This window comes from Topomyia yanbarensis, chromosome 3, assembly GCF_030247195.1.
Source record: "Topomyia yanbarensis strain Yona2022 chromosome 3, ASM3024719v1, whole genome shotgun sequence".
NCBI classification, from domain to species: domain Eukaryota; kingdom Metazoa; phylum Arthropoda; class Insecta; order Diptera; family Culicidae; genus Topomyia; species Topomyia yanbarensis.
The window spans coordinates 79,023,122-79,095,210 of record NC_080672.1 but is presented as its reverse complement, the minus strand read 5'-3'; the positions used below and the strand labels follow the sequence as shown (position 1 = coordinate 79,095,210).

The 72,089-nt window shown below is 38.2% G+C and overlaps 6 protein-coding genes across 6 annotated transcripts; 2 read left to right on the top strand and 4 right to left on the bottom strand.

The window, feature by feature from the left end:
• Positions 1-1,078: 1,078 nt before the first annotated feature.
• LOC131688435 (gastrula zinc finger protein XlCGF57.1-like) lies at positions 1,079-3,331 on the bottom strand. Its single transcript, XM_058972660.1, has 4 exons — positions 2,908-3,331; positions 2,605-2,850; positions 1,908-2,528; positions 1,079-1,813 (listed from the first exon to the last, which is right to left on the bottom strand). The coding sequence occupies exons 1-4, from the start codon at positions 2,976-2,978 to the stop codon at positions 1,150-1,152; spliced, it is 1,602 nt and encodes a 533-aa protein (XP_058828643.1). The 5' UTR covers positions 2,979-3,331; the 3' UTR covers positions 1,079-1,149.
• An 8,994-nt stretch (positions 3,332-12,325) lies between these two features.
• Positions 12,326-15,563, top strand: LOC131687021 (uncharacterized). Its single transcript, XM_058971055.1, has 3 exons — positions 12,326-12,694; positions 12,754-12,970; positions 15,406-15,563. The coding sequence occupies exons 1-3, from the start codon at positions 12,446-12,448 to the stop codon at positions 15,561-15,563; spliced, it is 624 nt and encodes a 207-aa protein (XP_058827038.1). The 5' UTR covers positions 12,326-12,445.
• Positions 15,564-39,008: 23,445 nt separating this feature from the next.
• LOC131692554 (zinc finger protein 665-like) lies at positions 39,009-41,607 on the bottom strand. Its single transcript, XM_058979658.1, has 3 exons — positions 41,255-41,607; positions 40,360-41,154; positions 39,009-40,273 (listed from the first exon to the last, which is right to left on the bottom strand). The coding sequence occupies exons 1-3, from the start codon at positions 41,512-41,514 to the stop codon at positions 39,307-39,309; spliced, it is 2,022 nt and encodes a 673-aa protein (XP_058835641.1). The 5' UTR covers positions 41,515-41,607; the 3' UTR covers positions 39,009-39,306.
• A 904-nt stretch (positions 41,608-42,511) lies between these two features.
• LOC131687020 (uncharacterized) lies at positions 42,512-50,022 on the bottom strand. Its single transcript, XM_058971054.1, has 8 exons — positions 50,004-50,022; positions 45,422-45,520; positions 45,229-45,365; positions 45,107-45,173; positions 44,907-45,005; positions 44,704-44,852; positions 43,142-44,416; positions 42,512-43,060 (listed from the first exon to the last, which is right to left on the bottom strand). The coding sequence occupies exons 1-8, from the start codon at positions 50,020-50,022 to the stop codon at positions 42,512-42,514; spliced, it is 2,394 nt and encodes a 797-aa protein (XP_058827037.1).
• A 1,764-nt stretch (positions 50,023-51,786) lies between these two features.
• On the bottom strand, positions 51,787-54,976 carry LOC131690604 (ATP-dependent RNA helicase DDX42). Its single transcript, XM_058976506.1, has 5 exons — positions 54,528-54,976; positions 54,373-54,457; positions 54,046-54,227; positions 52,804-53,863; positions 51,787-52,743 (listed from the first exon to the last, which is right to left on the bottom strand). The coding sequence occupies exons 1-5, from the start codon at positions 54,842-54,844 to the stop codon at positions 51,982-51,984; spliced, it is 2,406 nt and encodes an 801-aa protein (XP_058832489.1). The 5' UTR covers positions 54,845-54,976; the 3' UTR covers positions 51,787-51,981.
• A 13,936-nt stretch (positions 54,977-68,912) lies between these two features.
• Positions 68,913-70,651, top strand: LOC131692218 (histone PARylation factor 1-like). The gene is made up of 3 exons (XM_058979131.1): positions 68,913-69,845; positions 69,898-70,393; positions 70,450-70,651. The coding sequence occupies exons 1-3, from the start codon at positions 69,049-69,051 to the stop codon at positions 70,501-70,503; spliced, it is 1,347 nt and encodes a 448-aa protein (XP_058835114.1). The 5' UTR covers positions 68,913-69,048; the 3' UTR covers positions 70,504-70,651.
• Positions 70,652-72,089: the final 1,438 nt, after the last annotated feature.

Sequence of the window (72,089 nt, the reverse complement as noted above, 5' to 3'; positions counted from 1 at the left end):
ATACCCAGCTTAATAGCCCAAGAAGACAAATTGTCCAAGGTATTCTGTAATGGTCCTTGTAAATCGACAGCTTTGGGTCCCGTAACAGAAACCACGCCGTCGTCTGCAAGTTGCCTTAACGTACAGCAATTGTCGAGACCAGGGATGCCAACGGTACCGGTAAACTACATTTTTCCGGTATATTTACATTTGCAAAAGACGTACAGCCCGCTACAGCGACGCATCACTACAGCTCTTGCCAGAACGGTAGCCAAACCGAGTACATTACAGCAGTAGAATACATTTTTGTTTTGCTGCTGTACTCCGACTGCTCGGTGAGAGTGTGGCGTAGTAAAGTTTGTTCTCTCGCTTTGTACACTTTTCTCTACATAGTCAAAGGGAGAGGCCCGCACACGAAAGCTTTAATGCCGGTCGTGGCGTAAACGAACCGCATTCATTGTCGTCGTTTGTGATTAAAAATATTGAATAGATTAAAAATATTAAAAAGTCTAAAATAAGGAAAGAAAAGCTGTACCGCTCGCGTCTGGTGGTTATACTGGGGGCAGTATTTTTTGTCATGTTACTGCTTTGCTTATAGACTGTCGTACAGCGCTGGGCGTCCTGCACTAGCGAACGACAGCAGCGTCGAAAGAGAAATGAGAATGTAGGCAGACAAATTACAGCCGCAGAAAAGGTAGGCATTTGCATCCTTGGTCAAGACATTCATCAATGTCGTTGACATAGAAATTGTATAACAGAGGGCTTATACATGAGCCCTGGGGAAGGTCCTTGTAACTAAATAGTGATGTCGATAAGTCACCATGCGAAAAATGCGTGTGCTTTTCCGACAACAAGGTTAGTAAAAAGTTATTTAAAGACGCTGAAAGACCATCTACTTACAAGTGGATATATCAATTCGCTTGATGGGAGGGGGAATGTGGATCCTGCTAGTTCACTCTTTTGACCTCGGGACGTTATAACATATACGCTGATACCATTCGCAGATATCTGCAGCAAGCGAAACCAAACGGAACGAGAAGAAGGGCAGTTATCTGACAAAAACATGCTACTTTCGATTGGCATAACAAAACAATGTTACTATTTTTATATACATTTACTTTTTTACCGATGTAGATGTATGATCTTTCCCCAGAAAACTGATTAAAACATCTATGTATTCACGCAACTTTTTGTACCTCTTGAACCTGATTCGTAACACGTTCGGTATTCTGAGCATGCATCTTTTTCTGCTTCTTGCTGTTGCTCATCGATATGCATGCGTTTGTGCTCTTTCAAGTTAGTACTGCCATTGAATCCTTTGCCACACACATCGCAATGGTGCCGATACTCACCCGTATGAGTGGACATATGTGCTATTAGATTATTTTTTAAGGTAAAATCTTTTTCACAGAGGGTGCACTTGTGCGGTCGCTCCCCCGTATGAAGGGGCATGTGCGCCGTTAAGTTAGATTTGTAGGCGAAATCTTTGCCGCATACGCCGCACTTGAACGGACGCTTCCCCGTATGAAGCAGCTTGTGCGCGATAAGGTTTGGTTTGTGAGTAAAATCTTTGCTACACACAGTGCACTTGTAAGGCCGCTCACCGGTATGGATGCGCCGATGTTGCAAAAGAACGCGTTTCCTGGGGAAAGCCTTACCACACACATCACAACTGAAAGGTCGTTCACCGCGATGTACCCGGACGTGATCCACGAGATACCTCTTTTGGTGGAATTCTTTACCGCAGAGCTCGCATTCGTGTAACTTGGTGGAATTGATTACGAAAGCTACCTTTGGACTGTAGCCTGGTTTTCCATTGATCTGATTTTTCTCGCTGAAAAAACGGAAACAACATTCGATGTAAATACCATTAGAATATCAAACGACCATTCTGTCAAAAAGTGCGTGTGAGAAAAGAACGGACTCACCTATTGATCTGCTCAAGCGTATGTACGCGTTTGTGCTCTTTTAGGCAATAATTGGTAGTGTATCCCTTGCCACACACATCACACTTGTACCGAAAGTCACCCGTATGGATCGACATATGTTTTATTAGTGTATTTTTCTGAGGAAAATCTTTGCCACAAACAGTGCACCTGTACGGTCGTTCACCCATATGATAGAGCATGTGCTTTGACAGCTTACTTTTGTGGGTAAAATCTTTGCCGCATACAGTGCATTTATGCGGCCGCTCACTATTATGAAGGAGCATGTGTGCGACCAGATTACCCTTTTTGGAAAAATCTTTGGCACACACGGTGCACTTGTACGGTCGTTTACCGGTGTGCGTCTGTCGATGATGCCAAAGTTCACTGCTCCTAGCGAATGCCTTATCACAGACTTCGCAACAAAAAGGCCGCTCGCCGAGATGAACTCGGACGTGATCTACTAGGTACCTCTTCAAATGGAATTGTTTACCACAAAGCTCACATTCGAGAGGGCGAACGGAATCGACGGTCGAGGTGGTCAATTCTATCTTAACACTGTTGCATGGTTTCTCATTCTTCTGCTCGTCATTCGACCTGTGGTGGGCTACCAGTGTAATTTGGCTGAAATCGTTAGAATATTGAAAATACTTCATCACAGACCTGACAGCCAAACATTAGACGTGAAAAATGGACTCACCTTTGATCAGATTGATTACTACTTTTAAAATCTGTCGTTGGTGGCTTAGAGATGAGGCCTTCTCGAAGTGTATCAACTTCTCGTGAAATAAAATGTGGATTCGAGAAATCGAAATTCTGTACTTCGGTAAAAATACAAGTTTGCTTTCTGATTTCAAATGTTTGATGGGCACTACTGGTATAGTCGGATTCCATTGAATCGGAATCGTTTGCCTCTGGATTAATCTGCAGTGGTTCTTCCATAGCACTTGAATATTTTGTTTCAGAATTATTTTCTTTATCTTTAGGTCCTGAAAAGACCTACAGGGGCAATGTCTTATATACAGATCTGGCGAAGATGGCACTTTGGTATTCGTAAGATGAATCTTGCCACATCTATTGGGGTTTTCGATTGATTGACACCGGTGTAGTGGAGTGCACTGAAACTGAACCGTTTTCGCACTTTCTAGCAGAAGTGCAGAAAACTGGGTATGTTCCATTGAAACTTCTGCTAGAAAATGCAAAACCAGTACAATCAACTACACCGGTGTCAATCAATCGAAAATCCCATATATATACCTCATTGGTACAGGGGGAGGGGTATCAATGCGGTATATATAGGTGTGGCAGAACACACGGTTTGCTAGTGTTGGCAACCAAAAATATGTAAACAATCCAGAAGCATAACGGGTCGATGTCTTAGCGGTCACACGATTCAATGGGAGCGGAACGGCCGCTATGACGAAAGCAAGTCGATTTATACTGTGATCACTCACACCACTCATGTACACTCAAAAAATGTAAACGTTATGCCTATTGATTTTACACATAGATTTTTGCAATTGACGGAGACATATAGACACTATTTGCTGGCACATAAACCTAATGTGTGTATTTACAAGAAATATTAATCTTACATTCACAGTTCATAACTATTAGGCACATAAAACCCCATTCTATAACAATATGCACATATAACTTATGTGGGTACATACATAGTTTATACAGTTGACACGTAGAAGGTATGTGTGCGCGTGATAACAATAGCATTTCTTCTTCATCAGAGTGTATGTAAGGAGAGTGAAGACAACTGTCATGATTATCCATCAGCGATATTCCAAACGAACAAACGACCTGTCACAATACATGAATTTGGCTCGTTTGGAATGACACTGACAAACAAGGATGCAAAATGCCTACCTTTTCTGCGGCTGTAATTTTTCTGCCTACATTCTCATTTCTCTCTCGATGCTGCTGTCATTCGCTAGTGCAGGACGCCCAGCGCTGTACGGCTGCCTGTGTGCAAAGCAGTAACATGACAAAAAACTACTGTCCCCAGCAGTGATGGCATTTCACCCTAGTGATGCACTGGCGCGTAAGTGTGATGCCTACACAGAGGATACAATGATCACACAACACAGAAAAAAGCAGAACGCTCTTTCTTTCGGAGCTGTATAGACCGATTTCAAGTGTGCGCTGGTGTTGAGGTAGTTGGGTGCGAGATAACCGTGCTCTCTTGCTCTTTCAATTCTCTGTGGCGCGCTCAGATAAAGTCACCACCGCGCGCACCCCAGAGTCGCTGTGGTGTATTCACTGGCGTGGTTTCACTGGCGTGTATTCACTGGCGTGTGATCTTTGGTTTGTTTTCGTCTTACAAGCGGCATTGCGAGTGAGATTGATTTGATTTGCATTTGTTGTGTGGATGGTGGTAGCTTATTTCAAGCTTATATTATTTTCTACTGAACATTTCATACAAGTTGCTTGGTAAAGCGAACGAGTTTATAAAGTATTGTTACACTACCTGCAAAACTAAAAGTACTCGGTCCTCGGAGCAAATTGGGAAAACTTTTTACGTATCATCGTATAGAGAGTTTTATAATGACCAGAGGCACCTGATATGCAAAGTCGTGTTATAAGTATTGATAGTTTTATTATAACTTAATCCTGCAAGTTTAAACGAAATCTTAGATTTCGTCGACAGGCTTGACATATTCAGTAAAATTAGGTATACGCTTGTGACGATAATTAATTTACATACAACATCACAATTGAGCGTACACCCGTTATTCATTTGTTTATTTGTCTATTATTTTGCGTGGAAATCGTTTAAACAGCAGGCGAAAGCGAATGTTTCAAGAGCATAGGAGCTAGAACCGGGAGTCTGCGCGTCAATGAGCGAAATAAATTGGCTCAGTTTCGGGGTCAAGAAAAAAGGCCACTAGTGTTCACGCTTATTTTAAATGAACAATGAATCTTGTGTTCCATAAAAGGATGTTATAAATGGGTCAGCAGCAACAATGTTTATTATACGTATTCTAGATTTTTGCGTCAGTTAGTATTTTAGACCGTAATTATAATGCACGGATTCATTGCACGTAATATCAACAGCAAAACAAAGTATTAGGTATCTGGTAGTATCTGTCGGAATCTCTGTCAATCTCTATGAAATTTTCGTATTTTCAAGTAACAAGTAAGGTGTTTCCTCAAGTTTAAACAAGCGATTTTTGTGTGATAAATTATTCCTCATTATAACTTTCTTGAATGAGGTGTTTTATCAAAAAGGTAGTGCTGGGAAAATATCAAAATATCAATGTTCACAACAGAATCTTTTCCTCGCCGATTTTCTAATAAAAAGTTCACTGATATAAAATATCGCTACGGAAAAAATCGTCAGTGAACTTCAAGAGTGCCGATGTTTGGGAACATTATTCGGTTCAAGCAAATATCGGAAGAAGAAAAGATCGCTTGTGAACTTTTATATCAACGAAAATATAGAAAAAAGTTCGCCTTATGAAAACATCTTGCACGATCTTCGAACAGGGGATTTCCGAGATTCCAAAAACCTGTAGATTAACATGATATAAAAAACTACGTTCTACAATATTACGGCGATAGATCAACAGGATAAAGCGTAAGGCTACTTCAGTGTCAACGAAACTTTCTTCAGAAGCCATCGTGTAAAAAAAATTCATCAATCGACAGAATTAAAATGGAAAAGAATTAAAATGGTGCTTGAATGGTATGTTGTCAAAATATATATATATATATATATATATATATATATATATATATATATATATATATATATATATATATATATATATATATATATATATATATATATATATATATATATATATATATATATATATATATATATATATATATATATATATATATATATATATATATATATATATATATATATATATATATATATATATATATATATATATATATATATATATATATATATATATATATATATATATATATATATATATATATATATATATATATATATATATATATATATATATATATATATATATATATATATATATATATATATATATAGTATTATATATATATATATATATATATATATATATATATATTATATATATATATATATATATATATATATATATATATATATATATATATATATATATATATATATATATATATATATATATATATATATATATATATATATATATATATATATATATATATATATATATATATATATATATATATATATATATATATATATATATATGGATATGGATAAAAGCAAATTCTGGTATGGTGGCCGGTTCTTAACAACCCGTTGTTTGTATGACCGAGTATGAAAGTTATATATAGTTGAGCTAATGTATCTATAGTTGCATGTCGCATAGGACCCGTAATTAGCAATGGCTATATTAACGTGGGAGTCTGCATTTCCGCGCCAAGAGGGCAGCAAATCGGTACCTTTTTGCCTTAATCTCGCAATATCTTTGGAAATAGACCAAAAATAAAAAACAAAAATGGTATCCAGTAAACTAGGATAATTTCCGAAGACATTGGCGAAAAATTTATTTCAAATTTCCAATTACTTCCAAAGTGATCGGTAGTTTTAGTAGAGAAAATCGCGAAATTTCGAATCCTTTATGATTCAATGATTCCGCTCCCGAAAACAAAATTGCCTCTCCCATTTCTCTGCATTCTCTGGTTTCCACCCCACCAAAACCAGTGTTGTATCAACAAGGATTCCGTCCTATTCCTTCGTAGTATATTACAAGTTCATTTATGGATTATAACTGTTTGTAATCATGTGGATTACCAAAAGATGCAGAATGCGATTTTTGCATTGTTATGCGTTGAATAAAATACATTCAACGCTTGCAAATACATCTATTGATCGAGAATTTCTTTATTTGCGGAAGCGCACGCTACTACGCAGTTACACCACTGTTAGCGCGCCTGGGTCAACGTGCATGTGTATGTGAAAACCTCGGCTTCCTTGCTGCTACCTATAGCACGTGGATACATCTATAGCTATAGCAGCACGTGGATGATCGGAGTAATGAGTGAAATGGACAACTGTTATTTCTAATTACCAAAATAATCTCTCATACTAGTTCCAAAAAGTTTCAAAGGTTCAGGTTTTCCATACTATCGCAACATATCAATTTGCGCCTGAGATATTGAGGCACAGGTTCTGTATTAGGAAATTATTTGTCGTCTATATAAAGGCTAAAAGAGGACATCATTGTAATTTTTTCTGTATCTGTATTTTCCGGAGGCCATTGTCTGCGAAAATTTTCGGAAACTCAAATGTACATAGTAATAGGACATATTCGAATGAGCTTTTCTCGGAATATGTTTAGTACTGTAAACTAATATCTTAGCTGACATGTTGAAAACAGGTGCACAACTAATTCGTGATCCTGCGACTATAGCGAAAATGTTTTCTAATCTGAAATATAAAAAGTATTCGAATTGATCGAAAATGGAAGCGGTGTTTATTGAACAACTCAGGAAATCCTGAGATTGACTCTAAATTCAATTTTCTTGTGCGTATTCTAATATGTTCCAGTTTACGGAGTGTAAAGATATTCTTTCCCAACACTTTGCGCAATTGCACTTTGAGAAAAAAAAAATTATGGGTTAAGCATTCATGACAATACGTTTTTTTTTTTTAAATTGAGAACAATTTTACGTTCAATAAAACCAATTCAACCCGGCTACCATTTTGACCATCTATCCGAAGTTTGGATTACTCAGTACGATGTACCATTCGACTCAGTTCGACGAGATATGGCATGTGTGTTTGAGTAAGCATTTTTGAATATAATTATGGGATGAGGAATAAGTATAAATTGCATAACCTATTTGAATGGATATAAATTACTTTGATTTGGTGGTCTAGAACATTGTAGATTAAAAATAGTTTTATTTACTACAAGGTCACTGCTGCCGGCTTCGATTTCTCAGAGGAAGTGAATGAAAATTTGCTCATTCCAAAATATTCAACGGAATATCGACTGACTGTCTGGTATAACGCAGATAGCTGCAATTCAATTAGTACATTGAATGAGACGATTTTTTTAAACATCTAACAATCACAGGAGCGTGGTTCGAAAATATCTTTTCAGTTGAACGAAATTCGGAACACAGTTTTAGAAAAGTCGATTTTCTCACATTTTATCACAAGTACCTGTTGTGGCATCTTGCTCAAGTGGTCTTCGATTCTTCGATTTTGTCTGAGTTACTTGACGTCAAAACCCTAAGTAATATAATTATTGGTAGTTTTCATAGTAATTCATATCATGTTTACCTTATGATGATATTCAAAGCATCTATTGTGCTACGCATCCGCATATTTGTCTACATTTCGACAAACAAATCACTAGAATGTGCAAAATTGCGCTTATATAGTTTGACGGATAATTTCACTTGTAAACAAAATTTGGTTAGTTTGCTAACATCGAACATTTGTTTGCACATTTATATTATGCACAATAAATACTAACTCTTAGTTTGATTTAAGCTACTCAATACTGTCCCAATTACTACTAGTTATAGAAAGCGGGTATTCATGGTATTATGACTAAGCCGGCTATTCCCCACATTTTCCTCTTGTCTGAAAATGCGAATACAGTCCAACCCTAATTCGACGATATCTTTCGACGGAACCATAAAAATATAAAACCTCAGAATACGAAGCTTTTGAAATACGCAAATGAGCCACCGAGGAAGAATTCATAATCTAATAAGAACTCAATCGTTCTTCGTTAGGATTCGAACACTCAGATTGGGGGAACAGTATCATAATTCCTGTATCATCAGAATTGACAATAGAATTTTATATACGAATTGCTACTACTTTTCGCGATTGCTAGTTTAAAGATTATCAAAGAACAAAAACAACAGACTCATAGTGTATATCAGAAACAAATCAACGGCCAAACATCGATTTGTTTCGTTTCAGATACTGGAAGGTTCTTTTATTCTTTATCTATAAAGGAGGTTACCAAATGAGTGTTGGAAGTAAATGACGAAAACCACATGCATGGTTGAGCTTTCGTAATATGTAACATAATTAGATATTTTGTGATAAAATTCCATTTTTAATTGTGCAAGTACTTTTTCTTAAATTGTTTACGTTCTTTTTAACTTTTTGGTGATACGATTTCGTTTTGATGAATAATAGTGCATTTCAGCTCGACGTTATTCCTGGAAATTGCTAGTTCTAACGGAATTGTGAAACAGAAGGATGAACTAAGGTTTTATTTTAATCAAGGATATAGTTGCTCGGCCAGATAAGTTTCTCGATTTCTTCTATACATGATCTTATTAAAAAATTTAAACTATATCATTCGACTACAATAAAAGCTTTGATTGGAAATACAATGTCGCTCGATAGATCTCTGATACTTAACAGGATGGGTAAAATTGCAGATTTTTTTTATTCATTTCGTTTATTTGATAGGCACAAATGCGTTAGCTTGGCGGTGCCAAATTCTTTTGTTTCTACATTTTGGATATATTAAAACTAGGAGGTTACAATGTTGAAATATTTTTTTTTACAAAGGAAAAGAAAGTTTACAGCTATCTTAAGACTAGAAATAAGATTCAATATACAAGAGAGGGCCAAAAGATTTTTTTATGAAAAATTTTAAAACAAGGGATTCAGTTTGATATATAAGAGGGGGAGTAATAGTAAAATTGCAGATTGATTTGAGTTACATAAGCAAAGTACAGTTCATCATTTACAATGAATGCAGTCACAAAAATTAGAATTATGTCCTGCTAAGCTCGAAATAAACATTCTCGAGTTTATCTGATACAGTGCAAGATGTACACGTACACGGAGATGGCCGACGGGCTACCAGCCAGCTGCCGAGAGTACGCGATGGCAGAAACGCACATGAAGAATTTGATGAAAGCCAAAAAACGTAGCTATTGGTGCCGGTTCGTCGACGGGTTAACGAGATAAATGTCGATGAGCACTCTTTGGGGCATGGCCCAGCGCTTACGAAACCCAAACAGTACTTGCTCTCTTGTCATGTAACAATAAAGCCCCAGGGCCAGATAGATTCAAATTTAACTTGTTAAAGAATCTGCCAGATTCTGCCAAGGGACGCTTGTTGAATTTATTTAATAATTTTCTTGAGGGTAATATTGTCCCTCATGACTGGAGGCAAGTGAAGGTCATCACCATCCAAAAACCAGGAAAACCAGCCTCCGACCACAACTTGTATCGACCTTTTGCAAAGCTGACCTGTTTCTGATGATGATCTTGTTTCGCCTCGGCAATTGGGTTGAAGCAAATGGCTTTCTGTCAGATACACAATTTGGTTTCCCCAAAGACAAAGGCCCGAACGACTATCTTGACTTGCTCTCAAGAGAAATACAAATGGCTTTAAAAACAGGGGGGGGGGGCTTTTGATTCAGTTTCTATCCAAATTCCTTTCTGCACCAGCATGGTCTTTCACGGACTCTAAACAAATTTTTGCTAAACTTGCTGTCTGAAAAACACGTGCATTTTTCGCATGGTGATTTGTCTAAATTACGAATTAGCTACATGAATCTTCCCCAGGGCTCATGTCTAAGCCCCCTTCACTACAACTTTTACGTGAATGACATTGAAGAATGTCTTGTCAATTCCTGCACGCTAAGTCAGCTTGCAGATAACGGTGTGGTCTTTGTTACATTTGTCTGCTTGGGCCCTCCAGCTGGGTATCGAGTTCTCCACGGAGAAAACTGAGCTAGTCGTATTTTCAAGGAAGCATGAACCAGCGCAACTACAGCTTCAATTAATGGATCAAACTATTGCTCAGGTTTCAACTTACAAATATCTCGGGGTCTGGTTGGACTCTAAAGGTACCTGGGGATGTCACATTAGGTATCTGAAACAGAAGTGCCAACAAAGGATCGACTTTCTCCATACAATAATTGGAACATGCTGGGGTGCCCACCTAAGAGACCTGATCAGGCTGTACTAAACAACGATATTGTCGGTGATGGAGTACGGGATTTACTGTTTCCGCTTCGCTACGAACATACATTTCATCAAACTAGAGCGAATCCAATATTGTTGTTTGCGTACTATTTTGGGTTACATGCACTCGACTCATAAGATAAGTCTAAAAATGCTAGCAGGTGTCCTTGCGCTGAAAATGGATTTTGGGACCTCTCATATCGATTGCTCATCCGATGCGATATCTTGAACCCGTTAGTAATTGCAAATTTCGAGAGGCTTGTCATACTCAATTCTCAAACCCGATTTATATCCTTGTACTTCGATTACATGGCACAAAATACCAATCGTTCTTCATATTATCCCAATCGTGTCAATCTCCCCCATGCTTCTGATTCAAGCGTATTCTTCGACACATCCATAAAGTGCGAGATTCGACAAATCCTGAATCACATACGTCCGCAAGTGATCTCATGTATCTTTTATAGTAAATTTCGAGAAGTCGACTGCAACTAGATGTTTCACACCGACGGGTCAAGCCTCGACGGCTCCACTGGCTTCGGTATATTCAATCAAAACCTCACAGCCTCATTCAAACTCAACGATCCTGCTTCAGTTTTCGTCGCCGAACTTGCTGCTATTCAGTATACTCTTGGGATCATTGATACTTTGCCCACCGATCATTACTTTATTGTGTCGGATAGCCTCAGCTCAATCGAGGGTCTCCGTTCAATGAAACCTAGAAAGCACATTCCATATTTTCTGAAGAAAATCTGGGAGCGCCTGCATACTTTGTCTGTAAGATCGTACAAGATTGCCTTAGTTTGGGTTCCCTCGCATTGCCCCATTCCATGTAATGAAGAAGCGAAATCTTTAGCTAAGGCGGACGCTTTAGAATATATATATATATATATATATATATATATATATATATATATATATATATATATATATATATATATATATATATATATATATATATATATATATATATATATATATATATATATATATATATATATATATATATATATATATATATATATATATATATATATATATATATATATATATATATATATATATATATATATATATATATATATATATATATATATATATATATATATATATATATATATATATATATATATATATATATATATATATAATATATATATATATATATATATATATATATATATATATATATATATATATATATATATATATATATATATATATATATATATATATATATATATATATATATATATATATATATATATATATATATATATATATATATATATATATATATATATATATATATATATATATATATATATATATATATATATATATATATATATATATATATATATATATATATATATATATATATATATATATATATATATATATATATATATATATATATATATATATATATATATATATATATATATATATATGAAAGACCAATCAGCTTCAGCGAATTTTTCAGTATTACTCATCAGAGAACCCTCGAAAGTTGGCAATCTTCATGGAGTAATGGAGAACTTAGAAGGTGGCTATATTCGATAATCCCTAAGGTATCGAAGAAACCATGGATGTGGGTCGGGACTTCATTCATGTGATATCTCGGCTCATGTCCAATCACTACACTGGGCTCGCAAAAAGCGGTATCTGCGCCTGTGGTAACGGTTATCACGATATCGAACATATTGTCTGGGCATGCGCCGAGTACTGTTCTGCCAGATCTCAACTATTGGATCCCCTTTGGGCTCGAGGAAGATCACTCAATATCCCGGTTCGAGATATACTGGCAAGCCGCGATCTGCTCTATATGTCGCTCGTATATATCTTCCTAAAAACCATCAATATTAAAATTTATTTGCCCCTATTATTTTTCAGATCATTCTAAGAAGTGCCCTCTTCTGCCTACCGTACTGCAACGATGGTTTGATGGGACTCCAAGACAACACAAAATATCTCTGTCGAATGACCCAACAAACACGAGACCTACAGCACAACATCACACGCGCAATGCGCTGTGTTGCCGATCTGCATCTGAGCCGTACTACGAAATCGTCTGGAGAAACCCCTACCGGCTCGAAGAAGACCGCCCGGCGTCCCCATATGGGAACTGTGGGTAAGACGGACAGGTGGGGTAGGACGGACACATGGTTATTTTAGGGATATAACATTAAAACTTCAATTGTATTGTATGTGTACTCTATCATTATGGGTAACCTTGAATTATGAAACACTTATTAGGCCTTGAATACTGCTAAACGAATACAATTTAAGCAAATATTGATAATCGGTAGTGCTGTTTTTTGCGGATGTAATTTAAAAGTTTCCGATTTTAAGGTTTATCGATGACAAAATCAATTCTTTCGCGGAGTTTTTTCTTTGTTTCGATAAAGTAACTTTTAAGTGACATCTTCGTGGAAAATAACAGGTAAGTTTATTTATGCGTGAATAGGTACAAACGTTTAAAAAATATGTATACTGGTGGGGCAAGACGGAGTCTTGATTAATTCTATTGATTCATCCTTATATGAATGTCTCGCCCGTAGAAACGAAATACTAGAAGTCAAACGTGGAGAACCATCCAGTTAGCTGAAGTCTCACATGCAGTAGGCTGCAGGATGTACGTTAATGTGACCGAGGTTCAATACGGGATTCCTAGAAGTCTCATACTCTAGCTGTGTGATCGAGGAACTGATGTTACCAATTACGCATTTAATATATAACCTTCCAGTTTTGTATAATTGATTGTGACTTATCAAATGATCCAATGTTGGAACTGATTGTGTTGCTCTCTTTATGACAACCGCAAAAACGATATTAGAAACGAACCCCAAAACGTCGTTTTTCACCTCGAATTGAACATATATATTAAGAAGAACCACAATCTATTCAAAACATCCGCTCAATATTTTGCATTGTGATCCTTTCTGCCACATGTCCGTCTTACCCCTACTATATGTCCGTTTCACCCGCAGTATGGAAAAAGTGCAGATATTTCTTAGTTTTCCAGTTCTTTAAAAACTGATACAAAATGATTTTTGTAAAATAATCCCCCTGGGCACTCGAAAGCCAACATAAGGAGCTAGAACATAGAGTATTACATGGTGACAAAAACATGCTCTTACCATGTTATATTTAAGTATATCCTTAATATGTCCGTCTTACCCCCAGTTCCCCTACATGATGCATTCGTCCGAATATGTAATCCTTACCGTTGATTCCCGATGCCCGATATCTACCCCCAGCTTTGTCCAAAGAAAAGGCAAACGTGCCTTATCAAATAAACGAATTGAATAATAAAATAAATAAAGAGATTCATAGGCTTCAAATACCTAGAGCAGGAAAACACAGAAGTGATACAAGTATTCAACAAGGAGTGGCTAATGTGGTGAAAAAGGTGCCTGGAGCGGATAGAATCCCTAACGTCGCACTGATAGTGGTAGTCCCGGCATTTCCGAACATGTTTAAACTAATAATAAGAAAATTACTAAATGAGGGGCCCTTCTCTGATCGGTGCCGAAGCTAGTGTTATTGTCAAAGCGGGTAAGCCGCCTGAGAATCGCTTACTGGGTACTTTCAGAAAACTCTTGGAAAGGCACATCCTGAACAGGCTGACACCATTTATGGAGAGCGATTATAGGTTGTTGTAGAAACAACACAGAAGTCACGATCGGGGAGCATTCCGTAATCTCGAAGCAAGCGCTGAAACAACAGGAAGTGACGATCGACGACGGACTGAATTTCAACATCCTATGTCGATTATATCTGTGAGAAGGCGGTCAAAGCTATGAACGCATTAAACAGAAATATGCCGAACAGCGATGAAGCAAACAGTAGCAAGAGGCGCCTTCCGACTAGTGTATCATCGTCTATTCTGATGTATGGAATTTCTGTCAGGGTCACGGTGCTGGGGACACAGCGTAATCGAATGAAACCAAGCAGTACATTTAGGCTCAAAACCATGCGAATCACGATCGTGTACATAACTATTTCATCGGATGCAGTCTGTGTCGTCGCCGGAATAATCACTATCTGCATCATTCTAGTGGAGGATAGCGAGTGTTATATATAGAAGGAAACTACGGAAAACACTGATATCTAACTCGATGACCAAGTGTAAACAAGAAGGGGATTTGGCGGATGATTGTTGATGAACACACAGACTCATACCGGTTATCCCGATCTGGCTGAATATGAATTGGATATAAGTAACCTTCTAACTCAGCGATTCTCAACCTGGGGTCCACGGACCCCTAGGGGGCCGTCAAGTCGTTGCTGGGGGTCAGCGAAGAGATCTTTTCCGGACGAATATTGAAACTTCAAGTTTTTTATCGTATCAGACTGAAAATAATATATACAGCATATAAATCGATGTTAAGCCGTGGGGATCCGCAACCGCCCAGGGTAATTTTGAAGGGGTCCGCGACCGCCCAGGATAATTTCGAAGGGGTCCGCGATAACCCAAGGTGATTTCGAAGGGGTCCGCGGAGCAAACAAGGTACAATTCCTGGTTGGTCATGATCGATTCAGATCGTACCTACGATCAGCAAGTTAGCAATACTAATGAACCGATGGATGTGGATGAATGTTGGAGACGTGGACATCCCTACAACTCAATAGGAATTGCTGGGCTCACTGGTGGTAGAACGCCTGTCACTCAGTTGACGCATCGAACAACATCCGGTTAGCTAATCAGAATATAATAGAGTTCAGTAGCAGTAACACGCGTTTTTATCACTCTGTTTTGTCCGCGTTATATTTTAATAAAGTATATATGTTTTAACGTATGGGTCGTGTAATCTTCTCTATCGGTCACCTCCGAACACGGCCCACAATAATGAATAACTCCAACTCGGTTAAAAATCCTGCGAGGTTTACGGTACGAACGAAATGAGAGAGTGCCACAATCAGCGTAAAACCCTCGTAATTCCACATACATGCGCCTATAGACACATATTCCCGCAGATACACACAGAGAAGTAGCCTTGGAAGTAGAGCTAGAGATTACAATGCGGAAGGGCTGGGGTTACAATGAGAGCTTATGCATTGGACAGATAGATGATCTGACTACATTAATGCCATTCACATACTGTATAGCAACAAACCCCACTAATTTACAAGGTACCGTTTTTATGGTTAACGGGACCAAAAATTCATTTATTTGCAAATGACTGGAACGATATATCGCCAACATAACCTAGACTTTACACACTTCTCTATGCAAATTAATACTTTTAAATATATACTTACCTGTCTCATTCACGAATTGCATTCTCTCTCTGACGCACTGTGTTTGATGGGTTTGAAAGTTCATGTGACCGTATCTCTCTATTTTTCAATTGTACGTTAAAATAATGGACCTGAAAATTCTATCCTGCGCGAAAAAATTTTTTCCGGTTTTCAAATAACTAATTGAGGTCCATCAATTAAGCAAAAACATCAGATAATCTTAAATGACGCCGCCAAGGAAAGAAGAACGATAAGGTCAAAATAAAAAAGGATGGAAACACTAGAAAGTGCGTTGTATATTAATTGTCATTTTCAAATAATGGATTTTTTTTAAATATTTTAGAACTTTCCGAAGCAATGTTTCTCAAACTGGTACAATTCGTTTTACTTATTCATTTTATTATGATTGAGTTTTAAAAAATGATTTATTCAGGAAATATGAACCAGTTCACGAATACATGAATAAATCATTTTTTTAAATTCAATAATTTATTCATTTCATGGATTTTATTTGTTTTGTTTATTTTATTTATTTTGAATACTTGACTAATTTTAAATATATGATCATTTCATTTCAATCATTTATGTGATTTAGCATTCCTTTTGTTCATTTTGATCATTTTGGTTCATTTTATCTATTAATTCGATTCCTACTTTGGATTCATTCTGATCAGTTTATTAACTTCATGAGTTTATTCATATCATTAATTTAAATTATTTTATGCACTCTTTTTATTCTATGTATTATATTTATTTTCGCCTTGTATTGGTGAAACTATTTGTACAGTCGAACGATATTCATGATTTCGTGATATTTTAAATATGATTATCGTGATATTTGAAATATGAGTAGAGTGATTCCCTTTCATGATTTCAGGATTTTAGTCACTATTTTTTAATATTTTAGTCATGAGTATTGTGATTTATGTTCAATATTTCAGGAACTTTTCCATTATTTTCATAGTTTGAATTCACGTTGTCGTGATATTATTGTCACGAGTAGAAATTTATGTTTATTAATATTCATGATTTCAGTATTCTAGTCATGATATTTTTGTCACGAGTGTGATTTATGTTCATGATTTGAGGATCTTAATCACTATTTGCGTAATTTCTTCCAGAGCTTACTTTCGAATTTGACACGTAGAGTGATGTGACGTATATTTATGATATCAGCAGTTTTATCATGGTATTGGCAATTTTTCTGTCTTATCGCGATCTAATGTTTTTTGGTTATCATCGGTTTTTTTACGCGGAGTAGCGTCACAATATTAACTGTCATAAAAGTTCGACAGATTCGCGGTATCTTGTTCTGTGAACTATATCACGAATATGATTTGATGTGCTCAGCGCGTTTTCTATCCAGGCATCACACTGAACTTTATCAAATGAATAACGATGTTAGAGGTCTTAACAGTTTTCTCATATCTACTGTTTGTACCTATTACTGCTCGGTAGCAGCTGGACATTTCATGAAAAAGTGCATTGATCAAAAATAATTCCACGAACAATACTCCATGTTTTTTAAAATAGTTCACGTGAAAATTTCATTATCAAGTTGCATGAAATTGACAATAATTAGGGATATCTTCTAAATATCACAAGCACGCAAAATCAAATGTAAGTCATGTTTAAGGAATCACGGATCATGAATAATATTTCATGAATATGTGAGCTATTTTATAATCCGACGTGACTATTGTTCTAGGAATCAAGAACCAGTTCACGAATACATGAATACTATTTTAGGATTTCGTGAACTATTTCACAGGAATGAATGGTATGTCGTGGTTGTTACACTAATGATGAACATGAACCAGCCCACGAGAAAAAATAATATTTCATGATTTTGTGAACTATTTCACGAGAACGGATTTTAGATCGTAACTATTATACTAGGATGCATGAATCAGGTCACGAATACATCAACAATGTTTCATAATTTTGTCAACTAGTTCACGAGCAGGAATGGTCAGTCATGATTATTGTATTAGGAATCATGAACCAGTGCACGAATACATGAATATTTTATAATTTTGTGAATTATTTCACGGGCACACACGGTCAGCCGTGACTATTTCACTAGAAATTATGAACCAGTTCACGAATACATGAATAATATTTCATGATTTTGTGAACTATTTCAGGAGCACTGATATTTGATCGTAACTAATATATTAGGAATCATGAATTAGCTCTCCAGGATTGAATGGATTCATGAATAAAATTCCGAGATTCGTGAAATAGTTCACGAGAAAATATCCAGCATAACTACGAACAAAATGTCTCCTGGTAAAGATAAACTTGTCCCTCTTTACTGTGAAAACCGACGGGATATTTTATTCTTGTGACTTATGTTCATGATATCAGCAGTATTATAACGATATTCATAACTCTTCTTCGCTTTATTGTGGTAGGTTATTTGTGGATTCCTATTGGATGTTTAACTGGGAGAAACATAACAATATGAACTGGACCAAGTTTAACCAATTCGCGGTAACATATTTTGGGAAATGTGCTGCTAACACGATTTGTAACTCAATAGTTTATTTTGACCGATCAACTCAGTTTTCATTTTCTGCTCGGACACCACATTAAACATTATCACGGGAATAACGATGTTCGAAGTCCTAATAGATTTCTTACATTCACTGCTCGTATATATGGCTGGTCACTACCAGACACAGACCATATTGTATTTCATCATAAATATTTTGGAATAGTTCACTCAAAATTTTCAAGATCATATGTAGAATTTTATGAAAGTGAAAATGATTATGGATATCTTCTAGATATTTCCAAGCACACAAGATAGATCGCGAATAATGTGCTATGAATCAAGAACCAGATCACGAATGCCTGTTAATTTATGATTTTGTGAACTATTCCACCAGCACGTGGTGAGTCATGACTACTAGGAATCACGAGTCTGAAAATAATATCTTGCGATTATGTGAACTATTCCACGAAAACAAATAGTGAATCGAGGCCTTCTAAAAACTTATTGTTGTTGATGGAGAAACGCGAATAACTTCTGAAAAGGTCGTAATAAAACAAAAGAATTGCACTGTTAAAACAAAATTTAAAATATCTCGAGAACTACTTCATTTCAGAAATTTTTTGTTATGAGCATTTTGATATGAAATGGCGTTTTGAAATATATTCAAAAAGAAAATTGTATTTTTGACTGCAAATAGTATGAATTATGAAAATATGTCAAAAGTTGTTGTTAGGTAAACTTTTTTATTGAAAGCTTCTCCATGATCCAAATACACTAAAAAAGTTTCTTTTACTTCTTTAAAACCAGAAACATATGATTTTTGTCATTTTATGATGGGGTAACGCGAATAACTTTCAAATAGGGCATAATCACACGAATTAAATGTTTTTGTTGGAACAAAATTCCAAATATCTCAAAAACTATAGCATTTTGGAAAATTGTTGAATGCATTTTGATTTAAAATGATACATAGAATTATATACTGTAATAAAATTACAGTTTTGTATGTCAATTAGTATGAAATTTAAAAACACGTATAAAGTTAGTGTTAGAAAAACTTTTTTACCGATAAGTTCTCCATCATACAATCACATTTAAAATGTTTCTTTTTTCTTTAGGTTTTAGTTGAGAAAATATAAAAAATAGAAAAAAGTGGGTTTTTTGCAATTTTGATTTTTAAAACAAATTTTTGTTTTTGTGAAAAATGGCACAACATTTTTTTCAGTGTATATTTCTTTCGTACATAAATATTTATTCCCTGAAACTCATTCTCAGAAAGTTATGCTGTATAAAAAAATATTCGAGCTAAAAAAATTGAAATTAAGGCACGTAGAAATGTTACGCCCTTTTGAAAAATCGCTCTTGTATCAAAATATTGCAAGGTTCAGAGAAAATCATGAAGATTCATAAACTGAACACAGCTTCATAGTTTCGTTCGAATCGACGATGGTCATATTTTGTGGTGGAGCCGGTTTCTCATGGAATCCCTCCTGTGTCAAATGTACTTTTTTATTTAAAGGTGAAAGTCACTTTTTCACTCTAACTCGAATACTGTTCTACTTTAAATTTTTTGGACATCATTTTCGGATTCAGCACACGATTTTACATTGAAAATGGAGGTCACATATTGAAGCTAATTTTTTTCTTTTAATTTTGTATTGGTGGATGAACTCACAAATATATAGCAATTTTGTCACACCCTCATCAACATTCATTTTCTTCGTACACTGATAATATAAATTCGTAAATATAATGAAATCGATCATGCAATGCACGAATTCATTCGTTGTTTTCTGCAACGAAGTATTTTCGTGCATTGTAAATAGTGCGTTTCGTTCATTTCATGAACAAGAATGCCTGCTTGGTGAGCGAAAGCTTTCGTAAATTTTACACATTTAATGTACACTGCACGAATATTATCGTTGATAAAAACATTATTTTTCGTGAATGAAACGAAATGTTTTGTTTATTTTAATAAGCGTTTGTGTATATTACGTTGGCGGCAAGAATTCATTTCGTTTATTTTAGAAAGGTTTTCGTACATATTAGCATCTTATTGTTTTCAGTCGATCATTTGGGATCGTGCTTTGACAATATCGATTTTTTCTAATTTAAAAAAATCGATTTGGCCAAATCGATTTCATTGTGGTACGAAGAAATGGCCGCTTGATGAACGAAAGTTTTCTTAAATTTTGCTTATTTAGTTTACATTGCACGAATGTAATCGTTGATAACAACATTTTTCGTGAATGAAACAAAATGATTCGATTATTTCAATAAATGTTTGCGTATATTACGAACAATCTCGTTGGTCGTACGAATGCATTTCCTTCATGTTAGAAAAGCTTTCGTATTTAATAGCATGTTGTTTTGACTTTGCTCCGGCAGAGAAAAACTTAAACTTCTTCATTCAAAACCAACGAGCAGTTCGCGATGGCTCAACTGAATCCGTACTGGTCCGGATTCTGGATGAAGCGAAAGAGGTTCAGGAAATCTTCCTGAAACCGGCGGACACGGATACGGCTACTAAATAATCAGACCGAGACCGTCGTGATGATCAACAATCCTCTGACGTATAGCAACAATGACTCCATATTGAAGCTCTTTTGACGTTGACGGTTTGACGAATGGTGCTCGTAAATATTAGAAAGATATTCGTATATAGCAGCGAACAATTCGTTTGCCGAATAAAGCTGTTTCGTAATAAGCCATCGAAAGTCGTTTCGTGGTTTTCACGAAAAACTCGTAATAAAAAATTAAAGTGTTTCAATAGAACTACGAACGATTGATTATATGTACGAAAAATTCGTATATTTTATTAAAATTTTCTGTAATTCCTAGCGATTTACGAATATATTCTATCAGTGTATACATTTGCATCTTGCACTGTATCAGATAAACTCGAGAATGTTTATTTCGAGCTTAGCAGGACATAATTCTAATTTTTGTAACCTCCTAGTTTTAATATATCCAAAATGTAGAAACAAAAGAATTTGGCACCGCCAAGCTAACGCATTTGTGCCTATCAAATAAACGAAATGAATAAAAAAAATCTGCAATTTTACCCATCCTGTTAAGTATCAGAGATCTATCGAGCGACATTGTATTTCCAATCAAAGCTTTTATTGTAGTCGAATGATATAGTTTAAATTTTTTAATAAGATCATGTATAGAAGAAATCGAGAAACTTATCTGGCCGAGCAACTATATCCTTGATTAAAATAAAACCTTAGTTCATCCTTCTGTTTCACAATTCCGTTAGAACTAGCAATTTCCAGGAATAACGTCGAGCTGAAATGCACTATTATTCATCAAAACGAAATCGTATCACCAAAAAGTTAAAAAGAACGTAAACAATTTAAGAAAAAGTACTTGCACAATTAAAAATGGAATTTTATCACAAAATATCTAATTATGTTACATATTACGAAAGCTCAACCATGCATGTGGTTTTCGTCATTTACTTCCAACACTCATTTGGTAACCTCCTTTATAGATAAAGAATAAAAGAACCTTCCAGTATCTGAAACGAAACAAATCGATGTTTGGCCGTTGATTTGTTTCTGATATACACTATGAGTCTGTTGTTTTTGTTCTTTGATAATCTTTAAACTAGCAATCGCGAAAAGTAGTAGCAATTCGTATATAAAATTCTATTGTCAATTCTGATGATACAGGAATTATGATACTGTTCCCCCAATCTGAGTGTTCGAATCCTAACGAAGAACGATTGAGTTCTTATTAGATTATGAATTCTTCCTCGGTGGCTCATTTGCGTATTTCAAAAGCTTCGTATTCTGAGGTTTTATATTTTTATGGTTCCGTCGAAAGATATCGTCGAATTAGGGTTGGACTGTATTCGCATTTTCAGACAAGAGGAAAATGTGGGGAATAGCCGGCTTAGTCATAATACCATGAATACCCGCTTTCTATAACTAGTAGTAATTGGGACAGTATTGAGTAGCTTAAATCAAACTAAGAGTTAGTATTTATTGTGCATAATATAAATGTGCAAACAAATGTTCGATGTTAGCAAACTAACCAAATTTTGTTTACAAGTGAAATTATCCGTCAAACTATATAAGCGCAATTTTGCACATTCTAGTGATTTGTTTGTCGAAATGTAGACAAATATGCGGATGCGTAGCACAATAGATGCTTTGAATATCATCATAAGGTAAACATGATATGAATTACTATGAAAACTACCAATAATTATATTACTTAGGGTTTTGACGTCAAGTAACTCAGACAAAATCGAAGAATCGAAGACCACTTGAGCAAGATGCCACAACAGGTACTTGTGATAAAATGTGAGAAAATCGACTTTTCTAAAACTGTGTTCCGAATTTCGTTCAACTGAAAAGATATTTTCGAACCACGCTCCTGTGATTGTTAGATGTTTAAAAAAATCGTCTCATTCAATGTACTAATTGAATTGCAGCTATCTGCGTTATACCAGACAGTCAGTCGATATTCCGTTGAATATTTTGGAATGAGCAAATTTTCATTCACTTCCTCTGAGAAATCGAAGCCGGCAGCAGTGACCTTGTAGTAAATAAAACTATTTTTAATCTACAATGTTCTAGACCACCAAATCAAAGTAATTTATATCCATTCAAATAGGTTATGCAATTTATACTTATTCCTCATCCCATAATTATATTCAAAAATGCTTACTCAAACACACATGCCATATCTCGTCGAACTGAGTCGAATGGTACATCGTACTGAGTAATCCAAACTTCGGATAGATGGTCAAAATGGTAGCCGGGTTGAATTGGTTTTATTGAACGTAAAATTGTTCTCAATTTAAAAAAAAAAACGTATTGTCATGAATGCTTAACCCATAATTTTTTTTTTCTCAAAGTGCAATTGCGCAAAGTGTTGGGAAAGAATATCTTTACACTCCGTAAACTGGAACATATTAGAATACGCACAAGAAAATTGAATTTAGAGTCAATCTCAGGATTTCCTGAGTTGTTCAATAAACACCGCTTCCATTTTCGATCAATTCGAATACTTTTTATATTTCAGATTAGAAAACATTTTCGCTATAGTCGCAGGATCACGAATTAGTTGTGCACCTGTTTTCAACATGTCAGCTAAGATATTAGTTTACAGTACTAAACATATTCCGAGAAAAGCTCATTCGAATATGTCCTATTACTATGTACATTTGAGTTTCCGAAAATTTTCGCAGACAATGGCCTCCGGAAAATACAGATACAGAAAAAATTACAATGATGTCCTCTTTTAGCCTTTATATAGACGACAAATAACTTCCTAATACAGAACCTGTGCCTCAATATCTCAGGCGCAAATTGATATGTTGCGATAGTATGGAAAACCTGAACCTTTGAAACTTTTTGGAACTAGTATGAGAGATTATTTTGGTAATTAGAAATAACAGTTGTCCATTTCACTCATTACTCCGATCATCCACGTGCTGCTATAGCTATAGATGTATCCACGTGCTATAGGTAGCAGCAAGGAAGCCGAGGTTTTCACATACACATGCACGTTGACCCAGGCGCGCTAACAGTGGTGTAACTGCGTAGTAGCGTGCGCTTCCGCAAATAAAGAAATTCTCGATCAATAGATGTATTTGCAAGCGTTGAATGTATTTTATTCAACGCATAACAATGCAAAAATCGCATTCTGCATCTTTTGGTAATCCACATGATTACAAACAGTTATAATCCATAAATGAACTTGTAATATACTACGAAGGAATAGGACGGAATCCTTGTTGATACAACACTGGTTTTGGTGGGGTGGAAACCAGAGAATGCAGAGAAATGGGAGAGGCAATTTTGTTTTCGGGAGCGGAATCATAAAGGATTCGAAATTTTCGCGATTTTCTCTACTAAAACTACCGATCACTTTGGAAGTAATTGGAAATTTGAAATAAATTTTTCGCCAATGTCTTCGGAAATTATCCTAGTTTACTGGATACCATTTTTGTTTTTTATTTTTGGTCTATTTCCAAAGATATTGCGAGATTAAGGCAAAAAGGTACCGATTTGCTGCCCTCTTGGCGCGGAAATGCAGACTCGCACCTTAATGATACATGGTAGTGGTAATGGTACAAGAAGTTTCACATACATAAATTGGTTAATAAACAATCTTAACATTTGTTATCATTTTTGGGATTAAATGCTTTCGTTTAATATATTGACATCGCCCATAGAACTTTTCATCGATTTTTTAGCAGAATTTTCACTCAAATATTCTAGTTCTTTGCATACATACCAAAGATACGTTGAATGATTTCCCATATTTGCAATTAAAATTCTAGGGCAGTTCATAAGACACGTAGAACAACTTTCAACATTCTGCTTTTATTGCACTATATTATTAGTCTAATTAATGCTATCGTTGTAATGCAGTACAAGTGAAGATTTTCAAAAAAAAATATATTAGAATTAGAACGAAAATTTTTTTTGTATCGGTACGTCGCTCCAGGGTTGTTAATACGATACATTTTTCACGATAATTTATCGGCGTTACTCGTTAACGATAATGTATCGTCATCGGAAACTCCGTTAACGATAATGTATCGTCGCCTTCATCGTCATCGTCGATAATTGTATCGTCGTTTCCATCGTCATCGTCGGTTCATCGGTTATCGCGATACATTTTGCGTTACTTTCCCATTTATTGGAGTTGAAGTTGATCCGGTTAATTTTCAATTGTTTAGAAATAAATACCTATTGAAGGACATGTTGTTGGCAGTTGAAAATCAATAGTTTTGGACATTTTCTATGCACAGGGGGGGTCCAACGATGCGTCAAAATGAAATAATTTAAACTTTTCGGGAAAGTGTATTATATTGAAGGGAAAGTTGTTGTCAATTGAAAATCAATAATTTTGGACATTTCAATAAGCAGAAGGGTCCGACGATGTGTCAAAATTGAATTTTTCAACTTTTCGAGTAAGTTTGTGCACAGAAGAGTCCCAGGTACACAGTATTTTGACCATGAAGAAAACAAATTTTGAGCTATTGTGTAATTAGTAATTTATAGCACGCAAAATTGTAGTGTATTGAAAAAAACTTGTAAACCACTATTATTAGGCCATTCATAAATTACACTACACATTTTAGTGGTGTGGTGATTAACAGATTTTATTATAATTTTAATTTAAACTAGAAGATTCCGGATTTTAAAAAAGAGAATATACATACACATTTCCAATGTTTGATTACATTTTCTAGTTAGGAAGCTTTTAGCCCCTTCCTCCGTTTCTCCTCTACACTATGTAACAAGATGCTTCATTCTTCCTTCTTTTACCCTTAAATATGTAGTGTAATTTATGAACGGCCTCATAATAGAGTTTTAGTCGGTTTTTTGAATAGAGTGAAGACCCGTTTTTATCAGCCCCTTGGCGAATTTTAGGCTGATAAAACGATGACATTGGCAAAATCGGCACATATTTTTTCTGGTTCTGAAGAGATGAAGTCGAAACGCAAACACCTGGACTAACATATTTTTTCTTTCTTTTTAATAAATCGGAGCGGTTAAAATATTCTTCTTTAGTCCCTCGACAAAGCCTCATAACCCGCTCTGATCATTTAGTAAAAATTTCCCTTAAGGAGGTCTTACAGTACAGTATTATTATTTTTGTATATTTTGCATCTCTAAGATAAGAAAATATGCTAAAGAAGGAATTTACTCGAATTTGACTTGAACGTAGGTTGGAGTCCACCAAACGATTTTGATAGTGTTTGTTTTGCTTTTTGGGCACAACATTCGATAACTTCTAAGTTGAAAGGGATACAAATAAGCTTATATTACAAAAATTCTGTATTTTCTTATGCTGAACAAAATCTTGGAACATTTTGAAATTCTACAAAATTACCAGGAAAAGTATTTTAAAAAAAGCAATTTTCAGGGGTATATCAAAGAAATCTCCACAAATGTAATTTAAAATCGACAGATAGACACATAGTCTCTTCAGCGAAGTTAATACTTAAGATATTCTCAACAACTTTGCCAAAGAAAGTTTTTTTTTATTTTCATAAATGACCAAACAAAAGCTTGCTGCTCAGCTTTAGAGGGATTAATCACCCAACTAATACTTTTTAAATGCAAAAAAATATAAATAAACTTTGCTGAAGACACTATAGCTAAATAATGTTTTTCGTGGTTCAAAGAATTTATTTCACCTTTTTGCCACTTTGGAAACACTGTGCACTGGTGGATCCTCCTGTGAATTGAAAATGTCCAAAACTATCGATTTTCAACTGCCAACAACCTGCCCTTCAACATAAAAAGTTCGCGAAAAGTTGAAAAAATTTCTATTTTGACGCACCGACGGTACATTGAAAATGCCCAAAACTATTGATTTTCACTTACCAATAATCTTCAATATAATAAACTTTCCCTAAAAGTTGAAAAAAATCCATTTTGACACATCGTCGAACCCCCTGTGTATTGAAAATGTCCAAAACTATTGATTGTCAACTGCCAATAACTTTCCTTTCAATATAAAACTCTCCCGAAAAGTTGACAAAAAATTCCATTTTGACTCATCGTCGCACCCCCCTGTGCATAGAAAATGTCCAAAACTATTGATTTTCAACTGCCAACAACATGTCTTCCAATAGTTATTTATTTCAAAACAATTGAAAGTTGACCGCATCAACATCAACTCCAATAAACGGGAAAGTAACGCAAAATGTATCGCGATAACCACCGATGAATTATCGACGATGACGATGAATCCGACGATAAAATATCGTTAACGGAGTTTCCGATGACGTTGACGGGTGGTTAACGTTATCGACGATGACGATTAATTATCGATTAACAACCCTGAGAATAGCCAAAAAAGCGTAAAATATTTGGCTTTTACTGACCCAAGCATGACTAAAATGCGACTCACACGTTAAGTGCGGAACTATTGAACTATTATGTATTTACTTTGTTAGCATTACTAGAGCATTCGAAATTGATAAATTTTGAGAAGAAAATGGAATATGTTGAGGATAATTAGTATTGTCTGATATAATATTACTAAATATCCATAAAAACTTATTTCATCAGGAATCAAATCATATATTTCTTTTTATCAGAAAATTTGAATCACCTAATTGGACTAAGAATAAAAATCACGGAAATGTACTCGATTCGAAGTGTATGCATGAATACTTACAGGTGAATTGATTAATATATGTATAGAATACGAAGTTTACGTTAATTTTTGGGATAAACGTAGATCGTATTCCTTTTTCGGGTCGAAATGAAAACAAAAGCACATCCTCGCGTCACGAAATCAACTATAGGTTCAATGTTTACACAAGAAGATTTTTATTCGGTGAGGTCATAAACATCCTCTGATTAATAAACTTAATATTATAAGTTTTACAAATTATAAAAACACGATAAACAGATAAACGTTCTTTGGAACAATTTAGTATGTACTGCAAAGACGGTGGATTTGCCATTTTGAACTTCTTTGCTATACTCGTACCCGAACATGTTAGGTTTTAATTTTAATTCTCTCTCTTATTATTCCATCGCATGGAAATTCGAGAGAAAACCAGCTAATTTATGTAAATGATGGCACAGAAGAAAAATGTCGTCAAAAGATTCCAGAACTAATTATTGAGGGGTTAACACCACTATAGAGCACGAAAAATAGGCATATTTCGGGAATTTTTCTTGACGCAATAATGAGATGAATCGAGATCTTGTTTAACTTTCCGGCAGTGCACGCTGCTCTGAAAATCTAGCGAACCCGTCTTAAAGCATCAGCGGCTGCTCGTTCAGTGGGCCATAAGCGCGACTTCCAGAGGGTTAATGAGATATATAACATTACTTTATTGCAAAATGATTTATTCGAGTAATTTCGTCACAAGATGGCGGCTGTGCAGCACTTTCCGGTCGGGGAGTTTTTTTTTGGAAGCGGTCCACGGCCGGAACTCTATGTCCCGTAATTTTTGATTCAGAGCCAAAAACCAAAGCTTTTTAAACTTCTTAGAACGACAGCAAGCAGCATACGTAAGATTTTTTCTATGTCTTGATTTTTCGCGAAAAGGCACATTTTTTAGTCGAAAAACACTGAAAATGTGTTAAAAATCGACACAAAATTTGCTTATCAAAAAATTATGCAATGAAAAAATTATCCCACGTACATCGCTGGAGAAAGTAATCTTGAACATGCTGTAAAAATTTTAGGCTCATCAAAAATCATTTGTTCGAGTTACATTTCCGGCCAGATCAAAAAAAAATTATTTCGACCAAAACACGGTTAACGTTTTCAGTATACTCGAGGTATACATAAGAGGTGTTGCGAAAAATTTTGAATATTTATTTATTGTTTTCGCGATTCATTTTTTGGAATATCATTTTCAGCATCCTAAAGCACCAGTAAACAAAATTCAACCAATAAATAAAAATTAAATGTTTTAAAAAATCTACAGTGTTGTAACCCCTTGAAAGCACTGTACCGGCAAATAGAAGCGCTTCTAAATTGGCACGTCATTATTTTTAATAACGCGCTACAGAAAAAAACAAGCAACAATGTGAATTCTCGTGAACGTTATCTTGTTTTATGTGGACTTTATCTCGGAAAAGTTGGACATCGGATAAGCCTCTTCTCGCGTGAGTGAGAGAGAATTACAATGCCTGCGTATGATTATAATCGAGAACGTGTGTAATACCAGGACATTACTTGTAATGGATCACTTTACTTTTTGGCGTCGCCAAATTCGCAATCCAAATAAGTTAAATTACCATTGAGTTATTTAGTCGAACAAAAAATAGGCCGTTCCTAATGTGGATGTACAAATCCCGTCTTACATCTGTTATACGATTAATCTGATACTACAGATCATTATAAAACTTTGTTTATACCAGCCGATACATTGATTCGTAAAACGTTTTCCTTGTTTGCCCCTAGGCTCGAATACTTCAGGTTTCCCACGGTAGTGTAACAACACTCTATAAACTCGCAAGCTTTACCAAGCAACTATGAAATCTTCAGTAGAAAATATATAAGCTTGAAATAAGCCACCGCCATCCACACAACACAACGCAACAAACTGTGCAAATTAAATCAATCTCGCCCGCACTGCCGCTTCTAAGACGAAAACAAACCAAAGATCACACGCCAGTGAATACACGCCAGTGAAACCACGCCAGTGAATACACCACAGCGACTCTGGGGCGCGCGCGGTGGCGAATTTATCTGAGCGCGCCACAGAGAATTTTAAGAGCTCTTCTCCACACTCTAGATCGTTCCAGTGTTGGGTGTATGAAAATTTACCTCTGCCATCAACGTGCGCTTACACATATCAAATACGGTGGTGTATATGAGCGAAAGAGAAGCGCTCTCGTTTTGCTTGCCAGAGTGTGGGGAGTAATTTCAATTTCTCTTTACTGCACAGAGGATAGGGACATCACTGGTCCCCAGTACAGCCACCAGACGCGAGCGGTACAGCTTCTCTTTCCTTATTTTACATTTTTTAATATTTTCAATATTTTTAATATTTTTATTCAAAAATGACTACAATCAATGCGGCTCATTTACGCCACGGCCGGCATCAACGCTTTCATGTGCGGGCCTCTCCCTTTGACTATGCAGAGAAAAATGTACAAAGCGAGAGAACAAACTTTACTACGCCACACTCTCACCGAGCAGTCGGAGTACAGCAGCAAAACGAAAATGTATTCTACTGCTGTACGGGAAAATGTACTCGGTTTGACTACCGTTCTGGCAAGAGCTGTAGTGATGCGTCGCTGTAGTGGGCTGTACGGCTTGTGCAAATGTAAATATATCGAAAAAAATGTAGTTTATCGGTACCGTTGGCATCCCTGCTGACAAATAATAATTGTTCCAATTTTGACAATGTCGTCACTCTCCTTATATGCACTCAGTTCTTCATATGAACTTTAAGCGGTTTGAAGCAAATAGAATTAACGCTTGGATCTTTTTCAGTGTAAGATTCTTCTTACGAATACCAAAGTGCCATCTTCGCCAGACCTGTATATATGACATTGGCTGTTGAGTGACAGATTTTGCCGCAGAATTTTTTATTTGAACTGCCAGATTTTCTATTGGGATTTTCGATTGATTGACACCGGTGTAGTGGATTGCACTGCCCGGTCAAACCATTCGGAATTTGATTCGGAATCCTGAATGGAGTCATTATGGATTCCAAATCAAATGCAACAACCGATTCTAAGTCGGAATCGGTTGTTGCATTTGATTTGGAATCCATAATGACTCCATTCAGAAATCCGAACCGGTTCCGGAATGAGTTTAACTGGGTGGTTTTGCACTTTCTAGCAGAACCCTCTAAGAACGGTTGGTTTCAAAATTGTCCAATGAAGGACGTTCGTTGGACCAATTTGGACAACGTCCAAATAACCGTTCAACAAACGTCCATCGTTGGACCCGTGTTGAACGATTTTGCAACATTTTTTTGGACGTCTTAGTGGGAAGTGTCAATGGAACATACACGGTTAAATAAAACAACCTGCAGAATAAGTTCTTTTAACTTACTTTTGAGTTGTGCGTCGCTTTCGCACTTATTAGTGTTGCCAAAAACAAAACGAGAGATTCGACTCAGTCGAGGTCTTCCGTGGAGGAAGCTACTTTTGAGTTGTTTGGGGTATACTCAAAATTAGGTAAATTCAACTTAAATTTGAGTATAAAAAACCTATCAATGAGTTGTAATTTTTGCCGTGGTTAAATGGAAACTACCTTCAACACAGTTTACCTAATTTTAAGTTCCCCCACGATACCACGAGATTGAGTCAAAGGAACTCAATTTTAGGTAGTTTTTCGTTTCTGTGTACCCAGTTTTCTGCACTTCTGCTAGAAAGTGCAAAAACGGTGCAGTTTCAGTGCACTCCACTACACCGGTGTCAATCAATCGAAAACCCCAAATATAAATTTTAGTTTGATATCAGTTTGCTTGGCTGCACTAAAATAACGTTATAATAAACAAGAAGAAGGATTATCGATGGATCTCAATAAAGATCGAAGTGATGCTAACCGAGACCGTGATCGCGACGATGAAGTTAAGTTATGCGGATTTGCGAATATTTGGCGTCCGAAACACTTACAGCCCAACATTGATATGGAAGAAAACGAACGGGGAACACAGGACCTGTACAAAAAGTTGCGATCCGTTTTAAACAAACTGACGCCGGAAAATTTCAATGAACTGGTGCAGCAGGTCAAAACGTACGCGATTGATACGGAGGAACGGTTAACCGGCTGTGTTAAGTTGATCTTTGAAAAGGCCATTTCCGAGCCGAATTTCTCCGAATCCTATGCCAAAATGTGTAAAGAAATAGGAACAACGACCGATAACAGAGGGATAAGTTTGAGGAGGCGGTTAATTGGGAATTGTCAATCAGAATTTGAAACGCAGCGAAATAATCAAAATACGAATAAGGATCTCGCGGAAGAACAACTGGAAGAGGATGAAGAAAGGAATCAAAGAAGAACCATCGGAACAGTCCGATTCATAGGTGAACTGTTCAAAACCAGTCACTTGACTTCAAAAGTTATGCACCGCTGCATTAAGCTCCTGCTGACGAAAGAAGAGTACAAAAATTACGACGAAAACACGCTCGAGTGTGTTTGCACTCTGCTTACCACGATTGGCCTGAAGATGGAAGATGAATTTGACCAGGACTTCGGCAGATATTTTGACCAGATTGGTGAAATTGTGCAAGATAGGTACAACCAGTACAACATAAGCAATCGAATCCGGTCCATGCTGCTGGAGTTGATGGATTTGCGTCGAAACCGATGGCAATCACACCGATCGGGCCTTAATCCGGAAGCAATGAAACAAATCGAAAATAACGCCGAACAGCGTATCAGCAAAGATTTCCATGGTAAAGGATCGGTGAAGCGAGACCCGTATGGACACATGAATGGCCATTACAACGACCGTATGGGTCGATCGTCGGGTAGCATGATGCCGATGAGTGGTAAGCAATGCGACAACTACCAAATAAATAACCGAAACAAAGTTTGGGATCGCAGGCGTATTCCAACACAATTCAACCAACAGCAATCATCATCGCATTCAGGCCAATATCAGTTGAGTACCCTATCATCAATGCGAAGTGACTTCCTCCTCCCGGGTAAGAAAACCGAAACGATGCTGGTCGATTTCATTGATACGGAGGAACAGTTGTCTCACTGCGTTAAGCTCTTCTTTGAAAAGGCTATTTCTGCGCCGAATTTTTCCGAAGCCTATGCTAAAATGTGCAAAAAAATCGGAACAATTACCGTGGCTGCTAACAACGGCAAAAAGACTAGTTTCAAGGAGCGTTTGCTGTGGCTTTGTCAATCGGAATTTGAAACACGGTGGAACGCTCAAAATTTGCACAAGAGAGACAACCGCCCCAAGCTGGAAGCGAACAAGGATGTCACTAAAGAACACAAAGAACTACGAGAACTGCTGGAAGAGGACGAACAGAGGATTCAAGGAAGAGCTGTCGGAACAGTCCGATTCATGGGTGAGCTGTTCAAACACGGTCAATTGGGGTCGAAGATCGTGCACAACTGCATTACACTCCTGTTGATGACAGAACACAAAAACTACGACGAAGGAACGCTCGAATGTGTATGCACATTACTGACTACAATCGACTCGAGGATGGAAAATGAATGTAAACTGGAACTGGGCAAGTATTTCGACAAGATTAGCGAAATTGTGAAATATAGGGACAAGTACAACCTAAGCAATCGAATCCGTTCCATGCTGCTGGAGGTGATTGATTTGCGTCGAAGCCGTTGGCAAGCGCACCAAACGGATCTATATCCGAATGTAATTAACCAGGCCCAAAAGGAAGCTGAAACCAAAAATGGTCATATAAAAAAAGATCCTAACCGCCTCAATAAAGGGTTGGTAAAGCGACGCCGATACAACTGCAACAAAGGAAACAATAGTTATAACAATGATCGTATGGTTCGAACATCGAGTAGCAAGAAACCGGTAAGTGGTCAACAGCTCGGCAACAACCAAATGCATGATAGAAAAAGAACTCAGCATCATAATATAGGTAAATTACCTTCACAAAGAAAAGTTGTTTCACCGGTCAAGGGAATCAAAATGACGCTCGCGAACTTCTCCAAAACCGTTAACTGCGAAATGGTTGACACGGATATCGAATTTAGTCTGGAGCTCCTGCAGGAAATCGATCCCGAATACTACCATGCCGCTATCAATCAACTGTTCTCGGATAACGTTGATCGAGACATCAAATCGCGGTCGATGGTTGTCCAGACAATTAACCAGATGTTCGAGTCTAAACTGATCACCAAAGCGAACTATCTGTGCGCTCTGGAGGAACTGTTTAAGATCGCAGAAGATTTAGTCATTGATATACCCCATCTGTACAAATACACAGCCACATTCTACGTACTGTTGCTTAACAATCACCACATTACACTGGCAGATATCCGCTCTGTGGCACAGGTAATTATTGACATCCACGGTGCTGTCATGCTGAAGGAACTGTTGCTCCATTATGAAGAGATGTTCGGTAAGGTTGCCACAATTTCACTGTGGTACAATTCATCCCTCGATTTTGGTGATTTCATAAAAGTGGCTCCGGCCGAAATGTACAAATATCTGCAAGATGCCAAACTCGGATATCTGTTGGATTCTGACAGAAATGTGGAGACCATGCAAGTGGTCGGTGAACAATTCAAGCAATTGGAGCTATAGCTATGAACATTGCTAACAAAAACGTTCAGTTGAATTAAAATGCCTTTTTGAAATGAAATGGAGAGACAATAAATTACTTGTGTGTGCAATCGAGCTATCAACCAATTTCACGTATCTTCTCTACCGTTGCCTTTGTTGGTATTTGCACTGCTTTATGGTTATAGCTATGAACACCCAGCTTCCCAGCAACATTTATAACGAATCAGAAGCTGTCCTACCATATTTCTTAGGAATACATTGCTCCTAAAAGTTCATCCATGCATACAAAACGTCAGCCCAAACGAACATCGAATTCTCTCAAGTTCTGTGCTTATATTAAGGACGATGCAGACGATACATCAGCTTCCGTCAACATCAACGGAACCGTCACCGTTCCGTCAGAATAAGTTAAATGCGTTTCTCGTGTGCCCGTTCACACATGCCGCACGTCAAAACGTTCTGTGCCGTTGGTGTTGTGTGCGTGAATGCCTCCATTTAACTGCATGTAACTAATCTTGACGTTCCGTACCGGTGACGGAAGTCTGATATATCGTCTGAATCGTACTTTAAACCCACGTGTACAAACCCGAACACACTATTTCGTACACTCAAAAAAAGTAAACGTTATGCCTAGCAAGCCGAGAAAAACGCTGTTCAAGATTGTCCCATCCATTGAGCCAAATGGATGGGACAACCATGTTTTGGTATTTTTTTGATATTTTCTGAACAAACCCGGTAATCTTATTTGTGCAGTGTGATTGAGTGGTGATACAGAATACAATCCAATGGATAACTCATTTTCGACAAAAATCCACATGGGACTCTTATGCGTTTATGGGCAGTATAGACACTATTTGCTGGAACATAAACCTAATGTGTGTATTTACAAGAAATATTAATCTTACATTTACATTTCATAACTATTCATAACCCATTCTATAACAGTACGCATATATAACTTATATGTGTGCATACATAGTTTATACAGTTGACACATAGAAGGTATGCGCGCGCGTGATAATAGCATTTCTTCTTCATATGAATTTTAAGCGGTTTGAAGCAAATAGAATTAACGTTTGGATTTTTTTCAGTGTACAAAAACATGTACACATGTTCGCCTGTACAACTGAACCCCATGTAACTTACTCGGTGTTCGTACAGACAGGTGCGTGGCACCAGTTTTCTCTTTTTCACTCATCACTACCTAGCAAATCTAGGGACATGTACTAGTTTTTTACTCACTGTCCTGGGATGTCGGGGAAAACGCTTGATTTGTCATGGTTATCCTCTTCTAAGCCTATTTTTTTATTGAACCTGCGTTTTATTCACTCTGGTTCAGGTCGCAGTTTCGGCAATCACAACTGCAACGTAAAATCACTCTCAAGCAGGGTACGAGAAACAAAGCCACTACTACACTCGATCTTCTGATGTCTCTTTTTATCTCTCGGTAGTACCTTGTTATTTCTCTTTTCAAATTATTTTTCTTACATGGCAATTGAAAAGATAAGCCACTCATAAAGCTTAGATTGCACTTCTAGCATGCCATAAAACTAAAATTGTTACTGTTACTGCTTGGAAGAAAATCTGGCAGCCGGTAGATATCCGTCAAGATTTGGCACATGGCAAATTTTTTAAAATCTCGCTATCAGAATTCTGCTATAATTCTGTTTTCTTGCTTTTTGTGTTGGGGTTTTCGATTGATTGACACCGGTGTAGTGGATTGCACTGGTTTTGCATTTTCTAGCAGAAGTGGCAATGGAACATACCCAGTTTTCTGCACTTCTGTTAGAAAGTGCAAAACCAGTGCACTCCATTACCCCGGTGCACTATCAATCGAAAAGCCCATTTGTTTACGTATTGGATGTTAAATTTCGAAGATGGAGGACAGATCAGGAAACAGTAGCGACTGGCTCAAATGGCAAGTTCCCCATGTTGATCGGAGATTTGCGCCTTGCCTGATTTGTCTTTTCTTTAGGTTAGGGATAAGGAAAATAACGACACAGGGAACATAGACAATACGGAAGTATTCTTTACTCCAAAGGGAATAGACACTTCTCGATTAGCGGATATATCGATATATCGGATATACCCCCGAGGGGATATTGAAATATTAGATCGACAACACCCCCGATGAGTCAATCAAATTCGGCTTAAATTGATTTAGGCTTATAAACTTCACCGTCACTTTTTGGAAGCCAAAGTTAAGTTTGTAACTCAACGACACAGAGAATGTAAACAATACGGAAGTATGTTTCATTCCAAAGGGAATAAAAGACACCTCGATTTGCGGATATATCAACACCCCCGAGGGGATATTTAGATAACAGAACGAAGAGAGATTGTCATTCAAATTCGGCTTAAACCGATTTAGGTTTATAAACTATCGTCGTGACATTTGAAAGCCATAGTTCAGTTTATAATCCAAACTGCCCACGAACGTCAGATAACGTCGGTTCAAGCTCGCTGGGTACGAGCCAGTTTGCCAACTCATGCGTAATACAGTCAGATCAGAGAGTTACATCTAACACCTCTTCTCTGCCAGATCGTGCAAATGATGTGTGATTTGCTACATCAAGTATATGCAATTTTGTGCTGCTTAAACAGTCCATCAATTCGGAGCCTCTCAAATTGATATCTGAGCTGCCTCAAATTATGTGGAATACCCACCCAGGTGCGAATGCGGCGAAACCTATGAAAGCATTTACTTTCTGCAAAAGGTGGGATAGATTCATAGTTGCTGTAAGTCTATGCTGAAGATTAATTTGGGCTACTCGAACCATGGTCCTTAAAATGGAGAATTGTGGTATTAACGGTACTTTTGCAGTTGTTTCGATCCTACCTCACAGACCGTAGTAATGGTTGTTATTGGAAATTGCCCACATGCACTTCTGTCAGGAATAGCCCAGGGAAGTTACTTGGGACCGTTGCTGTTTCTGCTGTACTTCATTGACATGCATTTAGTACTGAAGACTCCTTGTCGGTTCCTCGCCTAAAAGTCCAAAATATACCATCTCATCCGCTCAATCAAGGGTTGCAGATTTCTCCAAAAAATAGCTTGAAACCTTCATTGATTGTGGTATAGCAAGAAACGCATGTCAGGAAATCCGAAGTTGTGCTTGGTGACCGAATGCTCACGAGAGACATTCAGACAGAGTTTTGGCTGCGAGACTAGAATGCGTTCGTTCAATAGAGGGGGAGGTCTCCTTTAGATTGTCCTGGGTTTTTACTCGCCTGATATGGTCACTCCAAGTAATTCTGGCTGGCTCTAGTTAGTGTCGGGCTCCAGTGACACAACCGCTTTTAATTAGATTCGATTGTGTTACTGGAGTCGGATACCAACTAGACTCATCCAGAATTCCGGCTGCACTTGCTCGGAAGAGACCCCGGCGACTGACATATTTCGCAGACGCCGTGTGGCAAGACATCCTAGATTGCGGGCATCGCATGACTGTCGTTCGCTTGGTGCATGTTTGAAGCTCTCCGTTATCTTTTACCAGTCACCAATGGCGCTACCTGCTACCCGCTACACACATGCCAATTTGTCTTCTATTTTGACAAACGTGAAGGAGGATGTTTACACATCCTATCGATAGAAATTTCGACCTGAACACTAACACACCATCCGTACTCACTCACCAACCCACCCAGAACCATCGGTGTAGCACGACCCAGCTACCATTGCTAAACTCTGACATGTTCGATTATGTTACTAGCTTAAGGGGACCTTCTCCTGGATTCGGTGGAAAATCAAAGCTACAAAGCTACATTTGAAATTTTTTGCAGAAAAATGAAGACACGAACTTCTGCTTTTGATCTTTTGTTCGTTATTTATCGATAATTAAAAACTGGCGACTTAAAATGGCGTTTTTCTTAAAACCCGGTTTTTTTATTCTTACGTCAACAATAGGGCTTGTTCTATTGATTTGATTTACTTTATTCAAAAACTGTTTGAAAGTAAGTACTTGTTTGTATACTGCCGCTATAAGCATAACTGTCCCATGTGCTATGGGATTTCATATACACACCGGGACAATTATGCGTAGAGCGGCAGTATATAACATTGGCAGGAAAATTTTTTATTTCTAGGAAATTTTATCTATTTTAATCTAGAGGCCCTGCATTTGACAAAAAAGGACGAGGTTTCGCGTGCAGAGGCCGGCGAGAAAAGAAAATAAATAAATAAAAGGTCAAAAGCAGAAGTTCGTATGCCTTCTCATTTTTTCCACAAAAAATTCTCAAATGTTGCTTGATTTTCCAAACCGAATCCAGGAGAAGGCTCCTTAAATAAATAGAGCTGGATTGTTAGTTTTAGATCCCTATCAGTGTTTAACTGGTGCCAAGACGCCGCCAGCTACTGATGAGGAGAATCTTATACTACGTTCAAACTACAAAGTTAAAGCGTTATAATAATTAGCAACAAGAAAAATGCCATCAAGATAGCGTTAAAACACGTTTCAACTCGTAGTGTGAACGTAGTATTAAACGCAAAATCATACAGAAACTGTTAAACTACTTAAGAGCTACCTGCTACCAGCAATGCTCCCTTGTTGGACGGTTGAGAAACCTCGCTGATATTTTACATTCTTACCTGTTTTTTCTAAAAGCTTAAAGCTCTCTATTGCATTCCTGGAGTTTGATTAGGTTTTTTGCAGCGCCGGAAGAAACTGTAAGTACTGAGGAGCTTACATGTAGAAAATCGTTCCTGTGTTCGTAACTTTGGTAGCAAACAGGAGCGAGTTTTTTCACCGAAGAAACTGGAAGCAAGGAATGTGTACTCTAAAATACACCAATTGTTTCATGAATTTTAATACAATTCTATTTTAACAAAGATGATACCATTGAAGGAAGAACGATTCGATCTGCGAAACGAAAAACTTCAAAAATGGAATTCATCTAGAATTCATCACAGGTACAAAAATGCATTCACAGAATATATGATAAAAGAACAAGATGCTCGATTTTTTTACAAGGCTTCCAATTTTACAGTTACAAATCAACGTCATGCTACTGAAATATATCAAGAATCTTTCCCCTGAGATCCGAACTCCCACGGCGTCACGCAGTCCTGCTGAGTTTGGCCTGAGATACTCCCAGTCGTTGATGGAGCAATATCATTCACACGCGTTTGATCGCCGGTATGAATGCATTTGTGCTGTTTTAAGTGAACGCCAGCATTGAATCCTTTGCCACACACATCGCACTTGTGCCGGTACTCGCCCGTATGAATGGACATGTGTCCGGTTAGGGTATTCTTGAGGGTGAAATCTTTGCCACACACGGTGCACCTGTACGGCCGCTCACCGGTATGGATGCGTTTGTGTTCTTTCAAGTGAGCACCGATGTTGAATCCCTTGCCACACACGTCGCACTTGTGTCGAATCTCACCCGTATGAAGGTACATGTGAGCAGTTAGATTAGATTTGCAGGTATAATCTTTGCCACAAACGTTACACCTGTACTGCCGCTCACCCGTATGAATGCGAGTGTGATTGTGTAGGCTAGTTTTTTGGGTAAAACCTTTGCCACAGATGGTGCACTTATACGGCCGCTCCTTAGTATGAATGTGCTTGTGATCTTTCAAGTTAGTACTGCTAATGAATCCTTTGCCACACACATCGCACTTGTACCGATAGTCACCCGTATGAACGAACATGTGTGCAACTAGATTAGAATTGTAGGTAAACTCTTTGCTACACACGGTGCACTTGAATTGTCGCTCACCGTGGACATACCGATGTTGCGATAGTTCACTACTCCTGGGAAATGCTTTACCACAGACATCGCAACTGAAGAGCCATTCACCACTATGTACCCGGATGTGATTAAGAAGGTTCCTCTTCCGGAGAAAACTTTTTCCACAAAACTCGCATTCGTGTGGTTGAGAGAAAGCGATAGATGAAACGGTCGAGGTTATCAACAAACCGTTGGGAGAGTTTCCGCTATTCAACACGCCGTCTCGCGTGGTGTACGTTATATTGTTCTCGCTGAAAATATGAAAAACATTAAACATATATGATGTGTATCATTATTATACCAGCGAAACAATCAATCAGCTAAAAAAGATTTTCACCTTGACGTTCGCTCACTTGTAAGCATGCAATTATGCTCCTCCAGGCAGTAATTTGTAGAGAATCCTTTATCACACACAACACACTTGTACGGGTAGTCCCCCGTATGGAGCAACATATGTCTCTTTAGAGAACTTTTTAAGGTAAAATCTTTGTTACATACGGTGCACCTGTACTGCCTTTCATCTTTGCCTGTGTGCAGAGTTTTATGTTTCATAAGGCTAGCTTGTTGGGAAAAATCTTTGCCACACACATTGCACTTGTACGGCCGCTCACCAGTATGAATGTGCTTGTGCTCTTTCAGTTGGTTACCGGCATTGAATCCTTTGCCACACACATCGCACTTGTGCCGGTACTCGCCCGTATGAATGGACATGTGTGCGGTTAGGTTAGTTTTGTGGTTAAATTCTTTGCTACATACAATGCACTTGTGCTGTCGCTCAGTTTCATGTAGGAGCATGTGTGCGATCAGACTAGTTTTCTGGGAATAATCTTTGCTACAAACGGTACACTTGTACGGTCGTTCACCCTTGTGGATCAACTGGTGCTGCGAAAGTATGCTACTCTTACGGAATGCCTTACCGCAGACGTCGCAACGGAAGGGCCTTAAGTTAAGATGCACTCGAACGTGATCAACAAGGCGGCTCTTATAGACGAATCTTTTATCACAAAACTCGCATTTGTGTGGTTTTGTAGAATCTGTGGTTGGGATAGGGGACGCTACCTGCAGATTGTTGGATAGATTTCCGTTGATATGCAGATGGTCTCGTGTGTCGCAGTCGACCCATTTACTCTCGCTGAAATCATGAAAAACGTTAGCAAATTGATAATAATACAGCTAACACAACATTAGTCACATAACATCCGAGTTCACATGAATGGAAAGGACAGACTCACCTTTGATCAAGTTGATTGCCCCTTTTAGAATCGATCTTTGTTTGCTTAGAGTTGGGGCCCTTGAAGTGGCCAACTTCATGCATTGAATCAGAATTCGCATTTAAGGAATCGATATTGTGCACGTCGGTATCAACTGAATTAATTATAGTAACACCTACTTTACTTAGGTTTTCTGATGTGCGTTCGGCATTACTGATGCATTCGGATTCCGTTAGATCCAAATCTATTATCTCTGACTTAACCTGCAGGGATGCTTCCATATCACAAAATTGTTTTAGCTACTTTTTTCCCTTTATTTGTTGTGTTATCATTTTCGACAATGGAATACACTGCGGCTAATAATTATTGTTTGTTTTTAATCCATACGGGAGAAACGTCAGATGAAATAAACATGGGATTTTTGATTGATGTGCACCGGTGTAGTGGAGTGAGTGAAGTGCACTGGTTTTGCACTTTCTAGCAGAAGTGTCAATGGAACATACCCAATTTTCTGCACTTCTGTTATGGCGATTTCGCTTGAACCTGAAACTGAGTCAGGTTCTAACCCCAACCGCTGTCAGTTCATACATTTTGACAGCAGTTGGGGTTAGGAACTGACCAGGTATCTGGCATCCCTATCTTTACATACAGAGTTTGACAATAGGCAACATCGTTTTTCCACCGATCGATGGGGGTCAGTTTGACAACGTCAAAATCGCTTAAAATGTCATCAACAAACAATAGTAGCAATAAACAAAAGAAAACAATGAACACTTTAACTGAATTGATGTAAACTAAAGTGCTCCTCGTTCGTATTTAAAATTAATTTCGTTCATTTTGTTACAAGCAAAGTTCTTATGTTGGCTACGAAAATATGACGTCACGTCACCCTCTTGGAACTGACTCAGTTTCGCCTCAAACGAAAACCACATTAGAAAGTGCAAAAATAGTGCAGAGCCAGTGCACTCCACTACACCAGTGCGCATCAATCGAAAGTTCGAAGCTCATCAGCGTTGCCAACTATTTGAAAGAAAAATCTGGCATATTTATAAAAAAAATCTGGAAAAATCTGGCATAAGAAAATCATGATCAGAATTTTTTTCAAATATGTTTATCCACATTTAGCTTTGTTTTTAGCTGGGTTACAAAATTTAACTAGAGAAAAATATTTAACAGTACATTATTTATGTCTTAGGTGTCAAGTAGTTTACTTATCTTTTTGTCTTTCTGTTTTATACATGTTATAATTGAACTTTTTCAAAATATCTTCCACTATATTTATTCCCCCGATGCATCTTTATTGTGCCTGACATATGATTTTGTAGCCAAAATACCTCGCATTGTTTCGGTTTCTAATCTATTCCTCAGTTTGGTTTTATTCAAATTATATGCTGAAAAAAGTCTTTCGACTGAGGCTGACGAATGCGGCAAAATTAGCATACAGGGTATGAAAACTTTGAGTGCTGGAAATGCGAGCTGTCCATCACATCTTTCCATTGTGAGAACTTTCTCCCAAAACGCAGTTGGATCCTTCAGTTGATCATTCGAAAATTCCGAGAAATTAATGTTTCGTACCTCGCGATACTCGTCATCAATTGTTTGGATTTGATCACAACTTATAACATTTGGGAAACATTGCAGCAACGGTAGAAGGGATGTATGTTTCCTACTTATAATGTTGTCCGGGTTAATTATTGTTAAATTGACTAATATACCATCGTTGAAATTAAACCGTTTCAATATTTGATTGGAGAGTGTGATGTAGAACCGCATTATATTTGTTCTGAAGTGGTTTACCTGATCAACCGATATTGATCTATTTGAGACCTGTTGTTGTAATAACAATTCGGTAGCTGTTCCTAGATAGAGACCGTTCAAAGTAACATAGTTTTGTTAATCGAATTTAACCTTTGTTAAGTCATTCAGCTTCTGCATATAATCCGATTTGAAAAAGCAATCCAGTATAGTCCTAAACAGTCGAGAAACGCTAGAATTTAGTATGAGTAACTCTGGAGTTTCGCTCAGAAAGAGCTTGTTCAACTTGTTAACTAAGTTTAAAATGTAGGCCAAAAAAGTAAGGTACAATTTTGTAACCGGATCATTCAAAGTTTCATAAATCGATACTACTTTGATTTTTTCAACTTGATCGACGTTCGTTAAAAATCCGAAATAAATTTTTAGAGCTTCAAAACGATCGAGAATCCTCTGCACTACGCTCTCCAAAGAAAGCCAACGTGTAGCACTGGGGTGAAGCATTTTCATTGGTTTTAATTCGAGTAGTATCTGGATATCATCGAACTTGCTAGTGCGTAGTGGACTGCAGCTTAAATAGTTGTAAATATCACGGCATACCTGTTCAATTCGATCTGGTACGTGTTTACAAGCATAGGACGAGCACAGTGCCATACTGTGGCAAATACATTTGAGCACGAACAACGACGGACAATCTTTTTTTAGGAACGTAGCTAACGACTTCTCAGTACCAGTCATATTGTTAGCACCGTCTGCAGCGTATCCCAATAGATTGGATTGGTAGTCAATATGATCTCTCTTAAAACAGTCTGTTACTATAGTATGCAGTGTTCTTGAATCAGTTTCAATAACCTGAATCAGATCATAGAAACAGTCAGCTACAACCAACTTTGCCTTTCGCCAGAAGAAAGTGCGGACAATCAATGCAAGGGATTTTTTGGCTGCGAGGTCGGTTGATTCGTCAGCGATCAAACTGAATGGCGTTTTCTTCAGATGTGCGCTGAGCTCGTCGTGTTGGCCTTCCCCTAATACGTTAGTGATTATTGCTGTTGCTTTTGTTCGTCCCATTTTCAGTCCTTTAGCAATTTCTGAGTCAGGGCATATACGACGAATACATTCGGCAAAACTTTCAATGTCTGAAGCTGATTTATCGTTTGCTGCTCCCCATGCACACAACTGCAGTTCGGCGTTACGTATTTTTTCCTTGTATGACGTTTTAAGCATTGTCGTAACACTTGGCGTTGCTTTCTTTAATAGACTCTCGTTCTGTTTATGCTTTTGTGTAGTACCATGCTTCTGAAAATCAACAAATCCAGCCGAGCATTTAGAATATTGGTTAGAGCCAGGTGCTAGCCAATGCAACTTAAGCTCCCAGTCTTTCATATACTTTTGAACTGCTTTTTTCTTCTTGGTTCCGGATCGCGTATGCACCTAAAAATTTGAATACGAACACGTTAAAAACTTCAAATAAAGTTCGTACTTTAAAATAAGATCGACAGCTTTACTCCATTGAGAAATTTACGCCAGCATAAGAGAGCCAAGAGTACAAGGTGTTCTAGGAGCTCGCAAACAACACCGAACACTGATTTGAATAAATCTCAAAGCTTGATAATTAACTTGTACATAGTAGTCTAAATTATAATTAAACCATTTGTTTCTTAGATAATTTTAGTTGATTTTGAATTTCTTGCCGTATGATCTGTTATTGCAAAACTAACCTTATGAGCTCGTTCGGGATCAAACGATTCAAGTAACGTCAATTCCTGGTCATCATCTGACGAAACGTTATTACCGCATGGTACTTTGTTCGCAGAGCTCACAACTTGACGTTTAGAAGTTTGAGGAATCGTCATCTCCTGCCTGGCATCTGTAATTATCTAGTATTAGGATACATTTGAAAACAGATAAGATGAATTTATACTTGATACGTCACGCAGAGGTTCGTTCGCAATACGCACTCTCGCAGATTTTTCCGGTACATACACCATTGGAGCGCACGGCTCGTTGACAAAGTCCGTATCTGAAAACGAAATAGGGAAAAAAGAACGTGCTAGTGTGTCATTTGATATGATCCATCAGCAACTGAGGCAGAAATGACGCACAATAGCACTTAATCCTTACCTTTTACCATTATACCAATCCGATTTTCTCCCTCTAATATGCATGTTTCAGCATATTGAGCGCGGTGCTGTTAAGATACGTTAAATTTGAACACCTGCAGTAGTTTGTTTTATAAACCATACCTTCTGAGAGCAATCAGGGTCAGAGGATTCGTCATCCTGGCCATCATCTGACGAAACATCCAATCCAAGCGGTTCTTTGCTCACTATCTCACCTCGAAAATCGTTATCTGGAGGAACCATCATCTCCTCCCTGGCACCTGTGGTAATCTAATATTAGAATTTATGCGATATACGGTGAATTCAAAACCCTTACATGCATCATCAAATCGTGAACCAGTCGCAATGTGCATCTCAACTGGTTGTTCCGGCAAACGCATTGACTGCACGCGTGTCACGTCGACGTACTCCAGTCCTAGTAGCAAAAAATTAATAATTAGAACAATTTGCTACTCTATTACCTTATTCCATTCATCTTAGCCAGGAACAATGTAAATGAAAGGGCGCGTGCATCTTTTCTTCGAATTACATGAAAATATCGAAATATTCCAATGTTTATGTGCAACAACTATCGAGTAGACATGATCATAGTAGATATTGCTTATCATTTATATAATCCCAACAAACATTTCGTGGTTTTATAAACGTTTTAACAGTTGCTTTATTCAGCTCTAGCTGAACATTGGAAGTATACGTGTAATCATATATCGTGTGTTTACATGCTATGATTGATGTGTTTCGGTGATGATAAAAATAAAAACATTTCCGTAGTTAACGTTTCAGCTTACTATATTCAGCTATCTTCAGAAATTTTAACCCGTTCACCTCATGTTCTCACTGTGGCTATCACGTTCTAAGAGTTAGAACGTGATAGCCACAGTGAGAACATGAGGTGAACGGGTTAAAATTTCTGAAGATAGCTGAATATAGTAAGCTGAAACGTTAACTACGGAAATGTTTTTATTTTTATCATCACCGAAACACATCAATCATAGCATGTAAACATCCACAAACGGTGATCAAAACTGCAAAACAATCATATATCGTTTATTCCACCCTTAAACATCCGGGATTTGGAGAATTTATTCAGCTGGTCTGATTAAGACACATGAAAGAACAATTCTTCAGCACGTTTACAGCCTGAAGAAAACCACAGTTCAGCTTTATCAATAAACCTTTTCGTTACCGCTATTCAGCTGAGAGAATTATCATAGGAAAATTGTTAAAAAAGACATTAATTTCAAGTTACACACGCCATCAATCTCTTTGGAAGCCATATTCTTTTATTAGTGTTACGTTACAGTTAGAGAAAAATTGTATTACCTTGTTGGATATCATATCACGTACCTGGATCCGAACCAGAAACCTGTTGAATACTAAGCACTTACCTTACTGTCTGCACCAATCTTGCATACATCGAATGCTTAAGAGTTCACCGATGTACCGACAAGTCTAGGCTGCTGAATAGAGTCTGTACAAAGGCTACAGTAGCCTTCTATAGATTTGAGTGAACCTAGTTGACTTGGGTTCGAATCCCAACCTACGATAATATTTTTATTTCAATTTTTTTTATTTAATAATTTTTAGAACATTCGGGAATTTTAAATTAGATAATTTATTTATTTCAAAAATGATGATTATAGTCGTTTTTGTTTCCAAGGTGAGGATTTATGGTTGTCACAAAATATTTATATAAGTAAAAATGGGTGTTATATGAAAGTGGTGGTAACTGAATGATGGATTGAAGTCATTTATAATTCTAAGGTGGCAATCTCCTCAATTTATTTACCACTCCCTGCCAAATGATTTTCTTTCCATTGTGATTTTTTTTGGTAAGCGGAAGTCGCTGTTCGAATTCAATAGTTTATTTATTTATATCAATTAAGTTCGCCAGCGTGAATAATCATTTCATTGTACCTTTGTTTGCAAGTCGATGGATAGAAAAAAATCATGGTAACAATGCTGGTGTCTAAAATTTATAGCAACATTGGAACAAAAAGTTTCTATTGTGTTCAATATGAGAATATTCATGTTTCACAAGTAAACAGACCGTTTCGAATTAAAAGGTAAATTTACATAAACGAGGGCGCGAGTGATTTGGTAAGCTTGTACATTGAAAAACTGTAAATCGTGTATTTCCCGTGGTGAAAACTCAGTAGATATAAAAAAACTAAATAAACTTTCTTTATTTCTTTATTCATTTATTGATCTATTGCTCCTTAACTGTAATATATGCAAAACATCTCAATTGGAATATACCGAAATAATTAAAAAATCCTTCACATAATAGTAAAAAAATATTGTGTGTGTTACAATTACCTTTGCTAAACACATAATTCAGCTGAAAGTTAAAGGTGGTATAACGGCAAATGTAAAGGTAGAAACAACCTCTTGAAGACATGTAGTGCAGCTTAATGATTAAAGGTAATACTTTTGGTAACAGCATCGTTTATTCAACTCGCAATTCAGTCTAATTAAGATGGTTGAATAAAAGCTTTAATATTGTCGCTACTACATTTATTAGCAGTATAGTTCAGCCTAGTTGGAACTGGCGAATACTGGATTTTAAATAGGCTGAATAAACTGTTAATGTTTAAATAGTTCAGCGAAAGTTTTATTCAGCTTACATAACCTTTAATCTGCTTTAAATCAACACGTAGTCTTATAGTTCAGCTCCTAATGTTTGTTTAAAGAATAATTTTGTGAATAATAACCGTACGCCCGGTTCTGTCAAAAATGTAAGTTTAGCCTTTATATTCCATATGAAAAGAAGGGCCTATGTCGAAATCTCGAAGAAAATGCATGTTTCGCCGTTTTGTTTTCTTTAATTACAAATCGAACTAAAACCATTTTAACTAATTTTCACCTCAATCTTGTAGTATTTTTGTCGCATAATGTCATAATAGCGAAAACGCAGTTTGTTTACATTTGCGATTTAAGCCCTAATGAAAGATCTATGTCGAATTTTCATGTTGAATACTGCTTGTGGCTCACACCAACCTATCCCAACCATCCGTCAAATCCATTCCGGAACCGGATCGAAATCCTGAAGGGATTCAGTATGGAATCTTGCTCAAAGAAAACAACCGATTCCGACTCTATCGGTTGATGCATTTGAGCTGGAATTCATGCTGGAAGTCCGAACCGGTTCCGGACTAGTTTGACTGGGTAGAGGAATAACCGCTGTCAATTCTGTCGAACTCAGCCACAAAAAAACATGACGACAGTAGCGCACCTGGTTTGGATATCCCAACTACCTTCGAAACCGTTAGAGATTTTACACAAGTTGAATGCTGAAGATGGACGTCTGTTCTCTGTGGTTCTGGTGTGCTGGGAATTATATCATAATATATTTCTATTTATTCAGTCTTCGCTTTACACTATGCTCCAGATCGCAGTTACAACCAACCGCAACCATAACTGCAACATATACTCATCCTCAATCGGAATGCGACAAACAAAACATAATACAGTCGAATCTCTCAATTGTACCTTCCGATGGGTTTTTTTAATCTCTCAAGACTCGTCAATATCGATGAAACAATGGTTACCAGCACTTCTTCTCGGCTTAAATCGTCTTTCAATCCGGGACCCGTACAATTCCTTTTGGTGCTTCTGCTTCTACTTGAGTTCTCTTGCTAGTGGCTTTTTTTCGTTTTACTGGAAATCCATTCCATAAAAAGAAAAATAGCAACTATCGTGGAATAATTTCATTGAACGCTCTCTCGAGTTGGGGATCATTGAAATACTACAGGGTCGATACCAGTACTTAATGAGTCGCCCTGCTTGTTAACAGTGCAGTGAATCAAACGAACGTTTCTATCTAAAGTCTGCTGTCTATATGTACCGTACCAGTACTATAAACAACCAAAGCAATCGAATAATAAAATTCATCCCAAGACAGTGTGAACAATAATGCACCGTTACTTTCACCGGTGCGATATCAATCATTCATTTGAAGATGTTTGAAACTCAACAGCAAAATTCAACAGCAAATTTTCAAATGTAGTTTAGACTAACGGAAGTCGTCGTCATACAAACCCACCACACTCGTTACTGATAACGTTTAAAACTTAGCCATAACGGAAAGTTACGCTATGGAAAACAACATGCAATACGTCGTTGTTAGGACCAAGATACCCGTTTATATTGACAATGATATGATTGATATGCGTCTGCATGATGTACACCTGGGTACTACAGTCGTGATTCGCTGGTTGGACATTTTTTAACTGGACCGCTTTTTAGTTGGACCTCCGCTAGTTGGACCATTGTCCAACTAAAAAGCATCTGAACGTCAAAATCTCATGTCAAATTTACTTTGACAATCAATCTGACAGTATTTAGAGATGTGAACATATGCATTTACACTACCAACATCTCCTCTGGAGAGTTTTTGACATTTGTCAATCGGTCCAACTAGCGAATCAAATTCGTTAGTTGGACAAGGCTGTGGCCCAACCAGCGAATCACGACTGTATTAACAAATTTATGACAACCATCATGTCGGAATACGTAAGATGGAATGCTTTAAGGTTGAAACCTGGAGAAAAATTTTCTAGGTATTTCCAACGGTGTTTGTTTCGTGAGAATACGAGTGACGGAACCTATTCCTTCATATCTGAACCAAATACAAATTAATACATATTTGTATTTGTCTGAACTGTCAATTCAAAGCAAAACGCGTGACCAAATGTCAAATCACGCATGAAGGATAGACCCCTGCATGCCCTACGTTGTTACACAAGAAGACACACTACGAGAAACCATGCACACAAACCTCTAACGAAGCAATATCAACTGCAACCATCAAACAGCCCTTTATCAGCATCAACTAAATCGCAAACCACCGGAGTTGCAGCTCAGGCACCAACGAATACTGGAACAAGAGAACCTACGCACATCGTGTCCGATCATTGTGATGCACCTACTACTTCCCAATCAACCCAACCACCGATTATAAAGTAAATAACAAAGAACATGGATACGCGATCGTGACCCGTAGGTTCCACAAACAATTCAAACCAGGTAATCGTGAAAGCCCATAGGATACAATGAACAAAAACGATAAACCGAGAAAAAGCGGACTAAGTGATCCACAAGCAACAAGAGGCAATGGAATAAATAGATCTTCAACGAGAAATAAGATCTTTACGCAAAGTAACAAATCGCATACACAAGATACGATGAATATACAATAAAATTCGATTTATTTATTTTTATTTACACATAGATAATAATAAAAGATCCACGGCTCAGGTAATGCATTGAGACGTGTCAAGTAAATGAAATAGCTAATGGACGATTAACATGCCTTCACGCCTAGACACTGAACAGCGACTAACCGCCGAGTCTAGCATCCTACATTACAGGGAGTATGGAATGTCGCGCTCAAACCAGTGCTGCGAAATTTCAAAATGAGTGCAGAAGAAATATAAATTCCTTCACCAACCAATGCATTTATTTATTTTTTATGAGGACAGTTGGAAGGCAGAAGCTGGCATCTTCATAGGTAGAATGGAAACAAAATTCAGTTTGCTTCTGAAACCGAACATGTCCGAACCTGAATACGCTGTGTCGGGAGAACGAATGACGAGGGAAACGAACCAAACATTTCATTCATCGCGACAGGCATGAAATGAATTTTGTTTTCTTTCAAGTTCACGCAGGGATGTCAATTTTTTCAAGCTCTGGCTCAAACTGATATTATTTACACCAGTTTTCATATAACAATCGATTAAACGGAGAAATTTTTGGTAACAACGGTAGGTTTTGCAGCTCTCAAATCGAGAGATAATGGTTGACATTGGGGATTGCCAGGCATAGCGCAGGGAGCTACTTGGGATCGCTGATGTTTCTGATTTACGTCAGTACTGAAAACTCCTCGTCGGTCCTGCACGGACCATCTCAGCATGAAACGTTTGCTGATGGTGGTGTAGCAAGAACTTTGTAGCCTTTATGTAAATCCGAAAAAGTTCTTGGTGATCGAATTCCGATGAAAGACTTTCTGGCAGAGCTCTTCCTCCCAGGCTCCCAGAACTTTTTTACTGTCGAAACTCTACCTGCCAGACCCCAGAACTTTTTAACTGCCGAAAACATGGGGAAAGGCAATGTCGGTTAAGAGGTCACGGGGGGAAGCAGTACTTCGTCGGTGCTAATAATCTCGATTCGCTAAATATAATAATTATTATTCAGAAAACGCACACTTTCAAAAACACGACCGGTGCTTCCTACGCGCTTTTCCTAAACCATGTTTAAAAGTCAAGCGAAGGTGAAGAAACCGATCCCTAATGTGACAGACCAGAAGGGTATTTCTAATATTTTTTTTTTCATTTTTTGTTTCGATTAACATGTAGCCACATTTTTCTTTTTTATTTTACGGCATTCAATTAGCTAGAGATTACTAAGTAGGGACGGAGACATGTTGGTAGACGAGCAGTTCCTAGTAACTCTGCCTAAGTTCGACTCCTGTCACTAGATGACAAAAGATTAGTCTGTAAGATTCAAGGCCCGTTCCTAATGACCATGGCACTTCCAGCTTTCCGATCTTTTCGTATATTTCACATCCTTACGCTCATTTGAGTACTATGGCTCTAAATTTTCCTAATTTTCTCTGCTTCTCTAGCTAAGTGAATGTCGCCAAATAGTAAGAAAGTTTTAGTTCTAGTTAAAAAACACATCTTTCCAGACATGATGTTTATGAAGACTTTATTTCATACGTAACCGTACGTGCCACGATATTCGGCAATATTTTTCTCAGTGAACTGACCTACAATTGGACACGTACAATTGGATAAACTGTACCGAAGCATAAATACAGACATTTCAGATACGACAGAATCGTGTACAACCCTAATGATAATCCAGTAAACCTTCTTAATTCCATCTACTTTTCTTCTTTCGGGGTTGCTCATCGCCACTCGCTTGCTGCTGGTGTTGGTTGTGTTCGTTTTCACCGCTGTCGTTGCTGGATGCCGCTACAAAGCCTGACATAATCGGCTTCGCAAAGACACCTCCCTCTGGGAGAATGTTTTCCCATGTTCGATCGGAAGAAGCTTTAAACTGTGCATTGTATTGTGCTTTGAAAGTATCACGCATCGCGCTGAGACGATCCATGGGCTGCTTGTTTCCGGATGAAGATGATGAAGAGCCATCGGAAGATTTGAGTGGTCCACTTGGTGCTGGTCGAATCCGGAAACCAAGGCCGGCTCCACCAACATTCAAATTTTTACCTTTGTTATTCTGCTTGAAACGAGAATTTCTGAACCAAGAGCTCTGCATAGCCAGTTTCATTAGATCGTCCGGTACTTCCTGATTGACTCCTTCGAGATTTCTAACCAGATGACCGGCGAATTCTTTGTCTTTGTCCAGCACCAACGTGTATGCCGTACCTTTTTCGCCAGCACGACCAGTTCTTCCGATGCGATGTGTATGAGTGTCAATATCACGTGCAATATCGTAGTTTATTACGGTTCTAATGTGCGGAATATCGAGACCACGAGCAGCTACATCAGTAGCCACCATTATGTCAACTTCACGACGCTTGAACTTGGTGATAACGTTGTTACGATCGGACTGATCCATGTCACCGTGCAGCAGAACTGGCTCGTATTCCTGCAAAATAAGACTGTTCGCCACCTGGAAATTAAAAATTAGCAATTAATATAATACTTCCCAGCTTAGAAGGAAAAAAGATACCTGTTCTGCATCGGCTTTCTTTGTGACAAATATCAGTACACTACCATCAGATAAAATCTGCACTATATTTGCCAATAACCAGTTCCATTTGTGTGTTGGATTACTGAAGAGAATAACATGCTGGGTAACATCCTGGTTGGCTTCTCCGAGATCACCGTGAATAATTCGAATCGGATCAGTAAGGACATCTCTGGCTAACCGTTCGATTCTTTTCTTGAAAGTAGCACTGAATAGCAAGGTTTGTCGGTCAGGGCGGACGTGATTACAAATTGAGCGAACTTGCGGTTCAAAACCCATATTGAACATTTTATCGGCTTCGTCTAACACCAAATACGTAACCCGTCTCAAATTGGTCGCTTTCATCTTGACCATATCGATCATCCGTCCCGGTGTGGCTACTATAATCTCGGCACCCTGTTCCAGTGCCTTGCTTTGTTCCCACTTGGAACCACCACCGTAACAGCAGCAAACACTAATGTTATATACTTTGCCAAATTTTTTCGCCTCCTGATAGATTTGCAGAGACAATTCACGAGTCGGTGCCAAGATCAATCCAATCGGCCCATCACCAGGTCCTAGCTCCTTCTGATCCATAATATGCACCAACATGGGCCACAGAAAAGCAGCAGTTTTACCGCTACCAGTTTTTGCTATACCGATAATATCTCGACCACTTAGGGCAGCCGGAACACCTTGTGCTTGGATCGGTGTTGGCTGAGTGTACTCCGATTTGCGGATCGCCTTCATAAGTGACTCATCGAAGCCAAAGTGAGCAAAACTGGTCACCGGTGCTGGTGGCAGGGGTCCAGTGACACGCACACCGAGAGTTTTACGTAGTTCGTATATCTTTGATTGGCTCAACGCAATTATGTCCTCATGAGGAATGTAGAAATTCTTCTCGAACTTTTCGTATTCTATCTCCGAGTGATATATCTGAGGCAGTGGATCAATGTCACGTTTCTTCGGCGGTGCAATTGGGTTGCCCTCCTCGTCGTATTCAAGTTCCGCATCCGAACCGTCACCGTCCTGGATGCCGGCATTCGGATTTTCTTCCATGTAGCTGAAAAAAAAACAATTGAAGACGATCAAGTGAAAAGGACACATATCGTGACAAGCTCCTTTAAATTAAATTTTTTCGACGCTTTTTTTTCTACATGTACTGTACTGAGATTTCTCACTTCATGCCGAGAAAATCGCGTTGAAAAACAATTTCAATACAAGTTTCATAACTAACAAACTCACCGATAGTAGCTTTCTTCATCATCCTCATCATCGATGTCTCCTCGTACCCCCTTTTTCGGGTCTATATTCGGTTCCGGGATCTTCTTTTTTTCTCTTTCCACTTGCGCTTCAATACCTGCCATGAACGCATCCAGCGGATCATCCTCATCGTCGTCGTCATCGTCCGATTGTTTGCCTTTCCCCTGTATTCCAGCAACATTTCGTTGGTACGAAACACACCGAGTGAATTGGGAACGATAGAAAAAGAGCGTGCAGGTGATGTGTTTTCCCAACCAGATGCAGATATTCGTTTCAGACAGAATTGTTAGTCCAGAAACAATGACTTACTTGTGAATCAGGTGCCGAAGGAGAGCCAGGTGCCGGGATGTACTCCAACTGAGCGGCGGGCTCGTCGTCATCTTCAAAGTAGCTTCTAAAACGGTGTATTGTCGAATAGTGATTAACAAAGCACATTCCTGCTCATCGCTACAGCAGATACTTACTCATCGTCATTTTTTCCTCGCTTCTTTCCCAAGGTGTATTGAGACGAGGTATTGGAAAATGCCGCAATAGCATCCATCGTATGATAACCGTGTTTGGACACACTACCAGCAGTTGGTTGATTGTAGCTTTTTGGTGGAGGGAAACCGGACCCACGACCGCACAGGGAACTTGGCGGAGGAACTGCATTCAGGGAGAAATTCTTTTGCTGTGGTTGTTGTTGCTGCTGTTGTTGTTGCTGTTGTCGACTAACGAAAGAGTTTGCGAGTTGGCCGGAACGACGCATCGAAAAGCTGAAATTTCCACGATTACCACTCATGGTTGTGCTGGTAGAACACGGGAACTAATTAATTTCTAGAATCTTTCGCTATTAGCTAGGGTTTTCACAGTAATTTTCGAGAAATCGATAAACGCCACTAACAACTTCAATTTTCTGTTTTGACAGGTTAACGGGTTCGATTGAATAGGTAGTTTCGGTGTGCCCTAAAAGGTTGTGCCCAACAGGGTTGCCAAAAGTAAAGCTCTATTTTTATCCCAAAAATCTTTTCATCTGTAGGTACACTGAGAAATAAAAACATGCATATAGTTAGCATACTTTCTATTCTCTTCCCACTGAGACGTCCAAAAAATTGTTTCAAAATCGTTCAACACGGGTCCAACGATGGACGTTCGTCGAACGGTTATTTGGAAGTTGTCCAAATTGGTCCAAAGAACGTCCTTCATTAGACGATTTTGAAACTAACCGTTCTTAGAGGGTATATGCTGTGATTTTTATGCATCAAAATTCTGCGTGTAGGCATTTACTTTTCGAAAAATCTGTGTCGTTTACCCGGATAGAATATTACAATAGCATTTACCCTACAAACAATTATAAAACAATAAATATTATAGTTATTACTATTTCAACATTGTTCGATGCCAAGTTCTCACAGTAGATTTACAATAAAATTTCATGTAATAATAAATTTCACTGTTCGGCAAAAAACTGATACAGTGCATTCACATTAAATTTTACTGTTTTCGAGAAAAATATGTATGGAGAAAAATTGATTTTTTTTAATGTTAAGATACATAACCACCCCACAGTAAATTTCACTGTAAAAGTCTATTTTACATTGAAATTTACTGTAAAAACGTTAAAGTTTATTGTTTTTGTATTGTAGCATAACACTAAAACTTACTGTAAATTATTGTAAAATTACTGTACTGTCACAGTGAAAATCATGGTTTTGTTACTGTACATTTCTATTCGGGTAACCTTTTGCTGGATTATCTATCGAGGATCCTGTGGTTTAAGTAGGTCAAACAAAGACCTGTTTACATTTTCGTAAAAAAAACAAAAATCGGTCTGATATCTTACATTAAGAAAGTTTTACTTTGTCGATGTGCACAATGGAAGAATAATATTGTATTATTCATTTAATGACTTTTGTTGATATACGCACCGTTTTTTATATTTTGTTTCAGCAAAATATTTTACTGAAACTTTTCCAGCAAAACAGGATTTGCTGAGAGCTCAGTTTTGCTATTTTTGTTTCGCTGATTTTCAGTGTCCATGCTTTTGGCAAAAAGCAAATCTTTTGAATTTAAGGGGGTAAGGGTTTCAGCGTAAAAAAACACTTTTTGGCGAATTAATTAAATTTAAACATTAAATTTAATCATTCAATGCGTGTTTGTACATGAATTTCGAGCTTGAGCCTGTGCGACAACCCCTGGCTGCTACTGCTACAGCGTGTTTGCACATTAATTTTGAAGGAATGAATGCAATATTTAAAACAAAAGAAATAATTGCAATTCTGACCATGTAATCGTTCCATCAAAACTGCATCTAATACTTTTTGTTATTGTTCTTTCTCTTGCTTATTCAAAAGTGCAATTTATTTGTTGCACGTCTTTTAGCTATTCACATTTGAAATCGTGTTATTTATGAAGAATTCGTAAGCTTGAGAAATTTAAAAAATCATTTAAAAGTTATGCTAAAGAATCCCCCTAATAAACATCGTATGATTTAAGAGCCTAACGACCTGTTCAGGGTATAATCCAAACCATATGTGGAATCGTTGCACTATATGGGTTAAAATTCGTGTATAATTTTTTTTATTAGGGCCAAGAACACCACGCGAGCCGCACCGTGTCTGCTTTGGGTTCCTAGTAAGCACGCGTGCTGTTTTTGGTAAAAGCACGCAAGTGTGCCTGTTCTTCCAAGACTAGTGTGCCGCGTGCTCGAAGAACGTGTTCTCGTAAATGTTAAAAGAACGGGTGCTCGACGAGCACACGAACACGAGGTTAGAAGAACACGGACAGGGCCGAAAATATCATCTCATATTATACCGCGAAAAGATGAGGTCCAATGCTCTCTTGTCGATAAAAGTTGGAGAGCAAACAATTTTACATCGTATGTTTGCTTTTTTATTACTGGTCGAAGTAGGTGAAATATCGCCTTATTCTGTTCACGAATGCGAAAATTGTAAACTGTGGTAGCACATCAAATCACTAAAGGCGATTCCCAAAGCACTATTAATAAAACGCACGTTTTGGTACGTAAAGTTCTTAGCGAACTTTCAAGCTGCTTAAGCTTTAATGGAACTTGAAAGCTGCCTAAGCCACTATTAGTACACAAAACGTATCGCAAAATTACTTAAACCGGGAAGCTTATCCAGCTCCCTTATACGCACTTTTGGTTGCTTGGGTTGCGACCACTGTGCATCGAAGCAATAATTTAACCCATTATAAGGTCTTAAAATTAAGCTAAGAATTAATACCTTGAATGATAAATATTAAACACATACTTGTTTCTTTCGATTAATAATATTCAATAATCTTGGTAGCAATATAGTTACCACTGCCTTAGAAACCCAATATGTTGGTGGCGATTCAGTTTGCCGCTACTCGAGAGATCCAGAACAATTAGACCGCCATTATGGCACGTAAGACTGTTCGCAATGCTGTGATGTAAATTTGTTACAAAATGGCAAACCGTCGGATAATTTGGATCTTTCAAAATACATCTAGACCACGGTGTTCCCAATGCGATGGTTTAGCCACCTGTTTTAAACATATAGTTTATTCGATTTTGTTATTGTTTATCTCTTATGTGACTTATTGCGTTTTCTGCTGTCAGCCGTCACACATACTAAGGCTGTTCGCAACGCTGATGTATTCTATATGGGCTGTTCTCCAGATGGAGAGAAAGATGGGAACATTTGATACTTTTGAGTGTATTAGTATTATACTTGCTGTCGCCGACGCAAGATCACAAACAGCTGTTCGCAGCGAGCACAAGAAAACCGTTCGGCAGAATCAAAACAAACCACCGCAACATAGAACAGTTCGTTCTGACCTAAAGAGGCAGAAGGAAAATCAAATTACATTCAAGTGCGCCCAATGATGAGTCAATGCGCGCTCACGCAAGGGTCATATATGCTTCATCGGCATTTTCGGTGCCACTGCCGGTCACAGCGCATTCGAAGACGATAATTATATCGATATTTGACTTCGCGCGGTGGCTTGGATAATAAAACATTTGTGCAGAGTTGACAACAATATTCATTGTTAACATTCTGTACCAAAACAAATCCAAATAAAATCGATTCAAAAATCGATTATTTGTAAATAGCTAGCTTTAGGAAAGTAGGTATATAAACCAAAAAATTGTATAATAAAATCAAGTTGAAATCGAGCAGTCGAAAGTACCACTTCACTCAGTCGAAAATCCTTTACTTCGTGTCCAGACCCTGGAGTTCTTCGTTGGTTTTTCCACCTTGTTAAATCCAAAGTCAAATTACTTCCTTGTTTGTAACGCAAGCGGGGAAGCAAATTGTCTTACGACCAGAATTAGTATTGGTTTGTTACGCAGAACGATACTAACTGGACGAGGAATTCCCGGCTTATTAAGCTATAGCGTGTGGTATTTGTAACGCAGGCGCCACAAACTATACTTAGTCTAGAATTAGAAGTGGCTTGTACCGCAGGACGCTTCTAACTAGACCCAGCACCCCCCTCTGCGGCGAAAGATCGTTCGGCGGAACGATATATGGTGGCTCCAGAGAGGATTTATCCTCACAATTCTCGCCACAGAAGGCACGAAGTAAAGAAAAACTACTAAGTCCTACACTGACCAAGCTACGGTAGTGGAAAAAGGCATAAACATTAAAGCGAACACCTACAAACTGTGGTGGAAAAACGCTAGAAACACAGCGTGTCCGTAGCTTATAACGGACAGTAATACGCATTGCAATACGCGTCACTTACAAAATCGCTAATAAGGCGTATCCGCAGCCAATAGCGGATTCGGTGAAAACAAACAGTGCTTGAATAAGATATCACAATATATATCACACCGTGCGATATATCACTAGTGAACCTAAAACAAGCCGAAAGAGAAAGCGGATCTAAAGGATGGCATCTGGAGGATACGCGCACAACCCGAATGGGAATTGCCGCCTGTGCAAGGATAAGGACAGCGCGGACGAATGGATGGTCGAGTGCTCAAAGTGTTGGAACTGGTTCCACATGACCTGCACCAAACTTGAGAAAAGACCCTCCACTAAGGACCTCTGGCACTGCCCAAAGTGCAAAGAGGAAATAATGGAGCTCCAGCAACTAAGAAAGGAGCTGGAGGATCAAAAGAAGAAGACTACCAGGAGTGTGTCCAAGGAACGCGGACCAGCAGACACTGTAGAGCTGCTAAGACGCCAATTTGAGGCACAAATGGAAAGCCAAAAATTGCGTGATGAGGCATTTCAAAAAGCCATGATTGAGATGGCAACCAAAATGCACCAAGTAAAAATGGACCCCGAAGCGGGACAACAAATGGCTCCGACAATCAAATTGCCGGATGAAATTACAAACTTACTGAGGAGGCAAACAGCAACACCCCTCCCAGTTTTCAACGGAAATTACAAGGATTGGCCAAATTTCAAACGGCTTTACGAACAAAGCAAACGAGAAGATCAATTCAGCGATACCGACAACATAAACAGACTTATGGCAAGTCTAGGCAAGGTAGCAAAGGTACACGTAAGTGCCTTGCTGATGGATCCAGGAAACGAGAAACATGTAGTAGAAACTCTGGATAGTATTTACGGACAACCGTTGGCTATATACAACGAACTATGGAAGGATTTGGCAAAGTTACGGAACCCACGCATGGAATACCCTCAAAGCATGGTGGACTTCGTAGTGACTCTCGGAAATTTGGTGTCCAACATGTCCATGATACAGTGTGAGGATTATTTAACTAATCCGTTGCAGATGGCTGAACTTGTTTGCCGCTTACCACTGAACTTAAGAGAACAATGGGCGGACAAGGAAGCAGAAGCAATGATTCCGCAAGAAGGACGACCACGGCAAAAACTCACACTAAAGGAATTACACGAGTTTTTGAAACCGCAACAGCAAAGAGCAACACTTCTTATTGCACAAAAGGTGTGTCAATCTGAGAAGGAAAACCCGAAAAATGAGCGCCAATCAAGAGTCAATATGCACGCTGAAACAACATCCAGATCCCAAGCCAAATGTTCCTGTTGTAGTCAACAACACTGGATAGTAGCATGCCCGGTCTTTAAAAAGATGAGTGTGGAAAAAAGACGAGAACTGGCACTAGAGAAACGCATGTGCTTTAACTGTTTACGCCAAGGACACTCCTTTAGAAACTGTCAAATGAGGCCAAACTGCAGAACAGAAGGATGTACAGCATATCATCACACATTTCTTCACGTCAGACCAAAAACAAATGATGAAAAACGAGCCTCCCAAAAGGAGGAAACAAAACAAAAAATCAAGGAACCTTCAGGACAATCAAAAGACAACAAGAAGAACCAAGATAAGAAGGAAGTGAAAGAAATAGATGCGCAAGCTCCAACATCGTCCACCTCGAAGGAACAAGAAGATGAAGCTGTACGCACTAACATACACGCTACCAAAAGAAATAAGGTCTACTACCAAATACTGCCGGTTACACTTTATGCGCAAGGAAGACAATTAGAAACCTTCGCATTTTTGGATCACGGCTCATCGAACAGTCTAATCCTCGACGACTTGGCCAAAGATTTAGGTTTGCAAGGGCCAGTATCACCATTATGCATAAAATGGACAAATGACTCCGTACACGAAGATAACGAAAGCCAAAGCGTATGTTTCAAAATATCAGGCGACAACAAAATTCGATACCAAATGGAAAGTGTACGTACAGTAAAAAAATTATCCTTGCCACGACAGACACTTGACTACAAGGATCTTCATGACAACTACAACCATCTTAAAAACCTTCCTATTCAAGGATACGAGAATGCTGAGCCGACATTACTTATTGGACTTGATCATCCCCGACTATTAACAGCAACAAAACAGAGAGCAAGCAAAGTCGGTCCAGTTGCCGCTAAAACACCAATAGGATGGGTCATTTACGGAAGGACCAACTCCCGACATCAAGGAGAAATATATTCCTGTGTAGTAGAGGAGCAAGACTCACTACGAGAAGAAATGAGGAAATACTTCTCAACGGAAGAGTTTGGCGTTAAGGTTAGCACCACTAACCAACAGAGCGAGGAGGATAGACGAGCTGAAAAATTGATAAAAGAAACAATGAAGTATGACGGGAGTCAATACGAAATTGGCCTTTTATGGAAACAAGCCAGGCCCATAATGCCAAAATCAGAAAGCTTCAAGGGAGCATTAAAGAGGTTAGAATACACTGAAACTAAGATGAGGAAAAACCCTGAGTTTGCCCAATGGTACACGGACAAAATTAAGGAATACGTTGAAAAGGGATACGCACGAAAATTAACAGCAAACGAGATAACACTAACAACCGATAAAACATACTATTTGCCTCATTTCGCTGTCGTAAATCCTAATAAAACACCTTTAAAACCGCGACTTGTATTTGACGCAGCTGCCAAGGTACAAGGATTATCGCTCAACACTGAATTACTCTCTGGTCCCGATAACTTGACATCGCTCTTTGGAATTTTACTGAGATTCCGAGAAGGAAAGTACGCAGTAGCAGGAGACATCCAAGAGATGTTCTCACAAATTAAAATACGCAAAGAGGACCAGGAGGCTCAACGATTCTTATGGAGGGACGGTAAGGCTTCAAATACCATGGGACACTACGTAATGCAGGTAATGACGTTTGGAGCAACCTGCTCACCTGCATGTGCCCAAGCAGTAAAGAATGCAAACGCAGAGAACTACCGAGATTGCGATCCGGTGGCAGCCAACGCCATTATAAAACAACACTATGTTGACGATTATCTGGACAGTTTCTCGACAGCGGAGGAAGCCAGTTATAGAGTTATAAAAATTCACGAAGCTGCACACTTCACACTAAGAAACATCATTTCAAACGATGCCGAAATGCTAGACGTTCTACCTGAACGCAACGTCGCGAGACAATCCACCCAAAAGGAATTTATTGAAAAAACTGCAACATCAGAGAAAGTCCTCGGAGTATACTGGGACACGACCCAAGACACAATTGGGTATAGAATAGCAGACTTCAAGTCCAACGCCATACCGACCAAAAGAGAAGTCCTCTCAACAATTGCCAGAATCTTCGACCCTCTTGGATTAATAGCGCATATTACGATTGGAGGTAAATTACTAATGCAACAAGCCTGGAAAGAAGGTATAGACTGGGATGAGAAAATATCTACGAAATTAATGGAAGATTGGACGATTTGGACAAATAGACTATCCACAATATCACATCTGAGAATTTCTAGGTGTTTCTCTCCCAACATACCGGACGCAAAATCATTGAAATTGCATATCTTTGTTGATGCATCAGAATCAGCGTTTGCCGCGGCAGCATATATACGAGCAGAAACCTTACACGGATACGGCGTAAGCCTAATAGCAGCAAAAACGAGAGTTGCACCAAATAAAGCCATGTCAATTCCAAGGCTAGAACTTCAAGCCGCGGTGTTAGGCACACGATTGAAAACAACCGTTTTAAAGGAACTTCGATTGAATATTACAAACGTAACCATGTGGACAGATAGCACCACTGTACTCTCCTGGATACGAAGTGACCATCGCAGGTATAAAACATTTGTAGCCAACCGAGTAAGCGAAATACTCGACGACACAACGATCTCCCAATGGAGGTGGGTACCATCAGGAATGAATCCGGCAGACGAAGCAACACGGAACATCCAACCTACGGAATCTATATGGTATACAGGAGCGACGTACCTAAATACAAAAGTGGAATCATGGCCAAAGGAGAAAGGTGCAGTCATTGAAACTTCAGAAGAAAAAAGGGTTTGCAGCGTTCAAGAAATACAACCTGCGAACATTATTATGCACACAACTTGGTGCTCGGATTGGGGACGACTAAAGAAGGCAGTTTGTTACTGGCTCAAATACATGGAAAAATTGAGGACGAAAGTATCAAACTCCAGATATGATGAGACAATTACTTCTGATCATTATAAGCGAGCAGAAATCCTATTGTTACAACAAGCACAGCAAGAAGCTTTTCCATCCGAGCTAGTGGCTCTGATCAACGGCGAAGGTATTTACCAGAACAGCTCTGTAGCAGATCACGAGCTTGCATTAGATGAAAACCGTCTCATCCGAATCAGCGGACGAATACAAAACATGACTCCAGTACTATTACCAAACAAGGGACATATAACGAATTTGATCATAAAACAATACCACGAGAAATTTCTACACCGTGAAACAGAAGCAGTTATAGCTCAAATACGACAGCATTTCTGGATAATCAAGATTAGGGCGGCAGTAAAAAGAGTGAATGCAAGATGTCAACTCTGCAGAAACAAGAAGGCAAGCCCTCACCCTCCAAAAATGGGCACATTGCCAAGCTGCCGCACCACTCCAAATTTAAAACCATTTACACACACCGGTATAGACTTCTTTGGACCAATGGAAGTTACTGTAGGAAGAAGATGTGAAAAACGCTGGGGTGCACTCTTCACCTGTATGGCTACTCGAGCTATACACCTGGAACTAGCAGACGACTTAAATACAGACGCGCTTCTCATCTGCATAAAAAACTTACAAAACAGGCGCGGCAAGGTCTGTGAAATGTACAGCGATAACGGCACCAATATGGTTGGCGCAAGTAATCAGATGAAGGAATTAGAAATCAGAACAGCGATCGAAGGAATAAAATGGAATTTTATTCCACCATCAGCTCCACACTTTGGAGGAGCATGGGAACGTATGATACAAGAGGTTAAAAAATTACTAAATGAAAAGTTATGGCCAGTATCAAAACCCAAGGAGAGCGTACTTAGGAATGCTCTAATCGAGATAGAGCATCTCCTGAACAGTCGCCCGTTAACACATATACCATTAAGCTCCAACGATGATGAACCCCTGACACCAAATCATTTTTTGATTGGATGCGCAGGAGGAACGTATCCTTCACTCGACGACACGTCGCGAGCCGAGGCAACAAGAGAACACTGGAAAAAGGCTCAAATGGCAACTACTAAATTTTGGGATCGGTGGAGTACAGAATACCTTCCTAAACTGAACAAACGAGAAAAATGGAAACAGAACACAGAACCACTCCAGCCTGATGATGTCGTTGTTTTTCCAGACGAACAACGGAAAGGGAAGTTTCATAAAGGAATTATAACCGAAGTAAGGAAGGCGCAGGATGGCCAAACAAGGTCTGCGGTCGTTCGCACTGAAAACTCTAAATTAGTTAGGCCAACTGTAAAATTGGCCAAATTAGACGTAAAGGCAGATACGGTATTCACCGGTCACATACAGGAAATATCACCAAAACGAAAAGACGTCTTCCCGCAAAATAGTAGCTCAAATGCAAAGGCAAATATGACAGATTGGGGTAAGCGACAAAAAATCGACATAGAGCTAGTAAAACAACTAGCAGAAAAGCACAAAGCCGCTCATCCAACCAAACCGAAAAAGAAAACTATTCGAGCTAGGCCAAACATGTGGGCAAAAATGCTCGTCACTACAGCAGCAGTACTATCTTTAAATACAACGTCTAGTATGACCATCAAACCCGTACCAAATGCGGGACTTTTATTCGATCACGAAGCTACCTATTTAATACAAACCGGAATTTGGGACACACAAATTACTACAAACATATCTCCCACCGACGATGTAAAACTCATTGACACGATACACAGAAACATCGAAGACGCTATAAATGGACTAAAGCAGAAAATAAAAAATCCAACACTCATCGACTTGGCTACCTCGATTGAACAACAGTGTTACGCCGCGAAGCAGGAAATTTTGGAACCAGCTCGAGTAAAAAGAGGAAAGGGAATTTTTGGATTCCTTAAAGACATACTATTCGGAGGCGATGATCTGACAGAGCAAATCGAGGCTATCCGAATGAACGAAGAACAAAAAATTCATGACGTCACACATAGCATGAATCAGCTAAGGGAAAGAACCCTGCAACAAAACAATCAATTTGAACAACGGATTCACCACGCATTAGATGGAATCAAACTTTTGAACAAACAGTTCGCGATGAACTATGCAGAAACTCTAGCCAACCATCTAATGGACACAATAATGGTGGCTAAACAACTGATCGAGAGTATTCTCACACGTCACAGAAAATTGAAACGTATACCCGTCACCATAGAAGAAAGAAATGAATTCATCCAACAAGCGAACCTGCGACTTCCTGCAAATCACTACATACCCGAGGATGAGTTTGCAACCCATTATAAACTCAAAATAAAGAATGATTCGTATCACATCACGATGAGATCTATTGTGATACTAAGAGAATCATTCGAAAATTTCAAGGTTATAGCTATACCAGACTTTGAAAACAGAACAAAAATTCATGTTGATCAACCAAGAATCGCCATCAATCAGCACAACCAGTATTTCTATCCCTCTAATGAGGCAAGGAAACTAAACGAAACACACTTCCTCTGCTTCAAGCCAACAATACAGATGGAAATGTCATGCGTGCCAGCAGCAATATTTCACAAGCGTCCCGTAAGAAACTGCAATATTACAACTTTCGATAACCTGCCCACCGATTACGCGGAAGTAATCATATTATCACAACCAAACACACTACTATACTACGCAAAAGATCCAAATACAATCACGATACTCTGCAATAAGGAATTGAATTTCACCTCATACAACATAGCGGTTGTAAAATTAGATCCTGGTTGTGAAATACGAACCAAGCACAGCGTAACGTACGCTAGCATTGGCGGAACTTCAAAGCAACAAAAAATATACTTCAAACGCCACGATCAAATACCTCAATGGAAAAACGACAATTTCAATGCGTCAGAAGACACTTGGGAAACAACAGAACTTGATCCGATAGCTGCAACCCATTCATCCTATCACAACGATCCTGAAACAAAGGCGATAAATCATCATGTTCCGGTCATAGTAGCAGCGGTATCATCAGTACTTGTTGTGGCCACGATAATCAGCGCCCTTTACTATAAGAAAGGCAGTCGACGTTACACCATTAGAACATCGAGCAGACCAACTCCACTTCCAAGACGACCACCGAGAATAATTCCACGAACAACAGCTGCAAATAGTGTTACACAAATTTAAAGCAAGTGCATTAATAACTTAAACAAATATTAAAAAATAACTTGAAAGATAGGAACGTTATCATTTATTAAATATTAAACTAGGCTCCAAAAACATAAATCATTAGTAGGTAACAAAAGTAAATATTATATGAACCTTTATAATCAGATAGGCATCGAAAATCTCGACAAGCAAGATGACCATCGGCGCGTCGGCTAGTTTTTCGTAAGGTCTATAGGATAGACTTACGGGGGGCAATATGTCGCCGACGCAAGATCACAAACAGCTGTTCGCAGCGAGCACAAGAAAACCGTTCGGCAGAATCAAAACAAACCACCGCAACATAGAACAGTTCGTTCTGACCTAAAGAGGCAGAAGGAAAATCAAATTACATTCAAGTGCGCCCAATGATGAGTCAATGCGCGCTCACGCAAGGGTCATATATGCTTCATCGGCATTTTCGGTGCCACTGCCGGTCACAGCGCATTCGAAGACGATAATTATATCGATATTTGACTTCGCGCGGTGGCTTGGATAATAAAACATTTGTGCAGAGTTGACAACAATATTCATTGTTAACATTCTGTACCAAAACAAATCCAAATAAAATCGATTCAAAAATCGATTATTTGTAAATAGCTAGCTTTAGGAAAGTAGGTATATAAACCAAAAAATTGTATAATAAAATCAAGTTGAAATCGAGCAGTCGAAAGTACCACTTCACTCAGTCGAAAATCCTTTACTTCGTGTCCAGACCCTGGAGTTCTTCGTTGGTTTTTCCACCTTGTTAAATCCAAAGTCAAATTACTTCCTTGTTTGTAACGCAAGCGGGGAAGCAAATTGTCTTACGACCAGAATTAGTATTGGTTTGTTACGCAGAACGATACTAACTGGACGAGGAATTCCCGGCTTATTAAGCTATAGCGTGTGGTATTTGTAACGCAGGTGCCACAAACTATACTTAGTCTAGAATTAGAAGTGGCTTGTACCGCAGGACGCTTCTAACTAGACCCAGCACCCCCCTCTGCGGCGAAAGATCGTTCGGCGGAACGATACTTGCAAAATTAAGCATGGCGGCCGGGGCCCTTGAAGTAAACATCAACATCCGAACGAGCATCCTGATTCTTTGGCGCACGATGAAAAGTGAGAAAAGGCTGAGCTTCACTTCGGAACTATCGATTAGAATATTTATGGACACTTTTTACCTCGAAAAAAACCGATTAAATTAACTATGACCGAACCGAAACAAAACTTATGGCAACAAAAGGGCCCACTACGTCACCTGTTTGTGCTTTTCTTCTTCATATTCTCTTGTTTTTTCGGCTTCATCAAAGAAAAATGACAACCGCACTCACACACAGAAAAAAATGTGCACACCTGTATCCGTCTTGGGCTGTTCTATTTCACATCACCGACTAAAACAGATCGATCACAATGCTGAGATGCAGTTCTATTTTTCGAGCACTTTTTTGGATCAGATTTAAAACAGCTTGACTGTTCTGTTTTAAATTTTCCATAATTTGAAACACGAATAGAACACTGTTCTAATTTCATTTTCATTAGTATGTGTAACGACTGACAGCAGAAAAAAAAACAATATGTGTCACATAAGTGACAAACAATAACAAAATCAAATAAACAACATTTAGAACAGATCGCTAAGGGCATGTTCAGGAGTGTTTTATTTTGTATAGGAGTTTCAAAGTAGAATTGGAACTGAAACATTCACATCCCCAGCAGAGCGTTTTGTTTTATAATTTCGAACAGTTTTGTTTTAAAATTTAAAACTGTTATACGATGTCGTTCTATTCGTTGCTGATTTTAAAACACGTTTAGAACTGTGTTTTAAATACATGCAAAGCTTTCAGCACAGACACTTAGACCCGATAGACTGGGGAAAAATAAATTTGAATGCAGTAACGCTGAAGGCATGGCGAGGCTTGAATTTTAAACTGAATAGAACATCCGCTAAAACTCCTGCTGGGGAAAGCAAGTTCTAGTTTTAAAATTTTCAGTTTTATTTTATGGAACTGTCAAAATTATGAATCTTAAACTGAAACACTCCTGAACATGCTCTAAATCGTCGCATTGGCAAAACCATGTTCTAGATTTATTTTGACAGATTCGAATTATCCGACAGCTTGTCATTTTGAAAAGAATTACATCATAGCATTGTGAACAGCCTAATGAAAAATATATGAAACAGTGTTCTACTCGTGTTTCAAATTGTGCAAAATTTAAAATAGAATAGTCGAGCTAAATCTGATCCAAAAAAGTCGAAAAATAGAAGTGCATCTCAGCTCAGCATTCCCGAATAGAAATGTACAGTAACAAACCCATGATTTTCACTGTGACAGTACAGTAGTTTTACAATAACTTACAGTAGGTTTTAGCGTTATGCTATAATACAAAAACAATAAATTTTAACGTTTTTACAGTAAATTTCAATGTAAAATAGACTTTTACAGTGAAAAAGGGGGGTGGTTATGTATCTTAACATTAAAAAAATCAATTTTTCTCCATACATTTTTTTCTCGAAAACAGTAAAATTTAATGTGATTGCACTGTATCAGTTTTTTGCTGAACAGGGAAATTTATTGTTACATGAAATTTTATTGTAAATCTACTGTGAGAACTTGGCATCGAACAATGTTCAAACAGTAATAACTATAATATTTATTGTTTTATGATTGTTTGTAGGGTAAATGCTATTGTAAAATTCTATCCGGGTTGTGATCGATCTGTTTTAGTCGGTGATGTAAAATAGAACAGCCCATATAGAATACATCAGCGTTGCGAAGGTTGCGAACAGCCTAAGAGTTGTGCCCATTTTTGACAACAACAATTTTCATGTTTTTTTTGTCAACAATTTGGCCGGTATTTTTCGATTTTTGACGTCGTTTATCGCGATACAGACTTCAAATTCAAGTGCATCTTTCTATTGTCCTGTACATTCACGTTGGGTGAACTAAATTTGGCGAAATGAATAAACCGGCCTGCAAATACGGATCTGCATGCTACCAAAAAAATCCTATCCACAAGGAAAAATATCAGCATCCTCCAATAACAGCAGTTGACGATATCGTAAAGCAGCAAGAGGACAAAAAGTCTCCCCTCAAAAAAGATTCGCCAACTTCGTCATCCAAGCGTCAATCTGATTCGCCGGATTTATCAGCATCGCTAATTGAAGACGTAAAAAAATGTAAACGTCCACCTACGCCGGAGAAGGATCACAACAATGAAGAAGAAAGCGACAAAAATCACGAATACTACGGAATAACTAGGCAACGGTACGCTCTGCCTGAGGTTCCAATGGATGTCGGCTTGATGAGCGACATACATGATCCGCAGATTGAATTTTCGAAAAATGCGGAATATAAGGAACTGTGTGAGGATCCAAAGCTATTCATAAAGCACAAGTTTCTAGTGGATATGCCCGACTGTTTCGAGTCGTTGTGGAAGTTCTGCGAATCTAAGAGCAAGGATAAGCCCATTGAGATATTTGAAAAATTTGGGCTTCTGTTGGTTGGTCCGTTCGACGTTATGGCAAAGAAGTTTAAGGACGCCAAAATACACGAACCGGGTGATTATTTAAGACACTGGCGATTCTACTATGATCCACCAGAGTTTCAGACGGTGCTCGTTAAGAAAGGTTCCGGACTGCACTACGGATATTGGAGGGATAGTCCGGATGATACGAGTGGGTTGGTGGCGGTCAATGATGTAAACAAAGGTTGCGAGTTTAAATTTATCGGCGAGAACGTATTTGATGCTGTGATGTAAGTACATTCTCCGGATATTTTATGGTGCCTAATAACATTTAATTTGCAGACACTTTCTTGAGCATGAAGCCAAGGTGACACCTTTTAACAAAGCACAAATTGCAGCGATGAAAAGGTACTTGGAAGAATGGGCAAAAGAGCACAACATTAAGCTGAAGGGTGGCGAAAAACTGAAATCTCGTGGCAGAGCAGTTGTCTGCAAAACATTCCACAAGGCCGGAATTGTTGTACCGTTCGATCGGAAGACGGAACTAGGCTACCGTGAACTGCTGGAAAGTGATGCTAATCTGAAAAAAATTCTGTCAAAATTTGATGGAATTGATAAGGCATCGGATAAGGGTGGCTTCGACGCCGCAATGGCGGTACTGCAACCTATCGTTACCGGGGCCTTCATTGCTGTCGATGAGTGCGATTTCGGTACGGCTTTGGAACTAGCAATTGATTTGTTCTGCCATGGAGCCACGAATTTGCATGATGTGATGAAGCCACTTTTCGTGACGGCCTATTCGATGTTAAAAAGACCGCAGTATATTGCCATCATGAAGGTTAGTATGGTTGTTGTCTACTGTTTATGATAAATCGCAATAATCTTTTATTTTAGTCGCATCTGGAGGATCGTCGCAAAGGAATTGATTTGAATCTATTAACTAAATAAGTAGCCAGCATGATAAAAAAATTCTTTGTCGGTGAATGATACATTAGCTTAAAGTTAATTACAGAAAATCCAATTCAATATTTATTTCACAGTTGGAAATACAAAACAAGTATTATTGCAAAGTTTTAGTTGTGCAAGTTGAATATATTGTTCATACATGTTTAACGACGATATATTACCTCTGCGTTATTTTTTCTTTTTTATAAGCCATTGCATTTTTTATTTAATTTTACCGTATGTGTGAAAAGATTTGCTATATTGAGTTCGTTGAATATAGGCATAATAAATTCCGGAAAGGTTCTACGACATTCCCCCGAAAACCATTCCCCAGAAACTAAAACACCCCAAACCATTCCCCAGAAAGAACTGTCCTCCAGAAAACTATTCCCTCAAAAGCACCAATTCCTAGAAAACTTCCAGAATGCACCCTTTCCCAGAAAAGCATTACCCAGAATGAACCAATGCCCAGAAGTTCATTCCCCAGATATAATCATTTCCCAGAATTTTTGGTAGATGAAGAAAGCACCCATATTACTTTGAATTGGGAATAATATTGATGAAAATCAATAATCGTATTACCTAAGTCAAGGAACTGATGCGGTGTAAAACTGCTGAGGATAAGCCGTCGGAAACAGCGGTCCCGCGCAAGTAAACCTGATATCCATTCGTATACCCGATTTACTCGAACATAGGAATTGATTCCTTCTTTTAAACATGAGCAGTTCTTTGAATCTGTATGCCAAATAACTCTTGCACGCAAGCTTTTGATCCTTTCGCCTGCCCGGTTTACTCTAACATAGGGGTTGATTTCTTCTTTCTAGCTTTCTTTGAATCTGTATAAAAGTCGAAATGAATTCACAATTTGACAAAAGGTGAGCATTTATCCTTCTTTTGCATTGGAAATGTTTCGTACGTAAATGTACGATCCGCTCGATTGCTCGGTTTACTCAAACATAAGGCAAAAAAATTTCATAACTAAACGCTAAATGGTACTTATACCACACGCCTGTTATGTCAAATGGCTAACTAGCACATAACGTCTTGTATCAAACGATATTATGCCAAATTGCTTTACGCCAGTCTTGTTCGAAAATTGAGACCATTTTTAATGTATTGCACTGTTGGTTATATTTTTTATATGGATACATTGTATAAGAGTTACCCTTTTTTTAAACATGAGTTGTTCTTTTGAGTTTTATTTTTGAAAACATTTGTTTTGATCCACTTTTAAAAGAAAAGCGTCGTTTTATTCGACCAAATTTTGATCGTAACACTTTATGATACACAAATACTTTATGTAACTGTTTCAAACGTTTGCTATTCCATTTCATTACTTCAAACGTTTCGTCATTCAAAAGAACGCTTAACCCTCCGGCACTCACGCGAATGGTTCCTCGAATAAGCAGCCGCTGTTACTGGAAAAAGATTTTGCTAGAGTGTACAAAATACAACGGCGCGAGTGCCGGAGCGTTAAAACCGAAGAACTACTCAGTCATAGACAAACGCTCTTCGAGAACTAGCATAAGCATAAGAGATCGCCCGTAGTTTCTACTCCGTTATTAACCAGAGCCAAATTAGTTTGCAAA

Excerpts from the sequence above, each read along its gene's own strand:
- LOC131688435 (XM_058972660.1), bottom strand. The coding sequence starts at position 2,978 with ATGTGGCAAGATTCATCTTACGAATACCAAAGTGCCATCTTCGCCAGA. Across the intron at positions 2,529-2,604 it reads AGTAATCAATCTGATCAAAG|CCAAATTACACTGGTAGCCC; the intron begins GTGAGTCCATTT and ends TAACGATTTCAG. Across the intron at positions 1,814-1,907 it reads ACGCTTGAGCAGATCAATAG|CGAGAAAAATCAGATCAATG; the intron begins GTGAGTCCGTTC and ends CCGTTTTTTCAG.
- LOC131687021 (XM_058971055.1), top strand. The coding sequence starts at position 12,446 with ATGGATGTGGGTCGGGACTTCATTCATGTGATATCTCGGCTCATGTCC. Across the intron at positions 12,695-12,753 it reads ATCTGCTCTATATGTCGCTC|ATCATTCTAAGAAGTGCCCT; the intron begins GTATATATCTTC and ends ATTATTTTTCAG. Across the intron at positions 12,971-15,405 it reads CTCGAAGAAGACCGCCCGGC|ATCGTACCTACGATCAGCAA; the intron begins GTCCCCATATGG and ends TGATCGATTCAG.
- LOC131692554 (XM_058979658.1), bottom strand. The coding sequence starts at position 41,514 with ATGGAAGCATCCCTGCAGGTTAAGTCAGAGATAATAGATTTGGATCTA. Across the intron at positions 41,155-41,254 it reads GGCAATCAACTTGATCAAAG|CGAGAGTAAATGGGTCGACT; the intron begins GTGAGTCTGTCC and ends TCATGATTTCAG. Across the intron at positions 40,274-40,359 it reads ACAAGTGAGCGAACGTCAAG|CGAGAACAATATAACGTACA; the intron begins GTGAAAATCTTT and ends TCATATTTTCAG.
- LOC131687020 (XM_058971054.1), bottom strand. Across the intron at positions 44,853-44,906 it reads ACCTCTGCGTGACGTATCAA|ATGCCAGGCAGGAGATGACG; the intron begins GTATAAATTCAT and ends AGATAATTACAG. Across the intron at positions 43,061-43,141 it reads AGCTGAATGACTTAACAAAG|GTCTCAAATAGATCAATATC; the intron begins GTTAAATTCGAT and ends TTACAACAACAG.
- LOC131690604 (XM_058976506.1), bottom strand. The coding sequence starts at position 54,844 with ATGAGTGGTAATCGTGGAAATTTCAGCTTTTCGATGCGTCGTTCCGGC. Across the intron at positions 54,458-54,527 it reads CGAGGAAAAAATGACGATGA|AAGCTACTTTGAAGATGACG; the intron begins GTAAGTATCTGC and ends ACACCGTTTTAG. Across the intron at positions 52,744-52,803 it reads AGAAAGCCGATGCAGAACAG|GTGGCGAACAGTCTTATTTT; the intron begins GTATCTTTTTTC and ends TTTAATTTCCAG.
- LOC131692218 (XM_058979131.1), top strand. The coding sequence starts at position 69,049 with ATGAATAAACCGGCCTGCAAATACGGATCTGCATGCTACCAAAAAAAT. Across the intron at positions 69,846-69,897 it reads AACGTATTTGATGCTGTGAT|ACACTTTCTTGAGCATGAAG; the intron begins GTAAGTACATTC and ends TTTAATTTGCAG. Across the intron at positions 70,394-70,449 it reads AGTATATTGCCATCATGAAG|TCGCATCTGGAGGATCGTCG; the intron begins GTTAGTATGGTT and ends CTTTTATTTTAG.